Source organism: Thermobia domestica, chromosome 10 (assembly GCF_964235325.1).
Source record: "Thermobia domestica chromosome 10, izTheDome1.hap1.1, whole genome shotgun sequence".
NCBI classification, from domain to species: domain Eukaryota; kingdom Metazoa; phylum Arthropoda; class Insecta; order Zygentoma; family Lepismatidae; genus Thermobia; species Thermobia domestica.
In genome coordinates this window covers 107,758,646-107,828,718 of record NC_137463.1, presented here as the reverse complement: position 1 = coordinate 107,828,718, position 70,073 = coordinate 107,758,646, and the positions used below count along the sequence as shown (strand labels likewise).

General features: G+C 35.6%; 1 protein-coding gene across 1 annotated transcript; it reads right to left on the bottom strand.

Annotated features, from left to right (window-relative positions):
• Window positions 1–9,831: 9,831 nt before the first annotated feature.
• LOC145662641 (myotrophin) lies at window positions 9,832–41,005 on the bottom strand. The gene is made up of 4 exons (XM_081728412.1): window positions 40,848–41,005; window positions 28,647–28,757; window positions 23,927–24,010; window positions 9,832–11,192 (listed from the first exon to the last, which is right to left on the bottom strand). Exons 1-4 carry the CDS (start codon window positions 40,914–40,916, stop codon window positions 11,106–11,108), a joined length of 351 nt encoding a protein of 116 aa, XP_081584538.1. The 5' UTR covers window positions 40,917–41,005; the 3' UTR covers window positions 9,832–11,105.
• Window positions 41,006–70,073: the final 29,068 nt, after the last annotated feature.

Sequence of the window (70,073 nt, the reverse complement as noted above, 5' to 3'; positions counted from 1 at the left end):
TTGTCACTAGTCCAGGCCAGGAATACTATCGCGAGGAGTAAATGTTCTGCAAAAATCGATGGGTTTAGCAACCTTAGAAAATAATATAAATAGTATTTCATTTTTCTAAAAACAATGGACAAAGTAAAATCTCGGAGATACACTAGTATAATAATAATAGCTACAAATCGTTTCCTATCTGTTAAGATTCTACTATACTGTAAATAGAGTAACACAACAATTTTACTTTTTATATTTTTACTACATTTGGTGTAAATACACAAAACTATTACACCACATATAAAACTGTTACATGATTTTCCCGGGGAAATTCTGAATTTCTGGGGTATTTTTCACCAGGCTAACCTCTGGATTCATTCCTTTTCAGCTGTTGTACGCAGTTATAAGTTAATAGTACATATTGATATGACATATTCGACAATCTCTGCTAAATAATTCGAAGGGGATTTTGCCATTTTAATTTTCTTGCTGACTTAAAAGAAAACTATTATTTTATTGTTAGGTATTATGTATGCACGTAATTTTAAGTGAACTAGACATATCTTGCCATTTTCGGAGTCAGCCGCAAAATGTTTAGAGATGTGTTGTCCCTTCCGTGGGTTTCCGCAGAAAAGAAAAAAGTGCTCATATTTTATCGTTAGTATGTACATATATACAAATTCAAGGTAACTGGACGTGTTCTAGCGTTTCTCTCACTGGCATTAAAATATTTCCGAAGGGTCGAAAATATTTCCCTTGAACGGGCTTTTCATGTAAAAGATAAAGTTCATAATATATTATTTTACTATTGTAATGTATGTATGAACGGAGCTATAACTGAATTAGTCATATTCTTCTACTACTTTCAGATTTAGCTGCAAAATATTTCGAGAGGGGCCATTAACTCTTTATACTAGTTTTCACAGAACAGGAAAATAAACATTATCCCTTATTTATTGTTGCTATGTTTGCACTAAGTTTCAAGTAAATTGGATATGGTTTTCTATATTATTTATTAGTTAAAAAATAAGTTCACTACCTAGTTTAAATCGAAGTAGTGGAAATGAATTTAAAGCTTCAAAAAGTATATTCCATGAAAATCTAATATTTTTACGAAATATATCTTGGACATATTTCTTAATATAAAGAAAGGGGCGAGGGAGTGATTCATCACTTATTTATGACCGATTTTAATTACAAGAACAGCAGATTACGGAAAAAGTGAAAGAAAATATATATAATACTCCATCAAACCGAATGAGATTTATATAAGTTATTGTGAAACTATAAATAATCGGGGAGAGGGTAACGTAAAACCACTAAGCTATTTTTTTTACTGATTTCGGCTCCATGTAGAGTGAATGATTAGGAAGCCTTAAGGAAAATATACGGCATATTACACTAAAATCGAACAGTTATAACCGGGGAAGGCGACTAAACGCCTTACCCCACACACAAAAAAATATCTATGGCATTCCCCACTTCCTAAAAAAAAAAAAAAAAAAATAAATAAATAAAATGGGCAAAGATAGGCTCGGAGGACGGCATGACGTCATGCAACCCCCCTTCCTTTTCAGAAAAAAAATGAAATGAAATCTTTGAGTTTTACGTCCCACGGTTATGCCGGTTAGGCTAAAGGAGACGGTGATGATGAGTAATGAATGAAATGGTGGAATGAAGAAAGTGGGAGGAAACGGGAGCATCCCGAGAAACCCCCCAGACGCGGTGTTTGTGCACTACAAGGTTCACTTGGCGGGGGCTGGGATCGAACCCGGGACCCCAAGCACCAGGGGTGAACGCTCTACCACTGAGCCACCGCGGCCCCCCTTCCTTTTCAGATCCACTACCCATACACTGAGAAAAATTCGTTCTCCGGACAGCGGTATATTGTACAAATATGCGGAATCCACTTGCTTACTACAGAAATCAGTAGGGAACAAACGTTATCCGTATGCTACATAGGCCCTGCCCTTAGATGTTACATCATGTCGTTGCACGATGTGGGATATCTAATAGTCTTCCTTATAATATACATATATGTATGTTACCTTCGTCAACTATATGTTATATACGTCCATTTGCATGTGAGATCCTGATAGCCTATATTGTTTCATACGGAAAGTACGTACAGATGGAATTGGAATACTTATGCAGAAAGTATTATAAAACATGCGTTTTCAGTTATACGTTTGCTGTACGTTAAGTCCAAAAACTACAGGATAATACAAATGTAACATACAATTTTACGTATCACTCATTTTTTCTCGCTGTAGTTGTAACGGAAATTATCGAGAAAAATATATTTTTTTTAAGTTCAGGGGGAAGAGGGTTGAATTCACCGCTCATTCTTGAGTGATTTTAATTCCAAGCACTGGGGATTATGGAAAGAGTGAAAAACAAATTATATTGTATCAAAACCGAATGAATTATAGAAAATTTACCATTGAACTCTAAAAGAAATGCACGGGGGCTAGGAAGGTAAACCCACTAATTTATTTCTTATTGCTTTTAACTCAGAGCAGAGGGAATACAAATCGGGAAGCCTCAAATAAAAGTACGCCAAATTACCCCAAAATCGAATACTTTCTAACGAAAATTATCGTTGACCATACATACATTTTTTAAAAAATTTATGGAGAAAGGTGAACTTAAACTTTTATTCTTGGCAGATTTTAACCCAAAATTGAGGGATATACAAGATGTCATAAAGAAAATATAGTATATACCAACTTTTGTCATAAAAATATTTTACATAGTTTAAATTGAAATATTGTTTTCCATGTACATGTGTAAACTTGCAACATGGGATTGAATTTACTCCCCCTTCCCCCCGCAGTATACTTTATGAATTTTAACTCTAAACAATAGCATTATTGCTGCAAGTGAAAGGAAGACACATAGCACGTAACCAGATTCCGCTAGTCTACCGTAGTCTTAACTTAGGAAGTTTTCCCATTGTCTCAAGATGCTGGGTAACACTTTAGCTCCTACTGAGAATTGAGAACTGAGGGTCTACTGAATTCAGATTCCCCGCCCTCACTAAACTTCGTAGGTTGACGAATGTTTGTGAACTTTCTTAACACAAGTATATTTGTTTCATATCGAAATGAATGATATGGCCTAAAAATTGTATTTTATATCTCTAGCACTATCATTTTTTCTGAGAAATAGGAGACACTAATTGACAATTACTTAGTCTTTTCAGATGTTGAATAACACAGGTTAAATACTACAATATACGTATAAGACCCCCCAAAAATCTTTGGATCCAGAAAATAATAATAATAATAATAATAATAATAATAATAATAATTGGACGCGTGCCTGGTGTGCTCTAAACATTCATTTAATTATGTAACAATATTTCAAATACAGCCTCTAAGGCCAATTTACAACAGAATATTTTAACATCAATAGTGGAAAAAGGAAAGAAGAAAATCAGGCAGGATTTATGCTTAAAGATAACATCCCGACATTCACCTTGTGGAACCGCGAAAAAACTGGTGTAACTAGTCAGGGTAGCAAGCCACAAGCTTTGCATCTAGGATCTCCCTTTTGCAAAGGAAGAACGCTAACCACTAGCCTACGCTCGTTAGAAATAATAATAATAATAATCATAATAATAATATCTTTACTCAATATAGTGAACCAATTGGGGATCTGCCGGGATTAAGAATTAGCAAACTCCGCTGAAATACCCCGTGGCCATGCATCACACAATTTTCTAGCTATTTTGTGGGTTGTATAGAACTGTAAAGTTTTGTTTTAGTAATAATAATAATAATATGATTTTCACAGGCTTGCGCCCCCATTCATGGAGCAGGTTTCACATCAAATAATCCTACTCTTGTGGACAGCGAAGAGCGCTATGAAAACAAAGCAAGATGAAGAATGAAAGACATTGTCTATTTTTCCCTCCCCTTTGCCACTTTTGGCTCACTCTATGCTTCCCCCTGACCCTGCTGCCCCTTCCACGGTTCCACCTGCCTTGTGACTGACTTTCCCCTGTGATATTCACAGAAATCGATCAAGTTCCTTTTTCTCCTTACTGCTTTAGATTTGCAATAACAACATATGAAAGTGAAATTTCTTTCTGCTTCACCACCTGAAGAACGAAGTTCAATGTGACCCTCTGAAGAACAATACAATTGAAACCATGGCCAAGGAACTCTCCAAAGATCTGATAAGATCTGTAACTGATGAACACAATACCTTTACCAAACCTATCTGATCAACTGTGTTACTCATGTGGCAAATAGTCTTTGTAACGAAATAGCTTCTGTTCCGCACATTTTCGTTCCATTAGATACCCGCATAGGAAAGAATCTCATTCTGGTGGTACGAAAGCTGGATTTTTTGCCCAGAGGAGTTATAAAGCATACCAGAAACAGATTTGTTCCTTCAATTAGTTACGGTACAGTAACGTTACATGCTCGAATAACGTTACGGTGTCGTAACAAAAATTGGTGGTATACCTTGTACCTACCTACATTAAATAACCAATAATTTTGTTACAGAGAGCTATTTTCGTTACGTTACAGTTACGTTAAGTTATCCACCCCTGGAATTTTGACGTTTTATAGAACAAAATTTTTCAATCTGTACTTACATTTGTACAGTTTTTTTTTTTTTTTTTAAATCGTGACCCAAAAGCTAAATTTCGTGACTTTCATGACCGTTTTCTGATTTCGTGACATTCGTGACCGATAGACACCCTGAATGTAGTTTGTAACATAGTACATTAGTTCCTTCATTGGGTGAATTTCAGAACCTTCTCACTTGAAGTAAAATCGGACTTCCAGTTGCGTCAGGTCAATAGATATGGGTTATTTTAATTTGTAAAACATTGATCTTTCACAGTTTGCGAATGTATTACGTGAAGCACATTCATATCATGCTAGCCAGTCGTAGTGGCGTCATATTGTTTCTGACCCCTTTTTTATAAATGTATCTTCGCAAATATTAAAGGGAGATCTGTTCAATTGAGTATAATGAGATTTATCGTAATCTATTTTGAGAGAAAATTCTAGGAACACTTGAATTTGAACCTGATACTTTTGGTTCCACATATTAAAGCTTTACCATTGGACTAGTATCACTTACTGCTATTTTGATTTCCCGTTCCAGACAATAATTCACATAAGGAGCTCTCCTTAGGCCGATATGTCAGTATTAAAAAACTCGTCCATTCTCCAGTGTTGGAGATGATTATATACATTTTGTTTGTGGTACATATACTGTTGTAGAAATCGGCAAAAACTTACCTTCAAATAAATGTCAGAAGATGGTCAGTGAAGTTTAAACTCATCAAAGTTCAGGGCTCATAGTGGTCTGGTCTCTTGTAAATAGTTGAAAAGTGACCAAAAGCACACGAAAAAGTGACCAAAATCTCATCATGCCACTTTTTTCCTTTGTCAATTTCTCTATCACCTCTCTTTGTTGGTTATTTTGTTTCATCTTTTCTTCTTTACTTCTTTTTTGAGCTTCCTCCTTTCTTAGGTTTTCTACGTATGCTTTCTAGTTGCGGTAAGGAGACTTAGCAGATGTAAGAAGTTTCTGTGTAAGTGGAACCAGTTCTGGCCTATTTCCGAATTTCTTCATTCAAGACATTATATGTAACTTAGCATTGAAAGTTCTCAAAGCCATGAAGTATTTATATTCATCACCTACTCTTAAGAAGAACATACAAGAAGCATAATACAAGACTAACATGATAAACCACGCGAATACACACACACAACGTTGAGCAGAGCGTTAACTATTACGAGAAAACTAAAAGACTATTATGGTAGCAGAAAGAATAGACACAGAAGAGTTCTCAACCCCGCCTTGAGAGCTTAAACATGCACCAACCATCCACTGTGCTTTAGAAAGAATATAAAAGCTGAAGTGAGAATAAAACTATTTCACATGTGGCAGCAAGTACTGAAGCTTTCAGAAGAGTAATGAGTATCAAGTTATTTTCTTTTTCCATTTATTTTTATAATATTTTTCTTAGAAAATTGCCAATGCAAAACAAATCACACGAAAAAATCAATTTACCTCCCCCCAAAAAAGTAACTTTTAGTTACAAATTTTAAAAAAGTGACTTTTAGCGACCAACTTGAAGGAAAGTAACTTTTAGTTAAAAAAGTGACTCGCTATGAGCCCTGAAAGTTTTGTTTTGGTGAGTGTAGAATTTATGTAAACAGAATATGTATGCGATTCGCTCATTTTTAGCTACTTGCAAGGATTTACCTTGCCCTTTAACTTTCCTTGTGAAAAATATTTTGCGAACTTTTAGAATTTACGTATAGCGTTATGAAGGATCAACTCTGCTTTTATTAATATAATCTCTCTTTTTCCTAGTAGAGACTAGATTATTTCGTAGGATGTGAAAATACAAAGTAATGAAATAAAATCTTTAACGCCACATCTTTATGCTTTGTAGATTAAGCAGACAGATATAGCTGAGATTAAAAATACAATGAATGGAAGTAAGTGAGAAAATGTCGAGAAAACACGTGAACGAGATCTCTACTACAAAAGTGTTGGTTTTGGATCGAACCAGGGACCCTTCGCACTTAGGTAAGCTCTTCCACTGAGAGACAGATTTGTTTGTTGTGTTTAGTAGGGAGTCAATCTGTTTCTCATAAAATGGCTCATAAAATCTAAATTCCTGACATTACAGTTTACAACTATGGCCCTCCAAACAGCTTTTAGTAGAGTAATGTTTGGTCAACACACATCGACCACGTTGCGATTTCTGAATTAAGTCCACCAGCTCGTAAAGAAATAGTCTCCAATTGCCTCTCATTGCAGAGTAAACTCTAAACATTCTATGGCATCCTTGGCAACAGAACCCGGATCCTTGTGTATTAAACACACGAGCTCATTAGGCTGTATGACATTAATAATAACTAGGAAATAAACAAATTCAGAGAGTATCAGTTTACTTACAGATTTCTGTAATTCCTGAATTTCCTTTAAGCTTCAAAACTTTTGACTCTCCCCTGGAATCTTGGTCGTTACGGATGTTAGAAACAGGAAGAAAGAAAAAAAATAATAAAAACATCAAGAAATAAAAATGGAATGGACTTACCAAGGGGAGAGCTGTGTTGGACGGAAACTAACCTTAATCATTTCAAGATTCAACAAAGATACTCATTGACCTGCAGAATTCTAAATCTGGCTTCGTTAGATCCCTAATTCAGCATTCACTCCCAACAAGGCATCAGAAGTTTTATTTTTTAGACGAAATTTCATGCTTTTTTAATCATGTGATGACAAACTTACTGAAACATTTAAAAACATGTAACACGGATGAAGACAATGCAAACTGAAGTATCCAAGATGCAAGATATTTTAGTTTGCATCATCCTCATCCATTGATCGGCACGTACGTGCCTTTTCTCTTACCATTACAGTAACTATTAAGAGGAAAAGGTGGTAGTATATAAAAAATGTGGATAGCAAATTGTTCATGATTCTCTCTTGAAGGCAATTTTGAAATCTGGTTCCTGGTCTATTTTGCTCAGTACCATTGTAGTATATAAATCGAAGGACTTGTAGGAAAAACAACCCTTGTCGAAACAAGATTTTTTTTCAGAAAAATAAATAGAAAGCTGCGTGTTTGTGCATGTTCTAGAAGGTATCAGAGACACGTATAAAGAAACAGATTTGAACATGGATAGCAATGTTATCAGACAATGCCAAGCAATTACCAAACAAATGTGGGTAAAACCTAAAATTGTCAGAAAACACCAATTAGGGATACGCCAACTTCCGGACCACGCTGTACATTCAAGGTGTTAAGAAGGATAAAGTAGTTCCCAACTCTTCGAGCCGTCAATTTGTGTTCAGTATATTGAGAGAACATAAAATGCTCATTCCTAAACTTACTTTATTATTATTATTATTATTATAACCTTGCTTTAGAGATAGAACCTTTCCGTACTGAACTTCAGACTGACACTCCTCTCAGACTATTTCTTTATAATGCTTTATTAGATGTGATAAAATATGTAATGCAAAAGTTGTAAACCCAAAACGTTGACATTAGTTTTTGCTACACGTGTCTTTAAGAAATGTCAAACCAATAACGAATTTGGACATTCTGGATTTTCGCTGAAATTGCAGAAAGTGTCTACAGAATCTCCAACTTTTGGAGAAATCACCCTTAAATTATAAATTGATTATAGCTCTTTCCTGTATGGATCTTCATGTTTCTGCAGGATCTGATGTTCGAGTGAATCGCATGAAGTCTCTTTTAGTCAATGCTTAAAGTGACATCAGATGAGGTGACGGTATGGAACAAATATGACCACTTAGAGCAGTAATTTTGACAGAACGCTAAAGAGTATAGCTACTCCTGACATTTTTGCACCATTTTTGACATAAAAATCTATAGAAAGAAAGACAGAGAGGACTTCCCCACTATCATCAGCCTAACAGAAATAAATATTTATAAAATGATTTTGCTTGAGCATATTGGCGATCTGAATGTGGAAGAACACGGATGTTACGTTTATTTAAACATCGCATTTACAGTAACATAGTGATCCAACGCAGCCTTTAAGTAGATTAAAACAAGAAAACACATATATGCCCATATGCTTTTTCGTCTGTTTTTCAAGGCTTTGTAGGCACTCTTGTCTCGTCTCTAGTATGTAGTATGTAATGATTCTTTCCAATCTCATTTCCATTTTAAAAATGCTTCCGGTCTCGTCTCGTGGTCAACACTGATTTTCTTATAATTGAAAACAAAGAAATCCAGATATTGTGAAAATTTTTAATTAAAAAAAAAAAGTTCTGTCAATCCCAAAGGCAGATCGTGGTTAAAAATTTTACGCGGGCGGTGCGGTAGTTAGAATTTTTTTGAGGGGGGGGGGGTTGGAATTGCTCGCACAAATGTTGAAAGAACCAAGAGCACAAATTCTACCATTGAATAGGCTGATAGGAAACTAATTTCTTTCGAAGCAGCAGCAACGAAGTATTTGATATTACAAACATATTTTTTGACTCAATGCTAACGTCGTACTCATTTCTATGTGTAATTTTTTTTCCTCTACACGCATATTACAATTTAAATCAGTTATTTTTACCGGTATGTCATACCGGCAGATCTTCTAACTTTCGAATGCATAACCGGCTCACTTTAAGCACTGCTTTTAGCTGGACTAAATGAAAATAATTGGTTAGAGGTCAAGAGGGTGGACGGAGTTATTAGGTAGTTCAAAGAGTTTTGTTCGAATCCAAATTGTAAACAGGGCCGGCGCTAGAAGTTTTGCCGCCCTGTGCGGTACTTTCACATGCCGCCCCTTTATTATATTCTTTCTCAAATTTTGCCGCCCATGTATTCTTTTCTTTTTTAAATTTTTGCCGCCCTGGGCGATGGCACGGTTCGACCCCCCCCTCGCGCCGGCCCTGATTGTAAAACAACTACGAGTCAGTATTCTAGAATGTTCAGCGTTTGCTCCTTTTTTAAAGCACTAACAAAAGTATGGTGTAGGGTTTTCTTCTCTACAGAAATTTGTTCAGTATTGTACCAAATTACTTAGTGTAGCAATTTTTCTGGAGTTCTGTTTTTCTCTTCAAATCACAAGAATCGTATACCATAACAAAACAACACAAAAAGAATACTGATTTTTACTGCTCTTGTATTCTGGCAACCTACAAAGTAATGAAAAAAAAAAAAAAAACTTATGTCTCCTCTCTTAACACTCCCTTCAACAGTAACAGCAACGACTCTGCAAAACAAATGAAAAAACTCATCAGAACTTATTAAATTATGTGCGAGACAGCTAAAAAAGAAGTTCGCTTTAAAGGTATAAAGAAAGAGCTCCAGAAAGCGAGACAAATAATACAACCACGAAACTGGTATTACATTTATTAAAGGCTGTTTTTAATTCTTTTTAAAAAAGTAATGCAATTCAAAAAAGGAGCACAATTTTATAAATTCTATTTGACACATCATAAATGCATAATACATAATTATCACTATGTTTCCATTACCGTCTCAATCTATCCGAATATTTTATATGTATGTTTTATTTCACACCAACCAATACGCAATTACGTATCTTTCTTCCTCTTCAAATGTTATTTTCTAACTTTCATTGGCAATCGGGTATGCTATTTCTTAACACGTGAAGGAATTCTTTCTTTCTGAAATACTGAACTGACAAATGCATTCAGATCTTAACAGCACAAGGCACTTTCCGAAGTACAACCGCTTCATTTGAAGCACAACACCAATAAGAAGTAATTTCTTCAGATTTGTATACTCAACAGCACTAACGAACTTGTCACTAGCTGTGAAAAGTGCAACACTTTATCAGGGAATAATAACCTGTCACTGAATATCTACACGAGAACTTTTTTGTGCCAATGTAAGACCATTTTGAATGCTGTTGAGTATACACGTCACAAAACAAGACCCATCTTCGCTAATAAAATATTCTTCCATACGACCATTTTCTGATAATCGTGAAAATAGAAGCTATCACTTTAACAAATAACATTTATACACAGAGCAGAAGTACATAAATATTAGACTTAACAATATCCAACACTAGTTAACAAGGGACAACAGGCACATTTCCAATTGTTACTTTTTTCTCCTTTTTTTAAGCCTTTCAAAGAAGCAATTAACAGGAATTAAGCTGTACATACAAACAACAGTTCTATATATAATATAATATGTTCTGTTGTATCTATAGAATTCCATCCTCTACCTTACCGTAACGTTACGTAGAAATATTTTAAAAAATTACTAGACTTTTTCTCTTTAATAAAAATACCATCCACTATTCTTAACATAATCACAACAAATTTTTAAGTTATTTGGTATTATCTTTATGTTTTCAACGAATGACGGTTCAATACAATCTCTTATCTTAGATAAAAACATTTCCAGGCTGCTTTTAATTTTCTTGATTTTTAGCTCCCGCAAGTTTATCATTCAACACCACACTTCGAAGGTTCTTCCATTATTTGGTGTTAATTGGATATTTCCTGTGCCTATTCATTCACTTTTGATAATAAATCAGCTTTGTGTGTGTGACTAGACCTGGCACAAAACACACCCTGTAGATAGTTCTCACCCCTCCCCGCTATTCTATATGCAAATATCAGAATTCTTCTCTTCACTTGAGCAGTTCTCGGATTTCATCTTTTTCTGCAGCGTCTAAGTAACTGGTGCCATCTGGTGTGGTACCTTCTTTGGAAGCACCCTAAAATAAATAAAAAAATGTCAATGTTTGTAGTTCAATACATGATGGAAGGAGAACTGATGTTCTGCCGAACAATGTATTGAAAATGTGTATCAACTTTGGTACTGTACTCTAATCATATTGTTATTGATTATCGGTTGTTCTTGTTATTACTGAATGTCGATAATTCGTTATCCAGATGATATTGAACATTGTAGATCTTTGAGAACGAATAATACGAGGGTGATCAAGAAGTGACGGATTACAATTTACGTAAAAGAAAGTGCAATAAGTAACACATCAAGAATAATGTAAAGTAAACTCATATTACAGATACTTTTCAACACAGCCGCCACGTCTCACATTGTGGCAAATATTTTAAAATATCCTGTTCATAGAAGTCTGTCTTGGGAATATAGCCATTTGCGCACAACTAGAGTTGATTCTGTCATCGAAATTGAAACATTGGCTGGCCAAGAATTTCTTCATCGGGCAACAAGATGACAAGTCTGAAAGTACCAGATCAAGCTGTACGGTAAGTGCTCGAGCACCTGCTACCCAAACTTCTCGAGTTTCTTACGAAAAGCAGCAGCTACATGGGGGTGTGCATTGTCATGAAGGAGTTCGACATTTCCAGGATTAATATTAGGGCATTTGTTATGAAGCGCATGGGAGCAATTTTGTCAATGCTGTTTCATATTCTGCAGCATTCACAGTGGTCCCACGCATTAGAAAATCTACCTGAACACCTTGCATATCCCAGAATAGAGTATCTAGTACTTTTTTCGCAGATTGAGTTTCCTTGAATTTCTTCTTTGGTATGGAATCAGTATGTTTCCGCTTCATGGATGCCCGGTTTGTTTTGTTTCGCGGGTGTATTTGTACGCTCAAGACTTGTCGCCTGAAACGGCACCTTCTAGAAAAGCATATTCTTCTTCAACGTACCACGCTATGTCACCACGAGTGTAATACTATGTAAAAATATAGTATAATATTGTTGTGCGTTACTTATTGATCGCCTTCGTAATTATTTTGTGGTATCGGATTGTGTTAGTAAGTCTGTGTGGGCCAATAAATAACAGATGAATCAAAGAAGATTTCTCTAACTTATGTTAGAGAAACTTCTCAGTCATTCCTTCTGTTGTCACGCTAATTCCTAATAATAAAAGTCAGGCTACTAAGTTGCAGCTTACCGTCAATAAACGTCGCTAGTGTACACGCAATTCGTTGATTTAACTATTCTGACTATTTAATTGCAAGTTAAAAAAATATATTGTTTCAATTTTCTTATTTCAACATAGGATAATAGCCGTAGCTAGTGCTGTAAAATTTCCACAAATTTTGAACTGCTGAAAAAAAAATCGGAAAGATTGTAAAATTTGGAAAAAAAAAGTCTCATTTGTATAAATTTCAATGTGTATTACCTTTAATGAAATAAAAATCTATACTCCCTGCTTCCAACACAACAATTATAATGGATGCAATGCTCCTAAGCAACAATAATGGATTGATTGATTGATTGAAAGGCTTTATATGGGCGCGTCGACATCGAGGTCTTTTGCACCCTTCTCTGACAGTAAAATGAAGTACCCAACAACAAAAAAGCATAGTATCACAGACATAATAAAGTAAAAGCAAAGTCTGGAGTAAGTAAAAGGTGTTCGGTCATTTATGAATTAAAATGTCATAGCATTCAAGAAATGTGCAAACTCGATACACAAACACAAGGACGGGTTAGTACACAACAGCATGTTAATCATCTCTGCCGGGGCAGCTCGGCAATAGGTGCACACACGTGGGGCAGCCCATAATTAGTAATGAATATGACAGTGCAGTAAAGAAGATAAAAGCAAGGAAATGCTATGACAAGCATAAAACCACCATGAAAAAACAAACGGTAGATAAAAGCAGAAATAAATTAATTAAAAGAAATGTGAGAAATGCACTCACAGATCACGCAACACGTGCAAAAGCTGCAAGTAGGTGAAAACTTTCTGGATCATCTGGACATCGTCTCCAAGCAAGGTAGACAGATCAGCTGGTAAGCCAATGCGGGCTCGCTCAGGAGCAAGAGGAACACATTCCACAAGAAGGTGGCTGATGGTTAGGAATGCACCACACTGGGTGCAGGAAGGCGGGTTCTGACGACGTAACAGGTAGCCATGGGTCAGATGGCTGTGCCCGATACGTAATCGTGCCAATCGTCGTTCTTCCAGTCTTGAAGGACGAGAACTCGTGGCCCAAACACCAAGTCGCGGCTTGACAGCATGCAATTTATTCTGAAGGTGCTCATCCCAGTTTGTCTGCCAGCGCTGAAGGAGAAGACGGTTGATTACAGGGCGAATATCAGAGCTGGGAAGCGGTGACGGATACTCAGGTCCTGTAAGGGCAGCTTCTTTGGCAACACGGTCAGCACGCTCGTTCCCTGGAATACCAGCATGGCCAGGCACCCAACAAAAGTGGACATCGCAACCTGCTAGTCGTAAGGAATGGCAAGAGAGTAGAATTTGCTGAACTATAGGGTGCACAGTTGACACATCTGTGAGACTATGTAAAGCGCTGCTGGAGTCAGAGCACAGGAGAACATGTCGGAGATGGCGTCGACGAATATAATGCAGAGTCTCCAGGATAGCAACCAATTCAGCAGTGAACACAGTGGAAGTAGGATGGAGCTTCAAGCCAGCGCTATGATCATCCGTGACGAAGGCACAGCCAACAGAATCTTCATGCTTCGAACCATCCGTGTAGAAGACAGCGTAGGTACGGTACGCATCCAGAAAAGAGAAGAACTCCTGACAAAATTGTTGATTGCTGGTAACAGACTTCTTAAATTGCGTTAGATGAAAGCTGACAACTGGTGGAAGAACTGTCCATGGAGGAATGGGCAGGAGGCCCAATGGATAGATGGCAGGGACATCGAGTCCAAGAGAAGCCCAAAGGTCTATAGACGAATGCCAAAAGGCCGGGTAACAGTAGGTCGTGCTTGATATCTGTCATAGCGAGCACCAGCCTCAAGGGCAAAGGCCGAAGGATGGTCAGGTACGGCACGGATATGGATGTAATAGCGCAGGAGCAGGCAGTCCCGACAGTGGGAAAGAGATGGTTCATGAGCCTCGACATAGAGACTAGGAATAGGGCTAGTTCGGAAAGCTCCAAGCGCCAAACGAAGGCCAAGATGATGTACAGAATCCAGATGACGTAGGATGGAAGGTCGAGCAGAACTATATGCAACACAGCCATAATCCAATTGGGAGCGGATGAGGCTACGATATAGACGCAACATCACCACACGGTCAGCACCCCACGAAAGATGGGACACCAGACGTAGTAAGTTCATGGAGCGGAGACAGCGGTACTTCAGGTCTCGAACGTGAACAGCCCAGGTAAGTCGTCGGTCAAACTCCAAGCCCAGAAAACGAACATGATCCACATAGGACAATCGAGAACAGCCAAGGAACAGCTCAGGATCATAGGCACAGTGACGAAGGCGACAAAAATGTACGCAGTGTGTTTTGGTGAGAGAAAAGCTGAAACCAGTAGTGGTAGACCATCGGTGAAGGCGGTTGAGCGCTAACTGCAACTGGCGAGTAACTGTACGGAGATCACGTGAGCGACAGTAGATAGTAAAGTCATCCACATAAAGCAGCCCATGAACAGAAGGGGAGAGCTGCGACATCACACTGTTCACTGCAATAGCAAACAATGTGACACTCAACACACTACCCTGTGGAACGCCATTCTCTTGTGGAAACGGAGCAGAGAGAGTAGCTCCAAGCTTGACTCTAAAAGAACGTTGTTGGAGAAAATTCTGGATGAAGAGAGCCAAGTGGCCACGTAAGCCCCAGAGATGGAGTTGCCTCAAAATGCCATATCGCCAAGCGGTGTCATAGGCCTTTTCAAGGTCAAAGAAGATGGCTATCAGATGTTCTTGATGACGAAATGCATCCTGAATAGCACTTTCAAGATGCGCCAAATGATCAGTAGTGGAACGGAAGCGCCGAAAGCCACACTGAAGATTGGAAATGAGGCCATGGTGTTCAAGAAACCAGACTAAGCGGGTATTGATCATCTTCTCCAAAAGTTTACACAGACAGCTAGTCAAGGCGATCGGGCGGTAGCTTCCACTGGACGTGGCAGGTTTAGCAGGCTTCAAAATAGGAATAATGTATGCTTCACGCCAGGCATCGGGGAAGGAGTCTTCAAGCCAGATGCGATTGTACAGGTCAAGATGATGTTGCTTGCCATCGTCAGGTAGGTGCCGGAGCATAGCATAACAGATGCCATCAGGACCAGGTGCCGTGTCCTTCGTAGAATCCAGAACAGTAGCAAGTTCAGCAGTAGTAAAAGGCAGATTATAAGCTTCAGCGGTTGCAGAGCGGAACTGAAGTGGCGTACGTTCGGTGCGTTGTTTATAAGTGAGGGATCCAGCTGAGTAGTGAGTAGAACTGGAGACATCCGCAAAATGACGACCTAATGCAGCAGCAATTCTGTCCTGATCAGTGACCATTACACCATCGATAATAAGGGATGGAACCGCAACGGAGGAAACATGTCCCTGTAGACGACGAATTTGCGACCAGACCGCTGTCATGGAGCTGCCCGCAGTAAGAGAAGAAACATAAGTGCGCCAGCTATGACGCTTAGCTTGCTTAATCAGATAGCGGGCTCGAGCACGAAGAAGACGAAATTGAGCCAAATTATCAGCTGTAGGAGCACGATGAAAAGTACGGAGGGCTCGACGTCGGGCCAGAATAGCGTCACGAATCTCCTCAGACCACTAAGGAACGGTGCGTTTACACCGGGAACCAGCATAGATAGGAATAGAGTCGTGTGCAGCTGCCAGGATACTCTGCTGAAAGGCCTCACAATGACCATCAACAGTAAAACGAGGTTCTAAAGTGAAATGAAAAGTGGCGGAAAAATGATCCCAGTCTGCTCGACGTAGATTGTAGGCAGTGAACGGAGCAGAATGGATGAGCGGAAGACCATGCACAAGAATAGGAAAGTGGTCACTGCCACAGAGATCATCATGCACGCGCCAAGTAAGATGGGCACCAAGTTGAGGACTGCAAATGGAGAGGTCCAAATGAGAGTAGGTACCAGTAGCAGTAGTAAAATGTGTGGGACTGCCATCATTGAGGAGCAATGAGTTTGTGTTGTCAAGGAAAGTGTCAATCTCTTGACCTCGCGGCTCAGTACGAGGAGAGCCCCACAGTGCATGGTAGGAGTTAAAGTCACCCACAAACAGAAATGGGGATGGAAGCTGTCGGGCAATCTGTTCAAGATCGACAGCAGTAAAGACGTCATGACGCGTAAGGTAGATACAACAAAAAGTAACAGGTTGTCTTAAGAAGACACGAACAGCTATAAGCTGGAAAGCACTATTCACATGGATGAGAGCAGAATGGTAAGCATCAGAGACCCCAATTGCTACACCACCTGCTGCACGACCTGCAGTAAGCTGATCATGACGATATACAGTGTAACCAGAGAGAACTGAGTTGCTAGTAGAGGTAAAATGCGTTTCCTGAAGACAGAATATGGTAGGATGAAACAATGTCAATAACTGCTTAAATTCCTCGTAGTGAGTGGAATAGCCATTTAAATTCCATTGAAGAAGAGAGATGTTCAACAAGCATCGAGAACAAGAAGCGAGGTACTTCGCTTGCCTTTTTTACGGCCTTCCACAAGGGTAAAATCATCGAGCTCCTCCTCCACCATATCATCCATAAGAGACTCGTCATCACTAGGTGGACTACGTGACGTATGCTTCTGTTTCTTCGCCCCAGGTGGGCTAGAAGACTGGGTGCGTGAAGATTTCTTCGATGCCTTGGTAGAAGAAGCAGTGGAAGAGGGAGAGACAGTCTTGGAAGCTTGAGCCTGGAGCTGTTTTTTCGTTCCTTCTTAGTGAGGGGTTTGGTAGGAGGCTGGCTGTTTGACTGCTTCAAAAACTGGGTTATGGAGTGAGTAGGAGCAGACGAGATAGAGCCAGCTGCCGGAGCGGCAGGAGGCTGAGAAGCAGGAATGGGCTTAACAATTCGTGGAGGCGAATGATCTTTTAATGGAAGCTTAGGCTGCGAAGCGGATGATGATCGGTGCTTCGTGCGGGATAGTCCTGGGTTCACAGAAGAAGCAGTGGTACGGGACGCCTTGGAAGAGACTGCGCACTGGGAACCTCAACGTCAGTTTGGGTAGCAGAATTGACTGTCTGAGTACCTTGTGATCTGCTGGTCTTAGAAGAGAAGAGAAACTGGTGCCGAAGTTGACTTTTGGCTGTAGCCTTCGTTTAGCCTCAGCGGCGGAGATCTTCTCGATTACCATCAATTCACGGATCTTCTTCTCAGCCATAAAATTAGGACAGTCACGTGACCAAGCTGGGTGGTCAACTTTACAATTAGTGCACTTCGATGGGGCCGGACCATGAGCCGCAGAACTACCAATGCCACAGATGGCAGAGGCATGACAAGAAGGGGCTGAGTGGCCAAAATGTTGGCAATTAAAGCACCGTAAGGGTAGTGGTAAATACGGGCGGACCTTCAAACGGTGGTAAGCAACGTTCAAATGCGTTGGAAGGTCAGGTAGAGCGAAAGTTATGATATAGGAATCCGTGGGCTGTACTGTGCCATTTCTCTTCGTAGTAAATACGATGGACGTCTGTCACATGGCTATCCATAAGTTCGGCACATATTTCCGCCTCTGGTAACTCTCTTAAATCGAAGCAAGTGATGACTCCTTTGCTAGTGTTTAAACTGCCGATGAGGCTCTAAATTACGGAATAGGAACAGGTTCCTAACTGCATACTAGCTAGAAGTAATTGTGATTGTTTGTCTGTTGTCGTCTGAACAAGGAGCGTCCCATTCCGTAATTTACGAATATGTCCAGGAGGAAACGTTCCTGTGGCAATGTGATGAAGTTGACGATGAAACTATAAACGGTGACAATTTACTTAATGCGCCAACAGTGTCAGTTGATCTGTCTTTAATAATTAAATATCTTGGTGCAAGACCAAGCTTTTCCTCTCTCTCTCTATCCTGGGTGGGTGGTTGATGCGTAGCCATAACTAAAGAAAGCCCAAAATCCTCTCAGCTTCCCCGTCGTGGTTCGAAGTGGCCCAACGAGGCTGGCAGGTCCTACCTGCATGACCCTTGTCAGCAAGCTAAGCTGTGACACGAAGTCAAAATGACAAGGAGGCAGATCCACTTGCACCGCCGACTGATGGGTACTTTTGAGAGGACCCACGTCCCACCGTGTAAGGGGAGGAACCAATGGTTCATTGGAGATTCCCGCACCGCAGACTCCCAGCATTCCCTTTCAGGGCATCACTCCTGCTGGGTGCGCATGCGCTTCACTCCTCCGTCCCACGGCCCCGGGTCCAGCGTCATCCAAGAAAATCCAAAAGCAAAACCAGTCCATAGCAAGGTTGTCTTCTAGAAAGAGCAGTCCATATCCGAGGCTTATATTTTTAACGACGCTCGATCGCAGGTTTTAAATGCCGGGTGATCGGCCGGCACAACCCCCAACCTGGAGGACCAGTGGCTGATTGCAGTTCCGAAGAACTGGGCGATGGGGGCGCCACATCCCGACGCCGAAGCAACAATAATGGAATTGAATGAAAAAAGGAACACCTTGATTTGAAACTTGAAACTATACAAACAAAACAATGAAATTTTATAGGAATAATATCTGTAACCTAGTCTCAGATAAATCAGGATTTTGCAAGACGCAACTTTCAACAGAAAAAAAAAAAGTTCTGAAACTATTAGGAGTACAACTTTAACGCTTCATATAAAGAGTCTCGTGAGGTTCATGATAAAATGGAGTTAATATGACTTCTAAAAGAGTAAAACTACGGTGAGTGTTTACGTAACTCTTGTAAAATACAACTTGCATTAACAACTATCATGAAAAAGAAAAAAAATAGACTTTTCAAATAGTTTCGATAAAGCTTATTCTTTCCATGAGAAGAACGTACATCCTGCTATTATTTCATAATTTGGACTAGGTTTAAAGATCATTCTGAAACATATAGACTGTTTAACCTGACTCAAAGTAATTTAATCTTTTCTCACACTCTGGATAACTGTAACCTTCTAGTTCTTTATTTGGTTTAACTTTTAAGAAAGCAATCTCAAGCAGAATATATATCGTCCGCGATGTGCAAAACTCATTTGATCTTGAGCAAACCTGGTACGGATGTAGAACTTGAATTGCTTGGTAAGCATGTGACATTTTCCTGTGCAAACTTTTACTTCCCGAGTTATCGGCCACCAAAGTTGGGATGTGGACTTAAGTCGAATTGCATTAAGAAAATTCCCTTATTGTCATTGAGAACAAGAATTAGCGGAAAATAATGTAACAAACCTGTGAAATGTTAAGTAAAATGCAGTGTGTACTTATTTTCTTTATTTCTGTTTAACGAACCACGATTATGGACCGAAGCTAAGGGAAGCGATGAAAATGAGATGGATGATAATGGTGAAATAAGGAAAGTAGAAGGAAACGGGAGAAGCCCGAGAAAACCCCGCACACGGTGTCGTCCACCAGGAAGTTCACTTAGTGCGGACTGGATCTGAACCAGAGATCCCCAGTACCAGAGTTGAACGCTTTACTAGTGAGCACTTGTGACTCCAGCAGTGTATACTTATATCAAAGATTTGTTAAAATAAATGAAGGGCGAATTTTTCTCGCAATCGAGAAACTAATGACTGGTTATTAAAGTAATGACAAATGGAAAACTAAATGACACAATCTATGTTACTGTGATACTTAAGGTATTCACTTCTTGAAAGAACAACGATACGAAATAAACTATATTCAGTTTTCAGTTAGATTATTTCACACGTATTATGACGTTTGCGACTGTGGAAGCCAGAAAAATACTCAATTTATCGTTATTAATCGAAGCTCAAAACTTGTCAGATACATTATTTCCTCTACATAAAATATGTTAAACAAACCACCTCATTAATTTTAGTGCAACTAAAGGCATATCAGGCGGGTACGGAGGAGTCTGTCTGCACCTGGCTTCTCTAAGTAGAAGGGAAGATTTTGTGAATTCGCACGTTTTTCGGATAAATGCAAAGATTATCAAGTACGATTTTCTTCATATAAAAAATGACCACACATTTTCTAACCCCTCAAGTGAAGAATTCAGACACACTGCTCTTGACAAGTGTTTTTTTTTTTTTTCTCTCTCTCTGTTTTAAAACAGAAATTTACAAAACAGAACACTGAAATTTTGTATGAATAATGTCTTTGTGCCCTAGGCTGCAGATAACTTGGGATTTTTGCAAAATGCTGCCTCTAACAGGATAAAAGAGGGTCTTGAAGTTCTGCCGTTGTTCTTCAGTATTCCGAAAATAGGTGTATTCTTTTATTTTTCATTGTACTCACAGAACAAGACCACAATTAAATCTCGAAGTGAAATGGTGAAGAAAAAAATATCTGAAAGTTTATTTATAGCATTCACACTTAGATCCAGTAGAATCAAATTGAAAGCCTACATATATGCCATCCCCACTACAAATCTATACTAAGGACGATGCTTAGCTACGCAATCCATATTTAAAGGGTTAAAAGGCTGTATTCTCAGAGCCGTACATAGAGTTATTACAGCAATTTTGTTTGAAATAAGAGAGTAAGAGTACATTTTTTTTTTTTTTTTAACGAGAATGTGGCGGCTAGTTTTTTTCTTCTTTCTTTCTTCACAAGACTGCACTTTCACAGTTAAGTAATTTTAGTACGTTGTATACTCAACGAACGTAAGCCTAGTAATGCTGTTTGGAAAATATCATTATCTGATGAATGACTGAACGAAATTGAATGACTTTCGCGTATACAATAGATCATTTGTTAATGTGTAAACTACATAAAAATCATTCTAAAAAAGAGAACTTTCTTTAATTCTTCCATTTTTCCGAGCCCTCGAAAAAAAAAAAAAAAAAACTAAATTGGTGGGTTTACTTTTCTTTTTTTTATTTATTGAATCAAAAGATTCAATATATTTCAGGCAAAAATCTTCCTGTAGGCCTTATATCTGGAGAACTACATACAGTAGAGCCAAACCCAAACTCATAACCACTTAACTTAGTATGATGTGCTTATTCCTAAAAAATACGAAAATTCGATCTAGGAACAGTTTCAAAATTTTGTGGCCCCTGATCCAAAACTAATTACTGGCCAAGATTACAATTTTTTTTTTTTTTTTGGACCATTCTTAAAATTCTTGATCACGATCGCAATCTTTTGATAAATTTTTTGGATTATTCCTAAGATTTTTTTTCGATCTTTTAGAACTAATTCTGACAGTGATGTAATTTTAAGTAAAGCAAGTCATTATCGTAAATCTGTAAACATTATCGCAACAGGGATACTGAGTAAAAGTTAAAAGTATTTTGAACATACGTTATTGAGGTGGTATACCACCAATATTTTATTTCTCGATTTCAATCCGTCTTTGCATACTGCAGAATTCAGTTTCTGTTAGTTTCGTCCTTTTGTTTTCACACAGATAAGAACACAGTTCATCTAATTCATTCACTCAGTTCCTCGGAACAGCTTGGATGAAAAGTACTGTAACTAGTGATGCTGTGCATTGTTGAAGTGAGCGATCCTCACTCTCACTAATTTCAACTCTAAACTATAGAAGTAAGTTTCTAGTCTCCGACAAAACACACACGATTTTCTATGGAATTCTTAAGTGTGTTTAACAAATATTCCAGAAAATACGTTATATAAAATTGGCGAGAACGTGCTTCCTTATTACTGACCCAATTCAACCGCAAGCAATTGAACCGATTGGAAATCCTCAGAATAACTTAGACCATATTCAACAAAATTGTGTTTTTACGGAAGTTATAAAATTTAAATCTTCGCGGAGCGGGTTAATTGAGTCCTGATATTTGACCGATTTCAACAACAAGAGTGGGAATTATGTGAAAACCTCAATAAACACTTACATCATGTTGTGTTAAAATCGAGTAATATTTACGAAAGCCATCATAGAACCTATCTTTTTAAAACAGGGGGAGGGGAGGGTTCACTCTCATTCTCAATCGATTTTCAATCCAAGTAGTAGAAAAAATTGTGAAGGAGCTTCAAAAAATATACACCCTATCTCATGAAAATCTAATATTTCTACTAAAGTTAACTTGGATCATATTTTTTTTATCGGAAAGGAAGGGGGGATCCATATCAAATTTAGACGCTAAATTCACAGTTCATTCTTAATTGATTTTAATCCTGACCACAGGGATTATGGAAAACAATCAAAGAAATATTATGCATATTTTCTTATGCATATATTATGCATAATACTGTATCAAAACTGAATGAGTTTTATGTAAGTTATCGTGGAATTCTGAAAATTGGGAACGGGGGTATACAAACTCCATTTCTTACTGATTTCATCTTAATGAAGGGTGAATGGTTGTGAGCTCTTAAAGAAAATGTACGATATATTACATCAAAATCAAACAGTTGTAACGGAAAATATCGTCAATATATTTTTTTTAATTGGAAGGAGGGGAGAGAACAATTCATCCCACAGGAGAGTACTGATTCTTGAATGATTTGAATCGCAAGCACTGGGGATTGAAGAGAGAGAGAGAAAAGTACATTATATTGTATCAAAACCGAATGAACTTGAGAAAATTTATCGTAAACTTTAAAAGTAATGGAGGGAGGATTGTTCTCAAGCTAAGATGAAAATCCCTATATAAACTCCTCATTATATGTTTTTATGAAGAGTTTATATACGATTTCCATATTTTTTCGCCACATTGGAATACTTGTCCCGTTATTTGTAATCACATAATGGAAAACGACTTGCTGTCTAAAATGAATCACTGAATATAGTTAGTTCTTGCCTCAACGTTTTTAGCATGTCACACTGATTAAACGGCGTATACAAAGGGGATAGGGAAACTCAAAGTTCATGCCCAAAATAGAGTATCTTATGCGTTTTTATAATTACAATTTAACTGAAATGCGTATCCTATAAGGGGAGGGGAGAAGAAGGTTCAAATATTTTCCACAAACGTATCTTCCCCGAGCGAAGAACAGGCATTTTAGCTAATAGCCATAACAGCCACATGGATCGTGGTGGCTGTGCTAGAGCGCGCACCTTTGATGGGATTCCACGTTCAATTCCAAAATGGGCCAAGAGAGCAAACACCGTGTGTGTTGGTTTTCTTGATGTTCTCCCGTTTCCTTCCACTTTAATCATTCCAACAATTCATTCATTATTATTACCACTTTCTCCCTTAACTTCGAAGCACAACCGCCGGTGTGCTTATTCTAAAGCTCATGTAATTTGATAAAAATGAAACATGCAAATCAGCTTCAAAGCAATTCTGAGATAGTAGCGTTCTTCTACTTCGATAGATTCATGTAATACACAGGCAAATGTTTTAGAGATACATTTACATCAACAATATGTTCATTACCAAATGAATACATTCATAAGTTGGTTAGTTCTTTATTCAAGTTTAGTGTTTCTTGTCAGCACCGAGGCTACATGAGACATGGACCTGCAGTTTAAGTGGAATCCGAACCGTAATGCCTTCAGATTACAATGCTCTTCCACTGAAAATCGAACCCACAAGAACAATTTCGTAAGTGATTCTCACTTTGCATTTTTGGACTCAAGAACGTACTAAATTGCTACAAAATTATAATTCTAAAATGTTTTCAAAAATTATGAGATGACGAAAATCATACCTTTTTGCATGCTACTCATTAACTAATTTAGTTACCTTTTCAAGCAGCAGTTTAACACAGCCTGTGTGTCCCTCCCAAATCGCTGCCAGAAGTGCGCTAATTCCATGCTTATCCTTCGCCTAAAAAAATAAATAAATAAAATTAATAGAAAGGAATGTAACAATGAAAATTTTTAACGATAATCATGCCATACACCAATAGATTATTTTTTTAAAAAAATCCCGGGAAGATTACACACTTTCGTGACGTGATGTGTTGTCAGTGCATCGGCATGGCACAACACAATAACTTCTGGCTTTTTAAAATCGATTCTTAATTTGGTAAGGATGTAACGTTCACTTCAAAACTGGAAAAATCTCTTAAAATATCTTCCTTGGACTTTTAATGATCTGTTGGTTCCTTTTAGAGGAATTTGGATAATCAAATGTTGATTCTTCTTCTCTCTTTCATCATAAACTTGTTACTCCAAGTATGTCACATTACTTTGATACATCTTATGCATGCCAAATGCCAATTACCTCAAGTATTGGTAGCGTATGTATGAAACATAAAAAGTAGCTTAGCAGCTTCTACTATAGGGAACATATTAATACCTACAAGGATACTGCATATGATATATGTTGCTCCCACTATTGAGTACTGTTCTCCTATCTGGTCTATGGCCTGCCCTACTCATCTGAAAAACTTAAATTCTGTAATTAATTTCTTTTTAGCCATTGTGTCCTACCGAGTACCTCTCCGAACACTTCCAAAAAATGATGTTTTAACATTTCTCAATATCAAACCTCCCCTAGTAAGAAACAAAATTTCTGATCTAATATTTTTGCATAAAATTGTAAATGGCCATATATCATATGAACAGTTATTAAGTCAGATCTATTTTCGCGTACCCGCTAGAACAACAGGATCTAGTGCTCTCTTTTACACTCGAGCTGCGAGAATTAATATTGTCCAAAAGTCTCTTCTAAGCCGAATTGTTAGTATGTATAATAAGTTACCAGAAACTGTAGACGTTTTTCAAATGAGCATACCTTCAGATCATCTATAAACAAACTATCTTTGTAATGTTGCCATTGTACTGTACTATCTTGATTTCAAATTGTTATTCTATTGTTACGTTACAAAATTGTTAAAATGTTTCAGTGTAAAATGGCATAGTGCTGTATCTGAAACCTATTATAAATGAATATGTTACAAAAACTGATCCTATATATATATATATATATATATATATATATATATATATATATATATATATATATATATATATATATATATATATATATATAATTTGGTCTAGGAATTAATTCGTGCGGGTGGACAAGAGATGGCGCAACGAACGGAGCGTCCCACAGTTCCGTGTATCCACACATGTGTTGCAAACCCCTGTCATCGCGTATCGTTCGTAGTATAGGGCAGTGGATTAAAGCGTCAACAACACCAGTTTGTAGTTAAGTGAACATGGCGCAATTTGTGCCTGATAAAGTGTTTTTGCGGGTGTCCTGCTGCATTACTTTAACATGCAGAAAAGTGCGACTGAAAGTCATCGTATTTTGGTGGAAGTGTATGGTGACCATGCTCTAGCTGAGCGAACGTGTCAGAAGTGGTTTGCACGGTTTAGAAGTGGTGATTTCGGCTTGGCAGACCAAGAGCGAGCTGGACAGCCAGAAAAATTTCAAGACGAAGAATTGACAGCATTGCTCGAGCAGGATTCGTGTCAAACGCAGGAACAACTTGCAGCAGCATTAGGCGTTGATCAAACAACAGTCTCCAAACGCTTGAAAGCCATGGGAATGATTCAAAAGATGTCACATTGGGTTCCACATGAATTGAAAGACAGAGACGTTGAAAGACGAAAAACCATTTGCGAATTGCTGCTTCAACGACAGAGCAGAAAGGGGTTTCTGCATCGAATTATTACGGGTGATGAGAAGTGGATCCATTACGAGAACCCTAAACGAAAAAAAGGCCTGGGTGAAACCAGGTGAACCAGGTCCATCACAACCAAAACGAGATATTCACTGTGCAAAGGTTATGCTGTACATATGGTGGGATATGAAAGGTGTGGTGTACTATGAGCTGCTGCAACAGGGTGAAACTATGAATGGAGAACGTTATCGACGACAATTAATGCGTTTGAAGCAAGCTCTGGCCAGAACAAGACCAGAATGGGAGAACAGACATGATAAACTTATTGTTCAACATGATAACGCTCACCCACATGTCGCAAAACCGGTCAAAACCTATTTAGAAAATGTCGGATGGGAAGTTTTACCCCACCCGCCGTATTCACCAGACGTTGCTCCTTCGGACTACTACTTGTTCGATTGCATGAACAACGATTTGATTGGACAGCGGTTTACTTCTTCAGAAGATATCGAAACATGGGTCTCTGACTGGATCGCTTCCAAGGATGAGGACTTCTTTCGCCACGGAATCCGTACATTGCCTGACAGATGGGCGAAAGTGGTGGCTAGCGATGGACAATATTTTTCTTAAGGTATTTATGTATTTTGTGTTTGTACTACAGCTTCAATGTGTGCGTACCAACCGCACGAATTAATTCCTAGACCAAATATATATATATATATATATATATATATATATATATATATATATATATATACTAGCTGAACCTGCGCTCTCTACACAGCGCATCATTCGCATATGAGCATAAATCTCCTCATACCTCACAATACATGTACATGGTCCTTTACAGACACAAGTGAAGGACATCTTGATATATATATATAAAAAAAAAAAAAAAAAAAAAAAAAAAAAAATCGGCAAGGGGTATCATAAAGCGGAGATTTTTTCGATTATTTTTTCTCAATATCTCGCACCGTTTGCAAGATTTGAGCCTACTTCCGGTTGGAGTTTCTAATTCAAGTATGACCAGTCTTTTCTTTCTTCTTGCATGCAGTATGTAATAAGCAAATACATTACATATACAATTAATTATAATGTCAGTTATATATGGTGTTCATTGGGCAAAACACTCAAAACATAAAGATTTATCTTAGACTCGAGAAATGGTTATCCTTCCTTTTTCATTATTATTTGGCCATGAAACATACGTCTGAGACATATACAACCCCAATATACAACAATGTGGTGTTGGAATGTATAACATGTAGGATATGATGCTTTAGTTTTTTTTTTTTTTTTTTAATTTCAACGCTTCCAGTGTACCCTAAAAAAATGTAATAAAGAAATAATGCCCATTTTTTTTTTTTTTTAATATTCAATTAGAAGTGGACAATCTACGCAAAATTTCCAATCGATCAGTGAAAACGTCATCCTTCTAGAACCTGTAGTTTCCGAGATCTCATTGTAGCGTTCAGTTTTTTCCCTACAATATTTTGAATATTCTGTTTATAATGCTTTTATCTGTTTTCATTTGTTTATGTAATTCTAATTATGGTTCACTCTTTTGATTTGGTGTGTTTTTAAGATTGTTTAACTAGTGTCTCTACAATTGTCAAAATTAGTCTTTATAATTTGTATGTTATGCTTTTAAAAAAAAATTCCGTAAAGAAAGAGAGTAAGTTAAACTGTTCACCGTCTGGAATTGCGCGGCAAGAAAAAGTAAAAAAGATTGAAGTATGTTACTTATTTCACAATACTTGTAAAAAATAATAAATTGATGAGCAGGATAAGTATATCTTTTAAAGAAATTGAATATTTCCAATACAACATTTCTTGGTGCATTTTATTCTTCAAAGTTATGAGCAAAAACTAAGTGAAAATGCAAAGTTAAAAAATAGTAAAAACATCATGGTTTTACTTTTAAAGTAAACGGATATTGATATAATTATAGTGCTAGAACGTGGTGTTTGCAGTTATAAGTAATAGTATTGTTCAAAAAAATCGAAAAATACTAAAAAAAAAACTTATCTGTATTTTTTTTAGTATTACAGCACAGCTGCAAAGTATTACGTGTATTGGTTACTACGGTAAAATTTTCGGCATACAGTATTACCTGTACAGTAAGTGTTAAATAAATCGAATATTTTATTGTCCTTCAGGAATAACCGCTATAGTATTTTTTTCTTTTTTTACAATGATTATGGTTCAAATTTAATATAAGGTGTCATGTGGCAACGAAATTATAATAGCACGTCTTTAAAGCAACAAACCTAAATACGTAAAATAAAATTAGTTCCTTGGTAAGTTTTTCTTCTTTTTATAAAAAGTGGCAACCCATGCTAAAATATGTTATGTTTTACATCTTAGCTAGTACGTTTATAAATAATAAAAAAACAACGCAAAACAAAATATTGCCAAGTGTTTCACAAAGTACTATTTCCGTTGCATTACATCATTGTCGAAAGGATTGACCATAAACATATAAATATCCTCAACTTATAGTTTAAAAGAACTCGGAAGATGGAAGCACAACTCACATGCATTGATTTTAGAGAAGGCTTATTAAAATACAAAGGCTTTATATCATTAACTTTATGAAAATTTTATATCATAAGGCAAAATATCATAAGGCATAAAAGGCAAAATTTTATATCATAAACTTTATGAAAAAGATATAGTTAATTAATTTAGACTATTTAAAGTTCAAATACTTAAAATGTTTGTCTCTGTTAAACGTGAATTCACACACCGTAAATGAAAGATTTGGAAGCCAAAGTTATAGGTTGGGAGCGCAGGCATTTTTAATTGGTATTGTAGCATTTTAATATATATATATATATAAAGCTGCTATGCATTCAATTAAGTTGAATTTATGTGACTACTTACATTTACATCTGCTCCTTTTGATATTAGATATTGTATTACATCCACTTGACCGTAATCTGCCGCATAATTAATAGGGGGTCGACCATCTATTTCTTGATTCACATCAATTGCCTACAACAAAAGGAAAATCTTAGTGTAAACCACATTAAGAAGCCAACTCAGTACATCGATAGCATTTTAAATCTTCAAGCTAAAAATAATATCAGGAACAATACTGATACTAAATGAAATTAATTAAGCATTTAAGGATATGAACTGATTCATGTTCATAACAGTTTGTAAACATACTATATTATTTACTAAGAAAATTAGAACATAGATGATGGAAGTTCAACAGAATATGATAGACGTAAGAGATAAGAAGACAAGATAACATAAGAACAAGTTCTCGCAGAAAGGAAGAGAAATACAAGGATAAGAAGGACGGTAAATACAGAAACGAAAGTAGAAGGAAAGGAAAAGAATGTGAGAAGAAAAAAGGTCGAAAAGTTCAGATTAGGATATAGTCACTAACCGCTTTATGTATGTTCAAAAATAAATGGAAGGGATATTTTTTAACTTTTTTAGAAGATAAAATAAAGTAATGACAAAATGACACAATTAGAGGATGATGTAAGAAACATGAAGAATCAGTTGAAAGTGCACGGAATATGGCATTAAAATAATAAATAAATAAATAAATCTACAGTAACCTTTCGTTTTATGTAACCGAAAAAGAATCTTACTAATTGAGCTGAAAGTGCTTTATACACTGGTCAATAGAAGTTGAAAGGATATTGAAGAAAATTAGTAGCTGGATCCTGTTAAGTATGCTTAAAGTTCTGAATTTGATATGTAATTAATTAGACCATAGATGCTCTGTGTAAACGTTAAGTGAGCAGACTCTGGACTGTGAAATTATTTTAAAAAGTCAAAGGCAAAGGTAATCTATGTCATTTTGTACCTGGAGTATATGATGACTGAAGATATTAATGCTAAGAAGTTGCTGTGGTGTCGACCGATTACACATAAGTTCCCATAACGCCTTTAGGGAAATTCATTTCGGCATTCCTTGAAGTACAGGTCAACTTTGATACGATCTAACTTAAATAAAAATTGATGAGAAACGACAATAGCTTGAGTTTACTAGACGACTGAGCGTCGGTCAAGCAAGTAGAAAATAGGTCTTTGACAATTTTGATTTTTGTTCCTAAACTTCATTCTGAATTCTGAGGGGTGCGTTTGGCCTTCAAAATAATTAACATTGATAATTTTAATTAAAAAAAAAAAAAAAAAAACTTTGATATTCCATCCATGTTTAGTTTCTTGCCTGATGTTTCAAAAGTACTGACTGCATTTATCTTCAGAGTTGTACTAAATTCGGGGGCTTGTGCAATTACTGTGGTATAATTTTAATTTTTACATTCTTATAAATTTATATTTCAACATTTAACAATTAACTATACAGTTGTAATTACTGTTACATTGTTATTATTACTATTACAACAACAAGTTACAGTTTGATCCAAATTTATACAGTTAATATAATCTGGGACCGCTCGCACTCAACGCAAATTAAGGGTAACAATTGTGCTTTGATTTTTACTTCCACGATGCAAGGTACGAATTGTTTCTTCTCTTTTCAATATTAAATATGCATCCTGTAACTTTCACAAAGATATAGAGTTCTTAAAAATACTACATCGAATTCAAGATTTCATGACTAATTGTATACAGTTAGTCATGAAAACTTGAGCCAGCACAATTTTAGTTCGACATTAGCATTAAGTTCAAAAATATATAATAATAATTGCTTAACAAGAATTTCAAGTAACTGAGTAGTATGTTAAAGTGTGTGTAAAAATTATAACAATCTTACAACTGTCGTTACGAAAGGCCTAGTGCAGTGTTCACTGTAGCCGGTGGGAGAGAAAATAAAATCGTTTGAAAAAGAGCTATTTAAGCAAAGATAAATAACAAAAATATTAACTTCGTCACTGTTCCATTGGGGACACGCAATAAGCGTACGATGATATTCTGAGAGGAGACAGGAGTTATATGTAAGTCACCCTACCTATGAATACGACAGTGATTGCCAAAACAGTAAAATACAATTTAGAGGGTTTATTATTATTATTATTTATTCATTTATTTTTAAGAATTATTGCTAGAAGCAACAATATTTTTTTCATAGTATTTACTCAGCCCTACGTTGCTATGGAGGTGGAATGGCATGTATTGCTTGCTGAATACATATATGTATTTCTGGAAGGCAGCAGAAATACACTCTGTAACGAAGAGTTATTCCACATCTAGAGTACCATGGGCCCAAGCGACCATTTCCAAAATTTGAAAAAAAAAAAAAAAAAAAAAAAAGGAAGGTTCTATATTGTTTTTGATGGTTATGTGCCAAATGTCAGTTGAATATATGCTTTGGTTGTATGTACATGGCCTGTGAAAGATAGGCCACTCACCTTTGATCCGTATGCGAAGGTGCACAGGTACTAAATTTGCCCAGCGTTTTTGGAAATTGTGGTAAACATAAAGATCTGGTCTTTTGAACAATTGGAATACTTTTGACGCTGATTCAGAATATGTTACCGAGCTGGATGAAGAGAACTTCTTCGGCAGTCTAGTGACAATGGATGAAAATTGGATTTGTCTTCAGGACACAGAAATAAAGGGAACGTGTAAACAATGGAACACCCTCGCCTCTTTCCCCCCCCCCCACACACAAAAAAAGCACAAGTGCATAAGATTTGCCGCCAAGGTGATGCTTTCCGTTTTCTGGAACTGTGAAGGGGTCATCATGACAGATTACCTACTACAGGGACAAACTATTACCAGTACCTATTATTTTCATCTCATGACTAAATTACGAGGGGAACTGAAGAAGAAACGTCGTAGACTGTCACAAAAGACGTGCTGCTGTTGGCAGACAATGCACCAGCTCATTCCGCCCATGCATCCATGATGAAGGCAGTGGAATTAGGATATAAAATATTTCCCCTCCCACACTCACTGGACACAGCACCAAGTGACTCTTTGTAGAAATGAAGCGTTCACTCAGAGGACGCCATTCTGAAAGTAGGGATGACGTCATTTCTGTGATTTCAAAGCCAAACTGCAGACTTTTACAAAACGGGCTTACGGAAAGTGAGGAGCCACTGGTAAAAATGTTTCGCTAGGCACAGTGACTCCGTAGAGAAGGACTAATACTATCATGGTGGCAGAGTTCTTTAGAGTGGATTTCTTCTAGGTGATTGCATTAACTTTTTAATACTTTCTCGTACATACGTGCAACATACTGCCCAGGTTTTAAACTTTCAATTAAAATAGCTGGAATTTCGTGTTCTGTTTCAAAGACATTAACTATGAATGGTGCAGCATCATTAGGTAGACACTGTTTATTCTAATCTTATTGAAACTAATGGGCTTATATTTGTGATTTCATCTTGTTCCAGCAATTCTGTCCCCTGATTAAATCTTTCTTAATCAGATTGAATATATGTGTAATTAAAAGAACAACTTCATGCCTGGAATATTGTCGTGGCAAAATTTCAACAAACCATATAGGGTCAATATTTGGTCACCTAAAGGCCTCTGGAAACTAGCACGAGCTGCTAGTCTCTTAGCTGTTCCTCGAATGTCGTCAAGGAGATTTTCTATGGCTTATTACAGAGCTATTATATTCAGCAGTGATGTCAAAGTCTTCTTCATATAAACGTAACTTAATAAAATTTTTATACTGAGCAGCCGATCCACAACTAAAGTAATAAGTGTTCTTGATTGTGAAATGTTCGACAACTGCATGAGATGTCTGCAATGTGTCTCTGTCAGTATGGATCCATTGGTTACATTCTATCTAGATTTGTTGAAATCTCTCCATCTCAAAATACCCAGTAGGTTTTATGAGTAAAACTAATTAAAAAGCCCACAATCCCCTGTTCCCCACGAAATTCCAAAAATATACCTCAAAAAACTTAGATTGAAATAATAACCTTAATGCGATTATAATTATTTTCTTCAATCATCTTTCACTACACGCATTGTTTCAGAATTGGCTTAAAATATGTTTATCACAAGGGGATCCCCGAACAGAGTACTACTAAAAGAAATGTGGATCAAGAACAACGAATTTTGTTCACACTCGATCAAATCTGCTGTGACTATGTTCAATTGTAATCTGAAATAACAAGCAAAACGACTACATTCCCTTTGTTTTTTGTAATAATACTCGCGTATTAGTACAAAAAATTAATAAAATGTCTTTTTCTGTGTGCCAGTTACTTACAAACCGAAAACGCTGCACTTGGAACACGAAATTACTAAACATTATTTATTTATTTATTTTTTTTTTTTTTAGCTCCCACTGTAAGCATAGTTTCTTCCATGAAGAACTTAGTTTCACTCCATGTGTATGTGTGTTACTTTATTTCGGCCGGATCTAAACCAAATTTAGTGGTCGAGTAGTCCATGACCTAAGAAATAAAGATCACTATATTTGGTGGCCGATCTCAGTCACGGACAGGCTCGGCACAGCAACACAGACTGTGTTTCACAGCTCTGTACACTGGAAGCTTCTGAGTTAAATTCACCTCGGCTTGTCTTAACGTAATCTTTGGATAGTCATTACATAGGCTCAAACCATTTTTTTTTTTTTTGGTAAAATCCAATTTAAATCAGACAGTACAAAGGTTTCAGTTAAAAAAATTCTAAAAATATATCTTTATTTCTAAACATTACACTTGGATTAATTACTCACATAAGAGTGAAAAAGAGTTTCATTAAAAAGGGGATTAGAAAATACACGAATTCTTTGTGCGTGTCTGGTGAAATATGTGACGCATAGTAAGATTATCTCTGTTACAAAGGTTCTTTAATCGTAAAATCTATTGTAACAAAGTAAATTTGCAACTGGAAATGAGAGTTTTAAAAAAAAAACTCCAATACTTCAGTTCTTTCAATAAAGTAGACTTATTAATTAATTAATAATAATAATAATAATAATAATAATAATAATAATAATAATAATAATAATACACGTGGATGATTCAGAAAGTAATGCCTCCAAACCCATTACTTGGCCAATAGTACTGCAAACATTCTGAACTGCTTATCATTAATGCAGTGATGTTTAAGCTATAGAATGCCACTTATTTCACTTTCGTATCTCTTCTTGTTCCAGAGTAATGGAGCAATCCATGGCATCCAGTGGTGACGTCTGGTTGAAACAGCGAGCTGTCATTGAATTTCTGACTGCGGAAGGTTGTGCACCCAGGACAAATTTTCGAGTCTCGAATTCTAATAGGGCTCAAAAGTTGCATATTCGCATGCTAATCAATGGCAAAATAGCGAAAAAAATTCACTCTTTAGATCTTCAGCTCTCGCAAACGGCCTAAAGTTAAAAAAATAATAATAATAAAAAACACCAAAATTTACCTTTACGCAAGGAATATACAGATCACTATATATATATATACATATAATTTCTATAGCGTTTAAGAACTTTGTTGTAGTTGTGTGAGGTCATGTTTATTATTAATTCGTTAATGAGTGGTTTTATACATTTTATTTTCATAATGATTTTGCAGCTCTTCACCAACTTTTTCTTTCTCTTCTTTTTAATGAAATGACCCAGAACTCACCACGAGGAGGTGGCTGCAATTCGAATTCTACGCACACCTACCCAACTCTCCTATCAATTAGGGTGTACTAAATTATGTTGATTTAATCAAGGATGTTGTCTTAAATCAAATTTTGGCATTGTGAGTATTGAGAGCAAAGTCGCTCTAATGTTGCCATCTCTGTTTTCCAGTCCGCACACTTTTCCTGCAGACTCTGTGACAAATTCGACACAACTTTCAACTTCCTGAGTATGGTATGGAAAATTTAAGAAGTCAAACTCATGAGCAGATTTGCCATGCATAAGTGATAAGATGGTTTCTGTTGTCAAGCTTTCGAGCACTGGACGGGACGACAGCTTACATTTTCTCCGATCTATCAGCTCAATGCAGTCCGTGGCATCAAAATTTATTGAAGGTGCTACAAAAGTTCTAAAAGATTTCCCCTTCGGATCTTGATTTCTTGGCTCTAGCACTCTCCTGTAACCAACTTTCGGACATGTTGTCTCTTATCCACTGTCATAACCAACAATATGTTTTCTGGATGACAGAAGGACGCTATTCTCAATCACAGGACCGATGATTCTTTTAATGTTGTTTGGCGATGTTTAGGTCAATATTTCACTGACTGATATCTCTCTATGTCGAAACAGACAGGTGTACATGTCTTTATAATGTAGTTTACAAGAAATTTTAAGTTCGTTTGTAGGCTTTGTTTGAGAAACGTACAACCGTAAGACCCGGTTTGCACATCTCAGCCATCGGAAGTAACTGAGAGGTCCAGGACCTCCTATAGCCACATCTGGAGCACACTGCCCTGTCTGAATTGCTCTGTTAGAACTTTTATGGCACCTTCAATAAATTTTGATGCCAGGGACTACAGTGAGATGATAGATTGCAGAAAATATAAGCTGTCTCCCCTACTAATGCTCAAAAGTTTGGCAACAGAAACTATCTTATCACTTAATGCATGACAAATTTGCTCATGAGTTTGACTTCCTAAATTTCCCATATCAAGACTCACAATGCCAAAGATGATGATAAAATAATAAAAAAAGTGTGAATTTAAGACAACGTCCTTGACTAAATCAACATAATTTAGCACATCCTAATTAATAGGATGGTTGGATAAGGTGTGGGTAGAACTCGAATTGCAGACACCTCCTCGTGGTGAGTTCTGGGTCATTTCAAGAAAATAATAATAATAAAATAAAAACCGTTGAGAAATGGGCGAAGAGCTGCAAAATCATTATGAAAATAAAATGTACAAAAATCACTCACATTAACGAATTATTAACAAACATGACCTCACACAACTAAAATAAAGCACTTGGACGCTATAGAAATGAAAAAAAAAAAAAAAAGAAAAAGTAATCTATATATTTCTAGCATAAAGGCAAATTTTGGTGTTTTTTGTTATTTTGTTAAAAATTTTAGGCCGTTTGCGCGAACAGAAGATCCAGAGTGTAATTATTTTCGTTAATTTTCCATTGATTAGCATGAAAATACCAACTATTGCGCCCCATTAAAATTCCATAATCGAAAATATGATTTTTTAAATTTATTTATTTTTATTTTATTATTATTATTTTTTCTCCACCTTACTGCGTACAGTCTGGATCTTTTACCCTGTACTTATGGCTCTTCCCTGAACTTAAGGATCACCTTAAGGGCCAACGCTACAGTTGTGATGCGAAGGTGGAAGCTGCAGTTCAGCAATGGCATCGCCAGCAGCCACCACAATTCTTCGTTGACGGCATGAAAAACTTGTTAAGTGTTCGCGCAAGTGTGTTGCTCGTAATGGGGACTACGTTGAAAAATGATGACGCCATTTGTAGCTGACATTACAAGCTTTTCCCTGATACCTGTATCGGTGCTATTTGACAAACGCAAGAAGGTACCACCTTGGAGGTATTACCTTTTGGACCATCCTCGTAGAGGTCTTTTATCTCTGGCCCCTGACTTTGAAGTACTATCCCAATATTTGATGGTGTGTTTTGACGGAAAACTAAAGGAATCTTCAGTCAGGAGCTGGCCCAGGGATTGAAGAACCGAAATATAAAAGTGCCAATGGCGCAAAGTGTGTTCCACGAAAGGTGGATCGAGCTTCACGAATCCGTTTTGTGTGACAAGGGAATTCCATAATTTCTTGTATACAATAGAGCATGAATACTTAAATAGTATTTTACGTAAGAACACTGCTTGAATGTATACGTACAAAATTTAATAAAACGTAAGTTCGCCAAATAAATCCCAAGTTTACTTAAAACCCTATGAGCTTTTTTTCTTTCTTTATCTGGGTTTTTCACAACTCCGATTCTATCATTTAGCCTGGTTATAGTCATTGAAAATAATTCCCAAATAATACAAGTTGAAATTTTTCTGGGCATTGCTCACAGCGTTGCAGCATACAGGGTTTTGCTCCCAATCTACACAGCTTTCTTGATCAGTTTCATATTTTGGTGAATTATATATATATATTCTCACTCTCTCTCACACTGAATGTGTTCCAGAAGCACAAATTGAAGAGCAGAACTTTGGTCGTAGTTCACAAAATTTCGAGGAACTGAGTTGATTGCCACAATGTTTACAATAAGCTAGGATATTCCTTTCAAATTTCAAGTCCTTACCTTTTTAATAAGTTTTGCTCACAGCAGCAGCTGCTGCAGTCATGTTAGTAATGTCCTAGGCTTTTTGACCTTTATGACAATCTAACCCATTGAATTCTTTTGCCAATTTGTCAAAGCTTCAAAGGTGACTCTCTACATAATGATAATAAAGTATTTGCTGTAGCAAGCATCAACAACATTTATGTCTTCAGTACACGTTGGATTCTTACTCATACCACTGTTTCAACTGCTTTTGAGGTAGTTCTTGTCTAAATTTTCTGACCTGGCTTGAAAACATCGTTAGTAGCTTCAACCTATCGGATGTTGAAATGGTGCTGGTATAAACCCATCTTAAGCGTGTGCTTTTCTTTCCAGTTGGGTTGGAGCAGATCTTATGTAGGAACTGACATTTTATCAGCAACAGAGCAGGATGATAAGAACATATTTGGGCATCTTTAGTAGTCAAAGCCCAGACATGTGTTGTAAAAGCTTCTTGTTCATTGACGACATTCCTCTCACTGACTTTACGTTACTTTTACCCCCGGTGGCAGAACTTTGTCTTTCCGCGATGAGCTTCTGTAAGTCAAAAATTTTCTGCAGAAACTCTGCAGAAGAGTTAAAAATACGCTTTACGCGACGTAGGATAATTAAAACTATACTTATGCGAGTCATCTACACATAGCAGGCATATTTTTATACTTTTCTGTTGGTTATTTATTTTTTCCACTGGCAATTTTTCTGCACAGGCGTGGCAACTTTTCTGCGGTCACATCGCAGATCGAAGCATGTTCTGCTACGGGGCTTTTATTTTAGGTGCCAGAAAATTCAAATTAGGATTTTAGAAAGTGTATTTTAGGATTTTATAGAGTTTTTAAAAAAGTTCTTTAGGATTTTACATAACAGAAAATGACATTTTACTACCTCTGATACTATAACAAGCCTAAAATTTGTTACTTTTTAAAAAATTTCCTATATTTGAAATGTACAGCACAATCATTACTTCACTTTCCTAGAATAACATTAAGGAAGAAAAGATTCTGACATTGTATTTCCGGTAATTTCTCATTTCCACATATCCATACAGAGCAGTTCACATTTATTTGGGCTTAAAACCCTATGATTATGCATCGAGGCTAAAGGAGACAGTGTTAATGAGGTGGATGGCAATTGCGGAATGACCGAAGTGGAAAGAAACGGAAGAACTAAAAAAAAAGTACACGATGTGTGTTCTCCACAAAGCCCACTATATAAGTTTAATATTAGTATAGAACGAGAGTACTCACACACTACGGATCACTTACTATCCTGCCGATTTAACGGAACTTCATAGTTGATTACTTATGGGTAAATTAACATGCTCAAAAATTAAGCCATGGTCCGTAACGATAAAGCTCTCCGACAGGTAAGCCATCTAGCAACACAAGAAACATAGTGTGTCTCTACTATTCTTGTTTATGCGCATACGCACGGTCGTTAACAAGCGTTCCTTACGCACCCTTGCGTAGGCCCAACAGTCTATACGGGTTACAAATTTTGCTTTTAGTGGCTACCCAGTATAGATTGGTTGTGTTTTCTGCACTGTCGCTTTTATGGCGTTATGTCCGCTTGCTGTACTTCTTATATCCTTAGCGGTTAAGGCCTCGTAATGTGAATCTGCACCCAGGAATGCAACTTCTCCCGTAAGAAATAATATATAAGGTACTTGGAGTATATTTCGAGATGAACGAAGTACGTAAGTCATGAAGTCATGCATGGTATCGTAAACTGAGGCTGCATCAAAAGTTTATAACAAGTTTTGCCCTTCTCCTTACAATGTGAGGTTAGGTTATTTTCGCTTTTATTGTGGTAAACTTTGTACGTGGTACTGGTAACTAATGTGATATAACCTAAACCAGCATTACTTCGGCAGACAATTCTATCAAATTTTGACATATTTCTTACATTTCAGGTTAGGTTAGAGCTTTGTATGTACTTTAGCACAGTATGAACTAAATGAGGAGCACCATTACTACTTGCAGATTGACTTCACGATGGCTTAGTATAAATATAGGGTGGACATATGGCATAAAAACTAGTGCACAAAACACGAACCAACTTTGGTAGGCGGACACTAAAAAGCATGAATGTTATATAAGGATGACAGGAGCCCAGCAGGAGGGCCCGAGCGGTTACATCCGTAGGGAGCAGGAGCGTCAGCGACACGGGATATACGCATAAACGAGGATAGTGGAAGAGCATACTTACACATACACACACACTGACAGTAATTACTTACGGCCTACGTTTAGCAGAATGGGTCCAGATCTATTTTCTAAAAAATGTTACAATTTTGGTAATTTCTGTTCACATTACGTTACTTTAGGTAAGTTTGGATTAAGTTAGGTTTATGTTATGTTAGTGTAGGGGTCCAGCAAAATTTTCCAAAAATGATAGAATTTCGCTTATTTCTACTTAATATTAGGTTAACTAAGGTTAGGTTATATTTAGTTACGTTAAGTTACGTCTAAGTAGTTGATCTATCCATTTCTCCTGTAAAGTTTTCGTGTTTACGTGCTTCTGGACCCTTTCTGCTAAACACACTCCTTACTTATATTCACACTTTCAATCCTTTACGAAAAATGCTTTACATCATATTATACCTATAAATTTTGTTTGGCCGAACCGTTTGCTCGAGTGAACTACACTGTAATCTTTTCTACTTTAGATCGTGGTGTTGTCGTTTTGGCGCACCATATTTTGCAAGATTTATAGGTATTTCTGCAGGCGGCAAAATTTTATGCAAAGTAATACAGCTGTATTTCAGGTTTACAAGCGCAGGGTTACTAGTGTAAAATCATGAAAAGTGCTTTACGGTGGATAAAATAAGTGAGTGCATAAGAAAGATGACTCTATTAAATGTTATTTATCGCCGGCCATGTATTTCTGCACAGCGAACATTAGCTGTATTTTATGTTTACAAGTGGAACATTACTAGTGTAAAGCCATGACAAGTGCTACCGAAATTCGCAATTTGCCAAAATCCACTTCCTTTTTACTGTCGCCAACGCGCCTGCTCCACCAGATTCGCCCTACACTGACCCGATTAGATAACATTCGAGCTTTCTAGTGGCCACCTAGCACAGGTTGGTTTGCGCTTTTGCAGTGTAGTTATTATGCTGTCATTCGGAAACCGTATTTATACACAAATCGAAAAAGAATTGTAATTTTTCAACAATTACTTCTGGTGGTCCCCTTGAATTTTATCTATGTCAAGTGAGATTTTTCATGTCGCCCATAGCAGATCTTTTAGGAGATAATAAGATAATTACAATTTTTCAACAATTATTTTTAATGGTGCGCCAAAACTACACCTGCACGCTACTTTATGCTACTCTTCTCGTGTGATTTCCAATAATAACATAATGTACAGAAGGAAACTCCTTTCTAAGTATTTTCTAAATGTACACTGGTGTGTTTTTATGATTGGAGACTCGATTTACTAAGTGATCAGCTTCAGAACTTAATCCACAGATTGTTTATGACTGATCCTGAATCATTGGAAACTCTATTAACTTATAACAGGAAGCTTAAGATAACCTGTTTACTAAAGTTAAAAAAAAAAAAAATCACTGCAACGCATTACAACGTAGCAGAAAGCACAATATAATTAGTTAAAGCATTTGAATAATTATAATATATAGGGATTGGCCATATTACATAGGTCTCTCTCTCTTACATCATTCGAAGGAAATTTTCAATTCAAGTATATTTTTAAAATGAAACTTTTTTTTTTACAAAAATGCCTAAAACCTATAATTCTTTTGGCTTTAGCTCGTATTAAACGACATCATAAAACACAAATGGAAAACATACATCCAAATATCAAAAGATATTACATGTCATGATATGTATTTCAACAACTTTACACACTCCTACTTATTGCATTTACGAAGCGCATACCAAGTAAAACCTTGCCAATATGGTAGTTCTTACGATTTACTGTAGCTTACCTTCTTTTCAATTATATCCTTCACTTGTTCTAAATCTCCATTTTTAATTCCCCACACTAATTCACTCATTATGTCTATTTCTTTTGCAAAATAACAGCCCTACTTCCCTCTCTCAGCGTTGGCAACCGGTGACGGCTACTCTTCTTCTTCTTCACTTACGCAAGTCGGTATTCTTCTTTCTTTCTTTCTTCAATCCAAAAAGAATGGTTAATACTTACTACGGTCACAGCTATGGAGCTATGCCGACCAAATTACTGAAAAGGTTCTTGAACTATAATATACTGAACTATACTATATTGAACTAAAATATAGCTGGATCTGGCCGCACCCCTTAATTTTTGGTCTGACTACGGGCCTGCCCTCAAATACAGGCAATAGCATGGTCAGAGACCTTTGTTGCCTAAAAAATAGTATGGAAGAATACTGCAGTGATTGGCGAACTACCCTCCCTTTAGTCCACGTGCAGCAAACATTATTTCTGAAGTCGAATAGTTTCGATTCTGGGACCGAAACCTATTTTTCTTAGAGAATGGATTCTGGTTCCAGAACCTGAATCGATGTTCTCCAGAAAAATCAATTATAATTTTTCAACCGAAACTCATATTTTCAGAAAGAATGATTTCGATTGGTCAACTTAAACACATTTTGCTAAGAAAACATGTTCTGGTTTCAGAACCAAAATCAATATTCTCAGAAAAAATAATTTCTATTCTGAACTCGAAACCTTTCTTATTGAGAAAACCGGTTGCCTTTCCTGAACCAGCCCTCAAAAATATTCTCAAAAATATCTGTTTAGGTTCCAGAGCCTTAAGCATTTTTATCAGAAAAATCTGCTTAGATTAAGCGCAGGGACCCATTACCCGTTTCTAGAAAACTCAGCAGAACCCGTTTACGGCTTTTGGTACCCTTACCATTAACAACCCTTTTAAAAATATCTATGTTATATAGACAAACAATAATAGTTGAAATTTTAGAGTAAACTTTTAAATTCTGTATTTTAGTCAAAATATTTTCCTCCCTATCTTCAAAGCCTTTTGAAAGATATTCCGATGTTCCTCATTTCAATCTTAATAAGCATACGCTTGTGAGATATTTCTCCAATAATACTTATAACTTAGACGGATTTCATGTTAGCAGCGCCGTAAGAAAAGGACGAGAACAGAAAACCTCGAGTCAAAAAGACCCTATTCGAAATGGCCCACCGCCAAAAGAGGTCTATATCAAAAAGATCCTGGACGTCAAAATTCTTTAAATCAGAAGGGCCCTGTTCAATTAAAGGGGTCAAAACAATCCCGTCTGAAAAGTCCCCACGTCAAAAGATCACTACTGAGAAGGGACCCGGTGAAAAAGGCTCCATGTCACAATGTTCTAGGTCAAAACGCCCCATATCAAGAGAATCTGAAAGCGATAGCCTAAGATCAAAGTATCAAAAGTCCATATAAGTGAAAGAAAGAAAAAGGAGTATTCTATGAATAGTAGTTATTTTTTTTGTGTTAGAAGAACATGATTGTTGAACTCGAGTTATTTACTTCTGAATTAATTGACTTCTTCGTTTGCTTCACATCATGGTTGCCAGGTCAAATTAAGCAAAATTATAATGGGTCAAAATTGTTGATGGGGGTTGAAACTCAGCACATGTATGTAACGACAAAATTCGACACGGATATTTTTTCGATTATTTTTGCGATATCGCGTATCGTTTGCAAGATATAGGCCTACTTCTGGTTTTGGAAGTCAAAATTGTCGTGGAAAGTTGATACTTGAGATATAGATACTTCATGATGGGTTTCGAACCCCTAAGGATCAATTTTGAGATTTTTCCGATATCTCCCTGCACTGTCATAGTATTTTAAAGTCCACGCTTTGCGATGTTTCGTAATGTATGAAAAAAAAACTGTTCCTCTCATCCATTTATGGAATATACAGCTAATATAATTTGTTCCATATTCCACTTTATGAACAACGCGCGATCTGTGATACAACTTATAATCTGCAGTTATTACGAAATGTTTCAAATTTACTACGTGCCCTCAATTATCTTTTTGTAGAATCTATTTAACTTCAGCAACTTCGATTGTTCAAAAAAGATTCCATTTCTACAGAATGAAGTTAAATTAAATATACTATAGTGCATATGGTTTATTTCTTTAAACGTTAGTTCAATTGCATGGAAAGCATTAAATTGAGAACAAACATTCATAAAACAACATAAGTGGAACATGTACACATTCCGAACCACATGTATGTACTTTCAACATAAATAAAATAAGTATTATCCGCACATTACTTTCCTTTCTTTATTTCTTTTCTTGTCTCTTCTTTTCATTCTTTTCTTTTATTTTTATGCGCTTTTGATACTTTAACTTCAGATTATTTTGGAGAGAAATTATTTTGCTCAGGTTTCTTCTGAGATGTGGTATTGTTAAACGGTATCCTTTTAATCATAGTCCTGCTGACACAGGGCCTTTTCGACCGGGGCCCATTTGATGCACGGGCTTTTTTACCTATGCCCTTTTTGTGACACAGGGCCTTTTTGTTAGCTTCTGTTTGACGAAAAGCCATTTTAACTCGGGTCCTTCTGTCGAGGGACAGTTTTGACCTGGGCCGTTTCTCTAGTAACATTAGACCTATGTCTTCTCCTTTTTGTCCGTGCCCTTCTGAAGTGGAATCGAGATAACACGCAATTATACCCCCCCCCCGTCAAATTGGGTGAATAGAAACATGGGGGATGAATAGAAAGAAAACTTCCAGATTAGTTTTCGATTTATCTGGACTATAAATTAATCAGGAAAACTAAAATTTCTTAACATAGTCTTATACGGCTAAAGTGTTCAGGGCAGAGACAAAATGTTTTACTGAGTTGGGAACACTGAGGTAGACGGCAGTAGCATTAACGTGTTACTGAAATCTTACACGGTATTTTATCGCTCCTCAAACTTTCTTGGTAAGTATGGCATTTTCATATTTGTTGCACTTGAACATATGCCCATTTTGTAGTTTGTTGTTTCATTTACTGACGTTCATAGTAAAAGTTTTCCTTTTGTAAATTATTTTAATCAAAATTTAACTTTACTGGGTTATTATTATGATTTTTAATTAGTGGGGTGAATAGAAACACTTCTTGAGGAGCGGAAAATTCTCGAGAAGCGGAAAAAAGGACCTGATAGGAATGAACCAACTATCTCTAAGAACAGATTTTCAAGTCTTCTGAAAAAAAGAAAAAAAAATGTTTGACAAACTGAAGGAGGAAAATATCAGAGCTGGATTTGAAAAGTGTGGAATTTTTCCCCTTTGTCGAGACCAAATACTGAGGATGCTGCCAAAAAGAGACAATGAACGAGAAGAAACAGAACAGCAAAAGACATCTCAGACTGTAAACCGTTCCCTTATGGATCTTCTCAAGAGCATAAGAGAAGATGAAAAAATTAAACAGGGGAAGAAGAGAGTACGAATAGATGTTTCTGGTAAGAGTTTTGGTTTGTTTTCTGAAAATGATACATTTTCATCAAATCACAACGAAACTCAACCTACCCTTGTATTGTCGGAAGAGGAGAAAGACAACACTCTAGAATACAACATTCCAGACGATCACGAACTAGATGGTTTTCTAAAGCTGGTGATTGTGCTGTGGTAAAGGTTTATGAGAAGCTAAAACTCGATGAGACTATTTACTACCCAAGTGCGAAAATGTGAACATCATGGATATATGAAAGTGTTTTATAAGAGAGCACATAAACAATGAAATTTTCAGAAACTTCTGAAGAATCGCTCTTACTACATGAGGATATTGTTACGAAACTGTTGGGTTTTATTAGGAGTTTGTCAGCACGCTTTAAGTATATGATAAGTTTCGGGCTCCTTCGTGGCTAAGCGGTTAGCGTACGCGCCTTTGGCGTGGGAGACCCGGGTTCGATTCCCGGCTGGAGCTCATGTGGTTCTGATTCCACGTAAATCAGTAGGTCCACGTCTCATATAGCCTTGCTGCGGAACGGGACGTTAACCTCAAAATCAACTCAACTCATAATAAGTTTCCCTGGTGATTTCAGTGGTTTAAATCTTATTCAAATATCATCAAAACTGTATGGTCGTTTGTACCTATATTGTGCATTGTATTGTTTTATAAGTTTGTAACTTATGTAATACTGGTCTTATTGAATTTATATATTGCAGGTATCAAATAAATAGTTCGTTTCAACAAATACGCTGTTTCTTTTTACCTTTCCAATAGTATAAAAGAAACAACAATGAAAATAAAGTCATTGTTTCTATTCACCCCTACCCATGAGGTGAATAGAAACATTAAGAAAAATCAATTTGAAGAAAAGCAGGGGTGCCCACAAGGGGGGGGCTATGACGCAAACTGCGTCATTGAAATATTTGGGGGGGTTAAAAATCTATATAAATATGTTTGAGAGGGTGTAAAAATTAATCGAAAAGATTTTTTTTCATGGAAGAACACCTACGGATAGACAATTAAGGGGGGGTGCGTCATGGACATGAGGGGGGTGGGCACCACTGAGAAAAGTGGAGTTGATAAATTAATATGACGTTTACTGAACTTCATTAGCATATTAAGACCTTTTTTTTTTTTTTGGAATAATCATATACGCGAAATCTTTAACATCACCAGTTTTATATACTCATATAGCCAAAAATGTGTTTCTATTCACCCCATTTGACGGTATTAATTTATTATGTAAATTCCCACTTTGAACTAACTAGAAACCGATAAAGGAAAATTTCCAGGGACTATAAATAGGGATGCGCACGAGCGAGTTTTCTTTGAAACTTGACTCGATTCGAAACAGACATCTTTGAGCTCAATCCGAGAACGAGAATAGAAAAATTTCCTCCAACTCGAACCGAAACTCGACTCGAATTTGGGTCGAGTTTCGAGTCGAGTGGAGCCAAAACGAGCCAATTCGAGCTAAATCCTGTGTGTAGTTCCAAGTACTCTGTTCAAGTATCCTACATGTCAATGTTACTACTACTACTACTACTACTACTTTTTATTATTATTATTATTATTATTATTATTATTATTATTATTATTATTATTATTATTATTATTATTATTATTATTATTATTAGGGCTCGGATCTTGTTGACAAGTCAAATTTTTGCTGTTACGCATAGGACAAGGCAACTTCAAATAAAAACGTTATCCTTCAACTCAAGGTTCTAAAAGTATATTGTTTTAGGGTCAACTTCTGGTCACTTTTTGCCGTTTTGAAGTTTCAGGTCATTTTTTAATATTTTAAGGTAACTTTCAAGTCACTTATAGTCATTTTAGTCTTTTCCTTCTACATAAGGAAATCTTGAAATGAACACTGTTCACGGATTTGAAAAATACGAAGTTATCTCTTTTCCTGCTTCCTGACTATTGAGGTGAAAAACCACATTCCTAAAAAGTAATGAATACTAAGCTGTAGCTGGTTGACTAGGGGTAGGGATTGGTAGGTGGCCAAACAGATGGTTTCAAATTATTGACCACATAGGATGTGATTATATGAATAACTAACAATGGATTAGAATACGTACAAAGATTTTAAACGGAGTTTTTATCTATTATTCTCATGTATACAGTCTACATGTGCGAACTTCTATTCTTTACGTATGTGTGTTCCCTAGTTTCAATTCGGGAGTGAATTGATGCTTTCAGTACGTACAATGCCGCATAATGGACTGCAACTAACGGAAACAAAACTTTTGAGAATGAGTCAGAAATGGTAATTAAAATCTAATAGATTTTCAAACTGATAATGTTTAACGAAATAAATGTTTAAAAAGACAATGTTTAAGGTCATTTTTCGTGAATTTTAGGGTCATTTTACAGGAATTTTAGTGTCATTTTATAGGTCACTTCTCAGAAAATTTTAGGTCAACAAGATCCGGGCCCTGATTATTATTATTATTATTATTATTATTATTATTATTATTATTATTATTATTATTATTATTATTATTATTATTATTATTATTATTATTATTATTATAAAAACACAGTGTATAATCATGAAAAATAGGCAGTTTGTATCTGAATACTAAAAACTAGTTGACTGTCGATCTCTGTCGTCGAGAAGTCTTCAGGAGGCAAGGACAGTGATCACGAGGTTCTGAGTTTGAGTTCCGGAGAAGGAAGTACTCGGGCTCGAGCCGAAAATTGTTAAAAGTTATAGGGAGCCGGCCAAACACGTTCAAAACTGCACAGCTAGGGTCTAGGGTTGCCAACGGCTCGAGCTCCTCGGCTCATAGCTCATTCACTAGCGAGCCGAACTGAGAAGTGAGCCGAGTGAACAACTCACCCAACCGAGCCGGCTCGAGCTGATGCCTCATTCCAATCAAGCCGATCCGAGCCGAACCGAATCGAATTTATGGATCATCCCAACCGAGCCGGCTCAACCCATCGGCTCAGTTGAACTGAGTCGAATGGAGCCGATGAACTCGTTTCAACGGAGCTGGCTCGAGCCGAAGGCTCATATAAGCCGAGTCGGTGGCTTATTCCAACTGAACTGGTTCGAGCCATCTGCTCAATTGAACCGAGCCAGCTCGAGCTGTTCGTTCAGTTGAACCGAGAAGAGCCAGTTGACTTACTACACGAGTTGGGCTTCTGCTTGAGCTCAAAATTTCGACCGTGCAAATCTCAGCCTTGATGGTGATGGTGGTATTCACAACGTTTGAGGCTGTCTCATTATAAAAAATCTATTGTCGTCTCATTATCGAGACGAGACGAGATACACTAAAATTACCCCATGAGATGCACTAAAAGGACGAGACGAGATGCCCCCTTTGCTGAGCAACACTGAAAGTATTCCACACTATTGCTTACATTTCTCGTGGCTTTCGCCTTCTAGCCTAATCAGGCCATGATTTCAAAACGAGTTAAAACGAGCTGAACGAGCGAGCCATTTATCAAACTCGACTCGACTCGAAACTAGACCTCGAAAACAGTGACTCTGCTCGGAGCTCGACTCCAGAAAATTACCTTTAACTCTACTCGAAACTCAAGTCGAGTTGAGTTTTAGCTCGACTCGTGCCCATCTCTAACCATAAACCTGTAATACCCGGGATGTACCTCATTATTAATATCCAAAACTTTCCTGACATTTGGTAATCTAGAGACGGTAATCTATCCCCGAATAATCCCTGGATATTACTTTTTTTTACATTCACTGAATTTTTCCTGAATAATCTTTAAGGATGCAAACTGACCAACTACGAATTCATTTCGAATATTTGATATTAATATTCAACGAAGCTTCCAAGAATATTACTCCTTTATCTGGAATTACTATTAACAATTCAATATATATATATATATATATATATATATATATATATATATATATATATATATATATATATATATATATATATATATATATATATATATATATATATATGGCCGGATTTAGGGGTATGCACCGGCACACGTGCACCCCCTTCATTGTAGATATATACCATCTAAAATGAAAAACTAGCAGTAAAAATAGAACAGTTTCCGAAACTTTCTGCCGTCATGTTTCCGTTTGGGGCTTAAAAGTAAGCAGATCTTTGCAAAGGCAATAGTTTAAGTCGATTTTCTGAAGGTTGAAGGAAAAGGATTCACCAAGCAAAACAATATCCCTTATTTACTACAGATGTCTAAAGTGATTAAGAAAAACCAAACTTAATTCAAATGTTGTAGTAGTTATTGGTGCAGCCCCCTCAGAAAATTCTGGATCCGACCTTATTATATATATAATTCATAGGGAACATACTTGAATTAAACCATTATAAAACATAATTTCGTCATCAAAACCGATATGATAAATATATTTTAGTTCTCTTGTCAAAACACAATTTATAATGGTTTTCTGTTCTCTGAGCATAACTGTTACGTCGAAATATATTTCGGCCCTGTTCCCAAAAGCGCAATGAATTAAAATTCTTATTTAGGTTTTGGTAACGAAATCTAAAACACTATGATATTCGGTTCCGTGAACAGAACCGATATGTCGAAATGTATAAGTTCTGTTTTCAGAACAGAATCGATTTAAATTCTGATTCCGGAGCCCAATACACTGTAATTTACAGATTCTAAAACAGAATCGATATATCAAAATATATTTAGGATTGATTTCAAATTTTAATTTAGATTCTGATTCCGGAATCTAAAACATTGTGGTTTTCTGTTCTGGAAACAGGACGAAAATATATTTCGGCATATCGGTTCTGTTCCCAGTACAGAATCGAATTAAAACATTCCTTTAGATTCTGGTACCGGAACACAAAATACTTTCAGTTCCGTTACCATTAACGTTCCGTTTGGACATTTCTTTTAGAAACAACTTCTTTCGATCAGCTTAACAGGTCAAAAAATGTTCTGAAGTGTTCTATTAGTGAATAAAAATATATATAATGCATCCAAGGAGTGTTCAAAATGTAGGACTACCTGTACTTTTGATGTGTTGAATGAGCACGGGGTCAGAAACGACTTGTAAATGTGTGAACTTTGCTATCAGAGTTTGACAGTCCTTTCGTGCCCGTATACCAGAAGTTCGTGTACATTTTGAACACTTTAGGGGAATTTCTATTGACCACTGTCAGGAGGATTTCAGACAATTGTATGTTCGCTGATAGAATACTTCAGGACATTTTTGAACAAGTTAAACAATAATATATTCTCAAAAAACTAGTCGAATCGTGTTCAAACACTGATTAATTAATTAATTTTTGCAATGTGAGAACTGATGGAGTTCGTTATGTTATGAAGATAAACAATCGTCTTTCTCTTGACCTCCCCTCCTCTACCAAAATTATCTGGTAACGCACATATTACTTGAGTGAAAAATTTATAAGACAACTGCAGTAGGTATGCATATCCAGACTGCAAATACCTTTTGTCACACAGTGGTAGGCGTAAAGTGGGCGTTAAAACGAGAACAACTAGACTGCTTTGCATCTACAAAAAGTAAAAGGAACTAACTGCCTACACAGGAATTGCACCATATCTCGTATTCTCCTTCCATTTCCGTCTGATGTAATCGCACATTCTTCTACATCTAGTACTTTATATAGATATACAATATTTAGTGATATAACTTAACGGAATTATAGGGACTTAAAGAGAGCACAAAAGCCCTCTTGGAGTAGAACTACAGCATTAGGGATTAGAAAACAAAATTTTTATTTAAAATTTTTTTTAATTATACTTGTGTGGCAAACTAAATATTATCATTGATCTTTATATTACATATATTTACACCACTGGATAGTGGACACAACGTACATTTAAGTTTGTTTTTCTATCGGTTCCAGACAACTTAAACTTAGTGATTGCTTTCTGTGAAAATTAAGATATGCTTTTATAACGTATTTCATGTTGTTAATTAAATCATAGTGTCATAGAAATGTGTCATAGTGTCATAGATTAGTGTATCTATGAGATACACTTATCTTGAAATTATTGAAGTGTTGCTGAACTATTGGTTAGCAACTTATAGTTCCTTATATCCACATATGAGAGTTACTGTTCATTGCAGTGCCTACTCATAGCAATGTAGCCTCCTTCATTCCGTAGTTAGAACACAGGCCTTGTAAATGATGGATCGTTTTCGATCCTCACAGGACGCTGAGAATTCAATCCTCACTGGATCCTCAAAGGAATTTTACGTAATTTGAGTGTTCCTTAGTTTTTCAAAATAACATTTAGATTGATATAGTGTAGTCGAGAGGCCTGAGGCGTTAGGTTAATGATCTTGAGGCAAATTCATCGTGAGTTGTTATCCCGTTGAAGAGTATGACTCTAATTCTCTTTAACGTTTCTGTGCCGTCGCTGTCGAGTGTAGTAGGAATTCGGAGGATAAGAGAAAGTTAAATCAAAAACTGAAGTATGTTCGATAATTTAGTTTATTTTCAAGAAGCTGACTCAGGTACAAACCCAAGTACTGTTCTGGTAGCACTTTACACAATAGGTTGTGTCTCATATAGCTTAGATGTTCAAAGGGGAGGTTAGAAAGAATTAAAACCAGACAAAACTATTTGTTGCAGTCATATATTTGTGGAATTTATTGAGAATTACCTTATAAGTGATTATGGAGACAATAGAATAATAAATACTGCGTAAATACTCGTAGTAATTACTGTTAGTAAGAGGAATGTCCTACAAAAGACGAGAGTATTTCAAATTGTGCTAAACGATACAATTTTTTTTTTTTTTTTTTTTGTGAATCAGGCTGAATACTTACTACAGTAATGCAAACACCTTGAAGCATAAATACAGCAATTTGTATTATATCAGAGTATAAAACACACATTATAAAAGGAGAGATGGAGAGAACTGACATCAGATATTATAAAATAATAATACAAGTCAAATAAGTAGAATATGCTCCTTGTCGCCTTTGAAAAACATTCACACTGATTAAAAGCGAACAGACAAATATATAATAAAATTAAAATAGTTATCTTAAAATGACAGTTCACAGAATAATACGAGATCAATCATACTAAAAGGTTGAATCAAATTTCATTACATTATGTAAGCCTATTTAATGTAATTAGCCTAAATTTGTCTATCAAGAATTAGTTAACTTTCTTAAAATTTCACATTTCTATTGCACAGTAACGAAAGTTGTACTACCACTTTCAATACTTATATGTAGTACTTTATCTATAAAAATTACCAAAAGAAAAAATTGTAAATGGTTGAGTGGAAGAAAAGGTTATGCTTTTAACTCCGCCATTTTAAATAATAAATAAATAAAATTTTCCTTCTGCTAGTTCAGACTAATTCCCAGTATTTGTTCCTATGCTCATTTACTTTAAAACACAGCAATCTAATAAAATATTTTTGCATATATTCAATTCTATGTGTTAAAGTTATAGAGATACTATTCCATGATCCGAATTCTAATTTAGGTCTTACGAGTAACTTCTATCAATTCACATATGTTCTATCATTTTGAAATATTGGTCATTGTTTGAGACTAAAACCTATTGTTCTTTTTGCTTCTTGTATTACATGTTGATAAATGTCAGGATTTACATGCTGACAAAATTTTAGTTGTCTGTCGAATGTGATTCTCAGATCCTTAATAATCTCTATTTTCATATTATTTACCGGATATTTACTAATAAAGAATTGAGTTTTGTTTGCATACGGATTTGCATTTTGTTTTCTTAGTATTGATTTTTAGTAAGTTATTTTTACACAATACATTTACTATATTCAACTAGCAAAGTAGTTATCATACACATTATAGCTATTCTAAACAATTTCATATCATCAGCACACAAAAGTATAATCGAAAACTGATTTTATCTGGAAGTGCGTAGTATAAATGAAGAAAATAAAAAGGAGACCCTTGTGGTATCTCCCCCTTTTTTTTTTTACATTAGTCCGCACTAGAATGTACAGGCTCGATTTTAACTCTGTATGTTCTATTTGATAAACAGCTTTTGAACCAACGAACACATGAGTACAAGGGAAACAGACCAACATTTGATAATTTGCTAATGAGATACTTGTGATTTATAGAATCGAAAGATTTTGAATACACACACACACCAGTGGCGTCGCCTTGTGCAGTTCACAAGAGCAAGTGAACCACCAAATATCGTGCGCTGTTTGTTGGTCCTTAAGATATTTAATATTTAAAATATTATTATATTGCCGCTTCGTTTCTACTCTTTGCTTGATTTACCCCTTGTGCATATACATTCCATCATCACACCGCGTTCACAACAGAACAGCGAGCGTGATAGACTGCTCTGTGTGTAGCATAGAAGAAAAACACGGACAGCTGTGGGGTGGAACTGCGGTCTCCTGACGTTCAAATCAAGATTTGAACGAGCAGCGCTGACAGCTGTTGTTGACTTGTTTCCAGTAATCTGGTGCTTTAAACAGAATCAAAGAATGAACTGCGTTGACAGCTGTTGTTGACTAATTTCCAGTAATGTGGCGCTTTAAACAGAATCAAAGAATGAATTGCAATTTAAAATAGTATATAGTAGTCTATATAACTCATTCTTTCAATTAGTTACCTTCATTTCTTTTTATCTCAATTGTTGTAATGAAAATAAACTAATGGAAGAAATAAAATTATGGCTTTCCAAGGTCGTACCAAAGGAAATGGGAGGTTTAGAACCCTTCCCCAGTAAATTTTAATTTATTTTCAAGACTTTTTAAAATCCATATAATCTCTGATTTTTCTTTAGGCTACAGTTTTTCTGCCTAAATAAACTAAATGTAAGAAAAGCGAATAGGTTATCAAAGCATACTGTACTTGGTAACATTACTACGATGGAAAATTTTACCTTCTGTATTGTGGGAACTTGAAGGAAATTTTGGAACTGATTTTCTTTTCAACATCCATCTTTAACACATGCAAAATAGAAAAAGAGTATTGGTTTTTGCAGTAACGGGCGTTCAGCTGTAACTCTTTTAAAAAACGCGGAAATGTTTTTTCTTTGGAGGGGCAGAACGTACTTCGGAAATCGTACTTTACGAAAGAGCTGAAACATTATTCTCTCAGCGTATTTCAAAGTGGCAAAAGTGAAAACGTGGTGTGTGGTGGTTCACTGATTGATTTATAAACGTGTTTTCTAATATTTATTATTTCTTGTCCATAATCTTTATCAGCTATGTACTGTTAGAATTTTTGGTAGATATATGTTCTACCGTATTCAAAACTAATTATTAGCTTATATCCATCCTTATACCCCCATTACATCTCTCCATTAAAGTAAATATATGCTGAACTATAAAGAAATTAGGTGGACATATTCCGTATACTCTCGTATACCCTCCTCAATATTTTTGTAGTGTTAGGTTTTCCTAAAATACTTTCTCAATAATAATAATTCTAGGGTCTGCTCGATACAGAAGCATTTTTCGGAAGATTTTGTGTAAGAAAAATCTTATCAATACCCTATTTTGTAGAGGATTCTATTGAGCAATTGCAAACTACTGTATATCTTTTAGTGCGCTGTGAAAGTTTAGAAACAAGTTAGAACATTATCGACCAAAGTTAACTGTCATCTGGAGGTGAAAACTAAACTGTGTAGAAATTTCAAAGTAGATTCAAAGTAATAAATGGCTGATAGATTATGAAATGAAAATATGATTGTTTGGCTTTCCTCGAGTCTTATATCAAGGGAATTAGCAGTGGACCTGAATTGTGTAATATATTTGGGACAACTGAATGAAAAAGTAAAGTATGAGAACTGTAATAAACACATTAAAATTATGCTGAGGGTTGCACCCACACGAGGAATCTACCGCTTTCAGATCTTCTCTCAAAACTTCTTAACTCAATATACGTTTGTACTTTCATAATAAAACTATAATTGTTTAGTAGAGAAATGGCCGATGTAGCCTAAAGATTTGATATTTCATCTTTATTCTCTCTTTTTTTAAAAAAAATCTAATGCTATATTTTTCTTAGAATATAGTTGGCGGAATTTAACAATTAGATTTCATTTCTCGGCTGTAAAATTATACTGGATCATTTGTACATAGATGTAGTGTCTCAAAGTATTGGACCCCTCCAAACAATGGACTCACCCAAGAAAATTTTCTGAGAGCGCGCCTGGTAACTGAGTCAAATATTCTATCACTATTCGTTAGTATGATCACTTCTGTTAAGCATGATAATAATTTTGTTGAAAAATAAGTCACATTCGCTCACTTCTGATTGATTGCATCAGATTTTGGGGGTGATTGAATATGCTGTGTGTCTCAATTAGGAGTCCGAAGATTCTAGTAGCTCTGGTGTTTCTCCATGGTTTGGTTGACTTCATGAAGTGTCGTGTCATCCTCATTTGTATAGTGACTAGTGTATGTCTTTGATGGACTGGCCCCGAATTCAATTCCAGCTGGGACAGCATCAAACGCATTATAATAATCTCCTTTTTAAACTTTTTAAACTGTAAATCTCGTCTTATATAGACTAATCTCTAACAGAGAACTTAAATACAAAATAAACAGCTATGAAGTATCTTGAGACAACAATGCAAAAGTACATGGACAAAGCGTTCGCAATTAAAGGCGCCTCTGCAACTATCATAATAATTTCATACATTGTAAGTTTAAAACAGTATACCCGGCAGTTCAAATATATAGGATAGCAGACGTTTGGAGTCTAATGCAGATTCCATTTAGTATATTGTAGTGAAATTGATGGTGAGTCTGTAAAAAGAGAATGTATGCAACAAAATTCGTCAATATCATAGTAATTAATCCGACGTTGACTTCAGAAACTGAATATTGTTTTACCATATTTCAGAATACAAAAACATTTAAATTAATACCGTATCAACGGAGAAAAATGTTTTAAAAACTCAGAAGAGTTATTGACAAGTTGATTGCTCAGAAGAACATCACAGGTGATTTGATGTACGAATGAAATGGAGCATTTGTTTATGAATGGGTACTTCTTAAATAGATAGATAGATAGATGGTTGCTTCATTGATTTTTCTAATTGTTCTTATTTAGAATACTGAACAGAATAGATGGATACAACTTCATCCTCAAATTCGAATATAAACATGCAAAATCAACAAAAATTACGAGAAATCATTAGAAAAATTCTATCTGCATTAACCACGTCAAATACGGAACTTGCTCACAAACTCAAATTGATGCAATTTTAAATATCATTATTATTAAAATATTATTATTATTATATTTTTATTAAAAATATAAAGTGTCAATCTATATGGTCAGTTGTAGGATGAAAAAACTAACTATTATACAATGGAATTCCCAAAGTATATATGGAAAATTGCAATATCTAAAAACATTAGTCATTGCAATATCTAAAAACATTAGTCTCTATCTTCTCGCCAGATATCATATTACTACAAGAAACTTGGTGCATTCCAAAAATCCCCCTGAAACTTAAAGGATATCAATGTGTTAATCAGATTCCTCATGATGTCCACTGATCAATCATCATTTGCGTTAAAAGTAATTTGTTTCAAAATTTTAAATATTAGTTTACAAAATATACATCCACATATTCAGCTACTTGGCATTATATTGGGAACTTAAAAATACTTAATATTTATATCCCTCCTAAAATACTTGTGGATCATAATTTCTGGAAACAACTATTCTCTAATAATGATATCGATTACATAGGCGGAGTTTTTAACATTCTTTCAGAATTATGGGGTTCAAATAGAATTGATGCTGCAGGTCGGAGCTTTCTTAAGGAACTATTAAATTCCTCCTACCTATATCTTAATGATGGATCTCCAACTCGAATACAAAATATATTATGTGCTCCATACCTCACACTAACGAAGAGTGTACATTACATAGAAACAGAATGGCAAACATTTTCACACTTGCACAAGCGATCATTTCCCTATTATTTTTAAAACACACTTCATACAATCTGGAAATAATTATAATTATATTAATAATAGTACCTTTGAGTCAAAATTACAACATGTGCCCACAGAAATTCTATGGACAGAATATCAAAATATAATACAAAATCGAATTACTCAGGATAATAGTTTTTGTGAAATGTTTAAATTGATTAAAACCACGGTTTAATCTTTGAATAAAGAAATTAAAAATAATTAACCAGATTTTAGACATTCATCTGTGTGTCAACATCGTAGACCTATATGATGGAATGCACTCTGTCAAAAACATGTGAATAAAACTATTCTAGCCTTTAAATTATTTATATCGACACGTACACCAAAAGTTTTTTTTTCAAATACCAATAACGAGTTCAAACGAAAAGAATTATTAATAATACTAAACGTTCAAGATAGCAAGAATTACGTAATACTCTATCAGATCGGACTCCGCCCTATAAAATTTGGAACTTTTGGAAAAAACTCCAACAATATCATTCCACACATGACACTCAAATTCACTTTCATAACTTAGAATGGATACCTAAATTTCATCAAAAATTAACTCCTTGTACTGTTAATAATGATCGCCGATTATTATAGCAATTTGTATTCAATAATCCGAATTTAGAAGTTGATAAGAATTTCACCATGTCTGAATAAGAAACAGTACTAAAAATATACATAAAAATACCACACCGGGTATTGATGGAATTAACTATTTACATTATAAAAATCTGCCAACCACAGGCTTACAGATGTTACTGAATTATTATAATCATATTTGGAATACAGGACAAATACCATTAAACTGGAAAAAAGTATTAATATTACCTATTCCAAAAAATAATACAGATCCAAATACGTTAAATAACTTTCGACCAATATCTTTATTATCTTGTTCATATAAAATTTTCGAAAATCTAATATTAAATAGATTAAATTGGTTTTTAGAAAATTCACAATCTTTCTCATTTCATATAACTGGATTTAGAAAAAATCAACATATGATGCATTAACGCAATTAATACTTGATATTTATTAATCATTCATCGCAAGAGGAGCACTTTTGGTTACATCATTTGATATAAAAGTTGCTCATGATCATGTGATATTAGACATACCAGTGGAAAAATGTTTAAACTTCAAATTCCTGGAAAGATGATTAGAATTATACATAACACTTTAATTAATAAGCAAGTATTTATAAAAGTGAAGAATTCATATTCTACACCAAGAGTAACTTTCTTAGGCTTGTTACAAGGAAGTAAACTAAGCCCGATTTTATTTGACATTTATATTGGTGATTTAATAAATTCAACATGGGAAAATAGTAGCATAATTGTTTTGCTGATGACCTCCAATTAAGTTCTTATACAACTCACATTGAACGTTTAATACCATGCATGGAGAAAAATCTACATATCATCAATACATGGATGAATAATAATGGATTAGAACTAAACTGGAATAAACCAAAATTTATTATCTTTCCCAGGAAAAGGAATTTACAAAAGTATCAATTGAAATATCATGATAATAAATTAAACTCTGAAAAATCTATAAAATACCTAGGAGTAATATTAGATCGTAAATTAAATTGGAGAGCACAAATACAACCTCTTACTCAAGAAAATATAAAATACATAAATTTAATTAAATGCCTATCTTCTAAATGATGGGGAATTAATCCATTTACTTTACTATCAATACTGCATTAAGGATACATATCGAAAATATCATATGGCAGTATATTCTATAACAAATCTGGTTTATATTACAATTGTTTAGAACAATCAATATACAATTTATCAAAAATAATTTTTCTCAATCGTCCTTCTGCCCAAAAATGGCTTTATTAAAGGAATCAGACTACACACCTTTACCATTGCTATTTTCTAAATTGGCATCTAAATCTTCTAATATAAATAAAGTAAAGAGTGTGTCTGTCTGTCTGTGTGCGGCTTGGGGACCTGACGAGTGGACCGAGAGTTACCAAATTTTAGTCACAAATACCTTGATCCAGGCTCCAGACCAGAGTTAAACATTTTTGTTAAAATTCGAACCAGGGAGGTCTCATTGGGGCATTTACCGAGACATGTAAAAGTAGTAGAAAATGACTGATATTAATGTCGAATTCATAGTTTTCGCGGTCGCTGAAATCAATGGTGAAACTCCGATCGCATTAACTTCCAAATTCACTCTATTCGGCTCCGGGCCGGGGGTCACCAGATCAAGATGATGCGTTTTTTCAAATGTAGAACCAGGGGGGCGTTTACCGGAACCGGCTTGGGAACCAGACAAATTGCCCGAGAGTTACCAAATACCTTGATCCAGGCTCCAGACCAGAGTTAAACATTTTTGTTAAAATTCGAACCTGGGGTGTCTCATTGGGGTATTTACCGAGGCATGTAAAAGTAGTAGAAAATGACTGATATTAATGTCGAATTCATAGTTTTCGCGGTCGCTGAAATCAATGGTGAAACTCCGATCGCATTAACTTCCAAATTCACTCTATTCGGCTCCGGGCCGGGGGTCACCGGAGGCGTGTGTGAGATACCGAGTAATCCAAATATAAAAGTAATCCAAAATGACCGATATTAGTGTCAAATCCATAGTTTTCGCGGTCGCTGAAATCAATGGTGACACTTCCATTAGCGATGACTTGCAAATTTAGTTACAATTGTATGCGGGCCGGGAGTCAGCGCAGAGGGGATACCGAAACATGTAAAAAATAGCCCAAAATGACCGATATCAGTATCAAATCCATAGTTTTCGCGGTCGCTGAAATCAATGGTGATACTCCCATAGGCGTTGACTTTCAAATACAGCCCCGTGCGAAGCATGGGTATATTCAACTAGTTTATAATGAAAGCGTTCGGCAAATCTCAATCTCCAATTCTTCTCAAACTTTAACCGATAGAACTGCTACTCAAGAAAAAGAACGCTCCTTACACCCGTAATCCTTGGATAGTTCAGGCATACCTCAATTTTAAAATGTCAAATACAGTGATACATAAAGTTCCATCGCTTTTGTGTTTTGTCTGGAACTATAAGGTTAATATGATACAAATAGAAGTGATGAAACCTACTTATATACCCGTAACAAATGAAGATCTCAAGCAAAAAATTAATCAACATTTATGGAAGGACTTTAAACAGCAATTTGATGAAGATACCACATTTATTTATACAGATGCATCAAAATTTAATAATATCAACGTAGGAGCAGCAGTACGTCTAGAACAACAACGCTTTGATACAAACTACCCATAAATACCACAATATTTGAAGGAGAAGCTTTTGCCATTCGGCAATCACTATTATATATCAAAAAATATAAAATCACTAAATCTGTTATATGTTCAGATTCATTGTGTGTGTTAACAGCGTTGAATTCTACGCACTGGAACAACTGTACAACGTAGACTCTTTTAAATATTAAATATCTTCATATAACTATGACGGAGAATAACTACAAAATATATTTTACTTTTATTAAGGCTTATGTCAATATTGAAACAAATAGTAATATTATAGATAATGCTGCGAAAACTTCATGTCTAGAAGGAAAACCAGCGAAAATCAAATTACCACCTAGGAATTATTATAATTATATTAAAGAATTTCATAAGAAAGAGTTAATCAACTGGTATAATAAGCAACAATCACTACCTGGAAAATTTTATTGGACAATTTCTACTTCTCTTTAAGACCAAATGAAACAAAAAACTATTGAAACTTGGACTCGTCGAGAAATAATAGTTTATTATCGATTTATTTTTGGTACAGCGTTAATACCTATAAAATTATCTCAAATACGGAAAAAACCCACCTACCATTGTTGGTGTGATAAAGGAATAGGAACACTCAATCATATTACTTTTGAATGTGAATGGTTTCAATCTCTACGCTTACAGTTATTAACACAATTGAATAATCATCTTGCATATGTACCGATTTCTTACAAATATATATTGGCAACCAACAACTGGCCTTCAATCAAAGTTTAATATATTTTTTCATAAAAATCTGGCATAAATATATTTAAAAAATGATCTATCGAATAATATTTCTCAACTGGACATATGGAATACAGCGAAGTAATATGCAAAATCAAGAATACCAAAAACTGTTTTTTATTCATCTTTTTATTAATATGGATACAGATAATTTTTGATAAAGACTGTACCCATAGTGAAAATTGGCTACCAGAAACATTACTAAAGAATGGGAACCATATTACTTTCTTGGAACTTGATACAACCTATTACTAACTATATTCACTATTTGAAAAAAAAAATAATAATACTTTCCGTTTTGCATTTCTAGCACATACTGGTGATTCCTGGTGCGCCTATCGAACACTATTAATAGTGCAGAAGACAAGACAAGACAATTATACAAAAAGTTACTACCGTTAGGGTATTTGATCTGTGGTTACTACTTTCAAAAATTAGAAATGTTGATATAATCAACGTGTATTGTATAGTAATTTTGTGTGTTCTATTGTTCTCGACGAAGAATCACTGTAAGGACAAGTAAGAAAAATATATGTATAATTTTTGTTAATAAATTGGCAACACAGAAAATGTATTTGCATATATGAGAAGAAATACAGCACGAAGGTATCTTAGGCTTAAAAATGTGTACTTTTGGTTTAAGAGGCAATGATAATGGTTGACAATGTGTTCTGGCAACTTATTTTAGCAGGTTGGGAGAGAAAAATACCTTCTCTTTTTATCTTCAGTATGCTGCCCAATAATAATGCAATGTTCGTTTTACAATAATCAGAATGTTACATCAAAATTCTCAGTAGATCATTGTGTTATATAGAATTCTATATGCAAGTGCGTAGTTACTTACTTCAGAATTTATACACTAACTATTATCATTTATTTGTTATCATATGGTTACTTATTACGCATGGGCATGCATGAAAATGAAAGTTCGAACACCCGAAATTTAGTTAGTTAACAACTTATAAACTAATTTACTTATCTTAGGTGACAACCAGTTTCAATGCGGACATCGGAAGCTTCGTGTTATACTTAAGTTGGAGTATATATATTCCTATGTAAGTCATCTCGTTGCAGAATGGCTCTTGTCCTTTACACAGAATACTAGAAAATTTTTAAAAAGTGCAGGATCTGCATGTTTTATAGAACTGAGAATACTTCAGTGTGTTCATGTGAAGAACCTGCTGAACATTTTCAAATATTTCCAGTTCAACAAAACACATTGATCCGACAGTTTTTCTCGATTTGCTGCTGATACCGATCGATTTATATATATATATATATATATATATATATATATATATATATATATATATATATATATATACAAAAGTAGTAGTAGTGTCATTGATAATAATTATACTGTCTATGTAATATACTTGAAGAATATACCAAATTTCACAATACTAAATCCCCACATTAAGCGGGTTTCCATATCCAGGCTTCTCACTATGAAAACATTTACGATCACTCCCCCAATCATTTCACAGATTCAACCTGTTGCATATAAGTTATTAGGACGTAAAATTGAATATAGTTTATACGAAAAAGACCTTTATGCATCGCAAGACCTGTAACGCCCAAATATTCACCACAAACTTATAGTGGTATCAACATAAACAAAAAAATGTGGAGCAGGAAACTACTTTACACAAAAGTCTAAAGAAACTCAATGAAGACGTACGAACTGGTCGAGCGGTTTGGGTCAATAGTCTATCAATCTTAAGTTTATGTGTTCAAATCCTGTAGGAAGTATTCGTTTTGTTATTTTCCTTAAAAGTGTGTTCCTTATTTTCATCAGAGGACTAAAAACATTTCTTTGAATAAATCTTTGGCAACTACTTTTCTCTCAAATTCGATTAGAAGGGAACATTATATGAATTGCAAATTTAAAATCCAAAACTGAAAAAATATTAAGTATGTTCAATATTTCATTATTATCTTTTGATTTGTAATGAAAAACTAATTATAAGCATTGATGATTTCAGAAGATTCTTCCCGTGTAATGATCAATATATGAATGAGAGGAAATTGATAGAACATTATTAGTCCACTTTGAGCATGATCGAAGATATGGCCACGAATTTATGTCGACAGGGTCTCAAATTCTCCCTGAAATCATAACTGTTTCAAAGGTTTCCTTAACAAATACCTAGGTAGAATATTACATTTATTTCTCGTTCTACGTTTTGAAATGACAAAATCATAATTTAAAAGATGATTATACAGTGAAACCTCTACTAACGGACACCTCTATAAAGCGGACACCTCCCGTAACGGACATATTTTGTAATCCCCAAACACTAATAGGAAAAAACATATTGACAAACCTCTCTAAAGCGGACACTCTCTAGTACGGACACGGACAGTCTTTCCTGTCTTTTATAGGTATTATTTACCTCCGTATTACGGACACTTTCTCTAGAAACAAGTTGAAAAGTGCAGTAAAAATAAATTTTTAGTAATTCATATATGTGTCATCAAGGAAGCATTGTGACAACATTTTGCCTCAGTAGTAATCGCCCCACTTGGCCTCACTTTTTGGCCCCTGGGTCCCTGCCTCAGGACCCATGGTCCCTGGCCGGGGTCAATGACCTAGGGGTACCTAGGACCACCCCCTCTAAATTTTGGCAGGGGTACCATGACCCACCCCCTAAATTTTGGCAGGGGTACATAGGATCACCCCCCTTAAATTTTGGAAATTGCCAAATCTAAAAATTTGGTATGGTAGCCTAGGACCATAGTATGTACCTCTATTAGTATTGGGTGTCTATGTCGTTCCCTTTCATGGGTAAAAAATTGCCAAAAATTCAAATTTCGGGGGTTTTTGACCTAATTTATCCCCTTGGATGAGGTGTTATTACCCTATATAGTTATATGGGCGTATACAGGGGTCCATTCCCTTTCATAAGACATGGGTACATTAATGCACCCCTTTAAAAATTTGGGAGGGGTACCTTGGCCCACCCCTTAAATTTTGGAAATTGTCCAATTTAAACATTTGGTATTATAGTATAGGACCCTAATATGTATTATGATAAATTTGGATGGTCCACCTCGTTCCCTTTTAGGGGTACCAAATTGCCAAAATATAAACGTAAGCAATACGTAGTACCACGTGTTTGGTTTTGACCTAATTTATCCCCTTTGATGAGGTGTTATTATCCTATATAGTTATATGGTCATGTATAGGGGTCCATTACCTATCATAAGACATAGGTACATTGGTGCACCCCGGGAGGGGTACCTTGGCCCACCCCTTTAATTTTTTTGGAAATTGCCCAATTTAAACATTTGGTATTATAGTATAGGACACTAATATAGATCACTATAAATTTGGGTGGTCCACCTCGTTGCCCTTTAGGGGTACAAAATTGCCAAAATTTTAGTACAACCACGTGTTTGGTATTTGGTCGATTTTATCCTATATAGTTATATGGGCGTATACAGGGTCCATTACCTTTCATAACATATGGGTATATTTGTGCACTCCTTTAAAAATTTGGGAGGGGTACCTGGGCCCATCCCTTAAATTTTTGGAAATTGCTCATTTTATATATTTGGTATTATAGTACAGGACACTAATATGTATTATGATAAATTTGGGTGGTCCACCTCGTTCCCTTTTAGGGGTACAAAATTGTCAAAATATAAACGTAAGCAATACGTTGTACCACGTGTTTGGTCTTTTGGCCCAATTTATCCCCTTTGATGAGGTTCTATTACCTTATACGGTTATATGGTTATGTATAGGGGTCCATTACCTTTCATAAGACATAGGTACATTTGTGCACCCCGGGAGGGGTACCTTGGCCCACCCCTTTAATTTGGAAAGTGCCCAATTTAAACATTTGGTATTATAGTATAGGACACTAATATAGATCACTATAAATTTGGGTGGTCCACCTCGTTCCCTTTTAGGGGTACAAAATTGCCAAAATATAAACGTAAGCAATACGTTGTACCACGTGTTTGGTTTTGACCTAAGTTATCCTCTTGGGTGAGGTCCTATTACCTTATATGGTTATATGGTTATGTATAGGGGTCTATTCCCTATCATAAGACATAGGTACATTTGTGCACTCCTTTAAAAATTTGGGAGGGGTACTTTGGCCCACCCCTTAAATTTTAGAAATTGCTCATTTTATATATTTGGTATTATAGTACTGGACCCTAACATGTATCATGATAAATTTGGGGTGGTTCACCTCGTTCCTTTTAGGGGTACGAAATTGCCAAATTTTAGTATAACCACGTGTTTGTTTTGGCTCAATTTATCCCCTTGGATGAGGTCCTATTACCTTATATGATTATATAGTTATGTATATTGGTCCATTCCCTATTATAAGACATGGGTATATTGATGCACCCTTTAAAAATTTGGGAGGGGTACCTTGGCCCACCTGTTTATTTTGGAAAATTGCCCAATTTAAACATTTGGTATTATAGTACTGGATCCTAACATGTATTATGATAAATTTGGGTGGTCCACCTCGTTCCCTTCCATGGGTACGAAATTGCCAAATTGTAGTACAACCACGTGTTTCGTTTTTGACCTAATTTATTCACTTGGATGATGTCCTATTACCTAATATGATTATATGGTCATGTATAGGGGTCCATTTTCTATCATAAGACATAGGTACATTGATGCACCCCGGGATGGGTACCATAGCCAATCCCTTAAATTTTGGACATTTTTTCAATTTAAGCATTCGCTATCATAGTACATGACCTCAATATGTATCATGATAAATTTGGGTGGTCCACCTTGTTCCCTTTCATGAGTAAAAAAATGCCAAAATATAAACAGAAGCAATATGTTGTATCACGTGTTTGGTTTTTGGTCCAATTTATCCCGTTTGATGCGGTCTTATACCGTATATGGTCATATGGTCATCTATATAGGTTCATTTCCTATCATAAGACATGAGTACATTGGTGCACCCTTTAAAAATTTGGGAGGGGTATCTTGACTCATCCACTCAGTTTTAGAAATTGTTTAATATAAGCATTTGGTATCTTCGTACAGGTCTTCAATATGTACCACTATAAATTTGGATGGTCCACAAAATCAAATTTCGGAGGTTATTGACCCCTATTTAGCACGTTATATGGTTTATTACCTTTATATGTTTATGTTCTCTTTTAAATTTGGGAATTATAAAATAACATAATTTGGTAAACGTTTTCTAGGACCCATTGGTGTTCCTCTTATGGCCAAATATTCAAAATTTAAAGGTTATTGACCGGCTTTATTATTAAATGAGTACAGGATTTATTACTTTTCAATAAGACACAGGTGTATTTGTGTATCAATCTTAAATTTTGGAAGGGGTACATTTCTTATTGTCATATCAATAATTGGTAATTGTTCTTTGGGTATCTCATTATGATCACGTGATCAGTTATTGACCTATGATGGGATTAGGAGTCCAGGACATTGGTACATTGAAACTTTGTACGATAATTTGAGAATTACGTCATTGGTATTGATTATTACAGCCAAATATAAACGTAAGCAAGACGTTGTACCACGTGATTGACCTTGATGAGGTAGTGTACAGGGATACATGGCTAACCTTATTGAATCTTATGACTCATAGTCTTAAGGGAATACATGCTACAACACTGGCAAAGTTATTGTTGATGCAATTTGATTGGTTGATCACTATCTTTCGTGCAATCTGATTGGCTGATCACTATCTTTCGTGCAATCTGATTGGTTGCTGATTTTCAAATCTTTGCTGCATTCAGTTTTATGTTTTGTTTAACATTTAAAAATCTTGGTTTCGTTCAACATTTTGCACTCACTGATAAATATGATCAAAACCGTTTATTTGGTAATCGAATAGTTAAAAACCGGATAACGTTTGACGGTTAACCGTGAAACGTAAAATTTTTTGTTTGAAATTTTTTTGTTTGAAAATTTTGTTTGAAATTTTTTGTTTGAAATTTTTTTCAAAATTTTTTGTTTGAAATTTTTTTGTTTGAAATTTTTTTTGTTGCAAAATTTAGTTGGAAAAATTTTTTGTTTAAAAGTTTTTGTTTGAAAATTTTTCGTTTCCAAATTTTTTTTTGTTTAAAATTTTTTGTTCGAAATTTTTGTTTTGAAATTTTTGTTTCAAAGTTTGGGTTGACATAGTTTGGGTTGACATTTTTTTTTATAGATTGTGCACTCATTAGTAAAGAACCGGAACTGTTTAAAACAAAAACCTCTGGCAACATTATGGTGCAATAGTACACGTCAGAACATGGGGCTGTACTTGAAATGAAAAAACACAAATCATTGAAATGGATCATTTTATTACACTCCACATACATCCATACCAGATAGTGGTTCTGGATATTGTCGATACAATGTATTTTGAACTTCTTGCACTAGTTTGTCTTTAGCATATAATTTTAATTCCAATTGAAGTCTTTTAAGGTCTATTGCAATATCAATTGGTGGAAACTCAATGTCCATTTGATCACAAATAAACTGTTTATCAATACAGGTATGCACCCACGAACGATGTTGACAACCATCACAATATCTAGATACATGTTGTACAATATGCGTAACACATTTTTCAAAATAGTACTTTTTCAGGAATATACTTGTTTTGTTACACACTTCCACTGCATGTTTCACACACTGAAATACGCTTATAAATTTGTTCCATTCAGTTTCCGTTAGATACACCATGTTGCGATGGACATGAAATGTACTCTTTTTACGTAACAGCACCATCTTCTCTTCGAGGACTGTACGCATCACCACTTCATGATTTGAGCCTAATGATTTGACTATGGTCACATTTAGCTCATCATGAAAATAATCGTTCATTTGGTCGATTCGTGCCATTCTTCACAGGTCAGTTGTACACCAAATTGTTCTGCTTTGCCCAATCGAATCACAGGTTCAAATGTTCTAGCACTGATACCAATCATCACATGCTTTGTTTGAAATATATTTATTGGATAATAGCTTGCGAAGATGAACTCTTTATCGTTAGAAGTACACATCTTTCCTCCTGAAAAGCACTTGCTCAAATGATTTCACGGTATTGGTTGATTTATAGAACTACGACTGACGTCATTGGAAAGGAATGTGCTGACATTTGAATTCATGATTTCATCACAGTTACTGACGTCATGCCGAGCAACCACATTCATACAACTATGTCTGATGTGTTGATGTTTGAATTTATGATTTCATCACAATTGCTGACGAATCCGGCTGTGTACTAAATTCAAATTGATGACTTCGACCCAAGAGTCTTTTATAGCATAAAGATACAGATCCAGTATTTAAGAAACGCAGCAGTTCTTCTTGTTTTGATGCTTCCATGGGTAAATATCTTGCTGGTAAAATTATATTCTTATCATTTTCAAGCTTCACTACGATTCTTAATCCAAACTCTGTAGGTATCATTTGGCTAGCTATGATTCTATAAGGTACATTCTGTTGTAAATCAGTAATCTTGGTAAATGATTTCATCACATCACGTGTGTTTAGAAACTGCAGACAAGTAGCCATGATGATGTTATCATGAATACTAACGCGAACGATAATGCAAACTGATGACGTTTCATTATCATGTTCTGACGTGTACTATTGCACCATGTTCTGACGTGTACTATTGCACCACAATGTTGCCAGAGGTTTTAGTTCTAAACAGTTCCGGTTCTTTACTAATGAGTGCACAAACTTTAAAAATGTCAAACCAAACTTTGAAACAAAAAATTTCAAACAAAAATCTTTGAAACAAAATTTTGAAACGAAAAACATTCAAACAAAAAAATTTCAAACGAAAAAAATTTCAAACAAAATTTTGAAACAAAAAATTTCAAACAAAAAATTTGGAAACGAAAAATTTCAAACAAAAATTTTAAACAAAAATTTGAAACGAAAAAAATTTCAAACAAAAAAATTTTAAACAAAAATTTTGAAGAAGAAGAAAATTTGAAACATTTGAAGAAGAAAATTTGGTTTGAATTTTTTTCTTTGAAAATTTGTTTCGAAATTTTTCGTTTCCAAATTTTTTTGTTTAAATTATTTGTTTCGAAAGTTTTGTTTGAAATTTTTTGTTTGAAACTTTGGTTTGACATTTTTAAAAGTTTGTGCACTCATTAGTAAAGAACCGGAACTGTTAGAACTAAAACCTCTGGCAACATTGTGGTGCAATAGTACACGTCAGAACATGGTGCAATAGTACACGTCAGAACACGATAATGCAACGTCATCAGTTTTGCATCATATATAAGTATCGTTCGAGTTAGTATTCATGATAACGTCATCATGGCTACTTGTCTGCAGTTTCTAAACACACGTGATGTGATGAAATCATTTACCAAGATTACTGATTTACAACAGAATGTACCTCATAGAATCTTAGCTAGCCAAATGATACCTACAAAGTTTGGATTAAGAATCGTAGTGAAGCTTGAAAATGATAAGAATATAATTTTACCAGCAAGATATTTACCCATGGAGGCATCAAAACAAGAAGAATTGCTGCGTTTCTTAAATACAGGATCTGTATCTTTATGTTACAAAGGATTCTTGGGTCGAAGTCATCAATTTGAATTTAGTACACAGCCGGATTCGTCAACAATTGTGATGAAATCATGAATTCAAACGTCAGCACATCAAACATAGTTGTATGAATTTGGTTGGTCAGCATGACGTCAGCTACTGTGATGAAACCATGAATTCAAACGTCAGCACATTCCTTACCAATGACGTCAGTAATAACTATAAATCAACCAATACACTGTCATCCCACGAAATCATTTGAGCAAGTCCTTTTCAGGAGGAAAGATGTGTACTTCTAACGATAAAGAGTTCATCTTCGCAAGCTATTATCCAATAAATATATTTCAAACAAAACATGTGATGATTGGTATCAGTGCTAGAACATTTGAACCTGTGATTCGATTGGGCAAAGCAGAACAATTTGGTGTACAACTGACCTGTGAAGAATGGCAAATATTATGTTCACGAATCGACCAAATGAACGATTATTTTCATGATGAGCTAAATGTGACCATAGTCAAATCATTAGGCTCAAATCATGAAGTGGTGCTGCGTACAGTCCTCGAAGAGAAGATGGTGCTGTTACGTAAAAAGAGTACATTTCATGTCCCTCGCAACATGGTGTATCTAACGGAAACAGAATGGAACAAATTTATCAGCGTATTTCAGTGTGTGAAACATGCAGTGGAAGTGTGCAACAAAACAAGTATATTCCTGAAAAAGTACTATTTTGAAAAATGTGTTATGCATATTGTACAACAAGTATCTAGATATTGTGATGGTTGTCAACATCGTTCGTGGGTGCATACCTGTATTGATAAACAGTTTATTTCTGATCAAATGGATATTGAGTTTCCACCAATTGATATTGCAATATACCTTAAAAGACTTCAATTGGAATTAAAATTATATGCTAAAGACAAACTAGTGCAAGAAGTTCAAAATACATTGTATCGACAATATCCAGAACCACTATTTGGTATGGATGTATGTGGAGTGTAATAAAATGATCCATTTCAATGAATTGTGTTTTTTTCATTTCAAGTACAACCCTATGTTCTGACGTGTACTATTGCACCACAATGTTGCCAGAGGTTTTAGTTCTAACAGTTCCGGTTCTTTACTAATGAGTGCACAAACTTTTAAAAATGTCAAACCAAAGTTTCAAACAAAAAATTTCAAACAAAACTTTCGAAACAAAAAGAATTTAAACAAAAAATTTGGAAACGAAAAATTTCAAAACAAAAAATTTCGAACAAAAAATTTTCAAACAAAATTTTGCAACAAAAAAATTTCAAACAAAAAAATTTTCAAACAAAAAA

Excerpts from the sequence above, each read along its gene's own strand:
- LOC145662641 (XM_081728412.1), bottom strand. The coding sequence starts at position 40,916 with ATGAGTGAATTAGTGTGGGGAATTAAAAATGGAGATTTAGAACAAGTG. Across the intron at positions 28,758-40,847 it reads AGGATATAATTGAAAAGAAG|GCAATTGATGTGAATCAAGA; the intron begins GTAAGCTACAGT and ends CTTTTGTTGTAG. Across the intron at positions 24,011-28,646 it reads CAAAAGGAGCAGATGTAAAT|GCGAAGGATAAGCATGGAAT; the intron begins GTAAGTAGTCAC and ends TTATTTTTTTAG.